The 72,089-nt window shown below is 42.4% G+C and overlaps 1 pseudogene; it reads right to left on the bottom strand.

The window, feature by feature from the left end:
• Nucleotides 1-60,165: 60,165 nt before the first annotated feature.
• On the bottom strand, nucleotides 60,166-65,516 carry LOC128106961 (ribosome biogenesis protein BRX1 homolog; annotated as a pseudogene).
• Between the last annotated feature and the right edge of the window lie 6,573 nt (nucleotides 65,517-72,089).

Below are 72,089 nucleotides of genomic sequence, written 5' to 3'. Positions count from 1 at the left end.
AAATTATTTATGCTGCCAAGCATGCGGATGAACGCCTTTAATCCCAGCACTCTGGAGGTAGAGGCAGGTAGATCTCTGTGAGTTTAAGGCCATTTTGGTCTATATAGTAAGTTCTAGGACAGCCAGGGCTACAGTGTGAGTCCTCATCTAAAAAAAAATTACTTAATGTAATAAGCAAGCAAACAACCAAAGTTAGTATAGGAGCTTGGTCTGGTGGGCTCCAGCTACCTGGGAAGCTCAATCAGGAAAACAGCTAACTAAAATTTTACCTGGACTACAGAGGACATTCCAGCCATCTTAGGCAATTTAGAGAGACCATGTTCCAAAAATAAAGTAAAAGGATGGGGGAGGGGCTAAGATTACAGCGGAATGGAGAGTAACTGGTTGGTACATATGAGGTACTAATCTCCATCTCCAGCAGCATACATGCATACAGGAAGGTACTGTCTGGTTATTTTCACTACCATAGCAGATACATGGATTGATACCCCTGCTGTAACAGTGATCGCTACACTATCCTCTAAGCTCACAAGAGGTAGAGTATTAATATTCTCGATAGAATTTTAAGCTAGATGAAATATATATATATAATTGTACTATATATAAATATAATACATATATAATTCTATGAAGATCTTTTGCTTTGTTTGTTTGTTTGTTTGTTTTTTTGAAACAGAGTTTCACTGTGTAGCCCAGCCTAGACTGTCCTTGAACCCATGATCCTCCTGCCTCCATTTCACAAGTGCTGGGATTATAGGCATGCACCACCAGGCCTGGTTTGTGAAGGCCTTTACTAAGCATGAGAATGCAAAAACCCATGTTTCTTTCTTGTTTACTCCATCACTCACATCACTGATATGAAAGCCATTCTAACCCTCAAGTCAGTGTGAGGGGTGAAGGCAGAATTCTTTTCCATGATGACTGTTTTGAGATTTTTTTTTTGATTCCGTAAAACGTCAATTGTAAAGGTAGAATACGTTTTATTGGTGTGTCTGACATGCTTTCAGGGGTAAATGACCGATGATTGTGTTTCTCTTCTATTTTTGCTAACGAGTCAGCTCTCAGAGTGCCTCACCAGGAATTCAAGTCGTATATTTCTAATTCCCCCAGTGCTGATGGTAACATACAGGGTCTCCAGTAACATATGTAACCAGCTTCACTTCAGGGCAACTATTTCTTTTTCACGTTCCAAAGGCGATGTTACATGTGGGGAAGGGATATGGATTTCCCCCCCGGCTCTGCTGGCTACCTGTTCATTATACCCGTGCAGACGGGAGCTTAGAGCATAGAAAATTTATAAACTATCCAAATAGCTCTCAGTAAACTAAGACCCATTCAAAATCGGGCCAGGAATCTTTATTTAAATATATAAAACAAGATGCTCTGTCTATCCCTGCTGTCTTTCTAAATAGAAATGAATTCTTGCTCAGTAATGCTGAAGTAGTTGCCAAACGCTTAAATGATAAAACCTCTGCAAAATTATTTTTTTAAGCTGAGGTGGAGGTTTATATTTAATATCATTAAAATTATCTATAAGAAAAAGAAAACGTTTAATATATGAGTAATATTACACTAGTCAATTCAAGTACATTTTAAATAATGAATTTTTTATTAGTAATTTGTTTTTTTAACTTAAGATTTATCCTTCTGTCATAGTTAAGGTGTTCTATGTAGTAATTCTTAAAGTAGTCTCAAACAATGAACAAATTCTGCCCCTGTTCACTGTCCCAGCACTTTCGACCTCACTACACACAGGATTGTATTAAACAAACTAATTTTAACTATAGACATGACATTATAGATGAATATATACAGTAGCATACTAAACACGCACAAAAGCCTTTATTTCGCTTAAGTTCTGGTTGGATTGTATCATGCACTTCTATAGGTACCGTGTTTAATTCAGAGGTGAACAATAGGCAATAATGTAAGTGGTGAGGCCAGCCATAGACACTCGGCTTGGGGGAAACAAAATGGTTCCACTGTGTATCTGTGGAGAAATGGAGGATATTTTCTAGCACTTTCATTAGCTTAAGCACCAACTATCTCAACCACTGCTGTATTTCTGAAATGCAAGTGGTTTGTGCAAATCTGATAGATACCACATAGTACCTACTCATTCATTTGCACATTTAGGTCTAGTTTAGTGTCGGAAGAGTAAAAGTTCTAAAATATTTCCAAAAGAGAGAAACAGACAGAACACGCGCATCACAGATTGCATTGCGTTCGGAGATGGTCAGGTCCTGAAATTGTTTCCCAACCTCCAAGAGGAGCAGCCTCAGGAAGGCGAGCCACGGCTCTGGAGCACTCCCGCCCAGCTCAACAGCAAGGCGAAAACCCACGAGCTTACAAACAAAACAAAATTACTTTCCCAGACCAGACAGAAAACACTTGGCATGCTTAAGGACCAGCTGCTTGCTGGTAGAAGTATGTGATAATAAATTGAACAGGGTGAACATTCCTAAGAAGAAATATTTAATTATTCTGCTCACCATTATGAGGAACTTCTGCGACTCTTCAGGTTATTATACAGTAAATAACCATTTTTTTCCTAAAGGACAGAGCGGTTTAATGATATGACAATGAATGCGTAATTATTATGTTTGTTAGGCAGGAATCACAAGACAGCAGACTTGATACTGCTGCTCTGGTTAGTGCATCTTAATTACTTTTTCACTTATTTTGCATATAAAAGCTATTTGCTAATTGTCTTTGCTGTAAATATGCAAAATATAATTAGTCATTCATAATTCTTTATGTGTTATCTAACTGTACATTTGTTTCTGAGGAACATATATTAAAGTGTGAATATTTGATGGGATTTTGTGCGTGTATGTGTTTTGTTTTTTAAACAAAGTTTTAAGTAAATATTTGGCACATGACAGTTCTAACCCCATTCTTAAGGAAACTTTTGCTATGTTAAAAAAATGGAGGCTCAAAAATATGGCGTTATGGAGTGCGTGCTACAGTATGTGGGATTTTGAAAATATTCCGTCTGGGGGCACTGATGACGACATGGATATCTTATTGAGCTTCAGGTGAGTATAGCTAACATCTGTCCAGGGAAGTCTTCAGGCTTCACCAGTACCAACTTCAGCTTTCAGGTACTTGCCTGGACACTGACCAGAAGGAAAAAAGGAGCCCATGGACACACTCAAACACTCATTTGTAACCGCTCCAAGTAAATTGCTTCTATCTGTTTCACACTTTGGATCAACATGCTTCAAACGTAAAATTTGAACTCTCTTTACTCTATAAAAATGTATGTAAATGGCTAGATTGAGAAGTTGGTTTTTAAATCGTTCTTTAAGAGTCTAGATGGGGCTTCTTGAAGCCCACCCAGGGGCTTTTCTTGAGGACCTTTGTCATCTCACAAGCGAGCCGCACAGGTTCCTGATCTCAGGTAGGCACATCTTTTTGCATTGGGAACAGAAATTGAAGTAGGTTTTTTTTTTCTCCTTCCTCCCATGATTCTGACTTCAGTACACACTAGCGTGCCTGGATATATCCTCTTGCACTGAGATTCATTGCAGTGATTGAGTAGTTAAATGGACCACGTGTTTTCAAAATAGTGTAGCCATCGGAGGCATCAACCAATGATGGAACTTTTTCTTGTCACTTGTCTCTGTGACTCCCTGCCCGTCTGCCCTGCAGATGCAGGCCACATCCCACCTCCCTCACCTCCAACACTGGATTTTCTAACCAGTTGTACCGTGAAGCCCATGCCACGACGCTGCTCTTCACTCCTGATTCTCAGCTGAAAGCAGCATCCCGTGAAGATAAAGCTAGGTAAACTCTATTGTAAAGAAGAGAATTAACTAGAAGGCAGCTATCATAGCAAAATGAGAACATGCTGCTGCTCTCTTCACCCGCTGGACCATCTCAACACTCTTGCTAATGATGGAGTCTAATGGGATAGCTGGTGAGAATGTAACTCGTCATCTTTTTTATTTGATGTTTCCTCTTTAGAAGCAACCCTACTCTGAAACTCTGTAATTGTTTATTTATGTTTGGCAAATCTTTTCAAAAATGAACATGTATGAAGACAGAATTGATGGTGGGCTGTGAATAAGAGAAGATCCAGTGGACATGCTTTAGAGAGCTGTGATCTGAATAAATCATAATGATTCTTCTTTATCATAAAGACATTTAAGAGGGATTTAAATAAAGCCTTTTAAACCATCACCAGCAAAACAATTCATAACTGCTATGTTTTCTTGGTGAAATTTTTGTTTTTGGTTATTTAAAATTTTTTTCTTTTGCCTTCAAAAGAGGGAAAAAAAGGCACAACAACACCCCCTGAAAGTGGAATATATCTTTCAAGTAGTACAAAAGGTCAATCTTAGACATGCTGTCCTATGGTGAAATGATTTAGTTGGAAGGGGTTATGAATGGAGACTATCATGTAAATTGAGGACCATTCTATCCTGTAATCTGAACTAGTGAAATGCTCATTGGGAAATCCCTACAAAGATAACTTGTTATACCCTTATTGTGAATGTTGATAGCATTAAGAAGTTTTGAAAATTAATACTCATTCACGTTCTCGTTTTCATTATTAGAAGAAGCGCACACACAATTTTTCCACCGTTTTTGTAGATTTATAGCATTCTGAAGTGACAAATATTTAGGAATGTCAAGCACATGAACTGTTTTTTTACAAAAGTGTTAATGTGCAAAAGAGACATTTTAAAAGAAGGAAAACGAAATCCTGATTATGCATCTGAGTAAAAAAAATACTGGATTGTACAGTGTGGTCTGCAAACATCTAAAACATTAGAACATTCTAGATTTGCCTACAGCGTGATAGGGATCAGTCTGACCTCCTTTTTGAGAAGTTTGAGAGGGTAATTACTTGAGGGGCTTTTGGTGTTTTAAAAATAATCCTTACGAAGTACCTATTTCACAGAGAACTGTGTCAGAATAATAAATTCAGTCTTCCCAGGGCATGATTCAGGGTGACTGATGTACGGAAGGCTAAAAGACAAGTGTGAGGGAAATGCACACGTGACAAGAACAGGCATGTGATAAGGGCTTCCCTCCGGAAATCAACCCCATCCAGGCTTTTGTACTTTCCAAAAGTCCAGATATTTTCAGATAGAATTTTCCAAAACACACTTCAATCAAAAGCCTTCTTTATTAGCTCTGAGGGAGAAAAACATCCCTGTCTCCTGGGTCCTGAAATGTAAATGGTCCAAAGGAACCGTCCTTAGGCCTTGCTCAACTAAATAGATCTCGATGCTCATCCCTAATATCGAGACACTCAAGGGATGGGATGGGAAATGCCCTGAAGGAAATGTTTTCACCATGTTTACAATGTGTCAAGAGAGAAAAGAAGAACTAGCTCTTAAGACATTGCTGGAGGGCCAACAGGACGGCTCAGCAGGTAAAGGTGCTTGCCTCCAAGTCCGGTGACCTGAGTTCAATCCCTGGAACCCACACAGTGGAAGAAGAGAACCTACACCCACAATTTGTCCTCTGACCTCCTCATGTTTGCTGCATGTGAGCACATACACACATGAACACACATACAAACAAATAAAAGGTAACAAAAATCATTAATAATAAAAAAAGAACAGTCCTAGAGATATTATCTCTCAGTTAATGTTATATGACTGTTAAGAAGGTAGGCAGGTCTATGTGTATTCTTTAACAGTTGGATACACATACATACATATAGTGTGCATGTACACACGGACACACACACACAAACACACACAAACACGTATTCTGACTACGGTTTGATATAAGTCTATCAAATAACAAAATTCCCAATGACAACAGTATGACCTACATTAATTCTTGTCCCTTTGTTTCCACATCATTTGGTAATTAAAATTTGAAATTGGGAGACAAGAGATAAGTTAATTGTTATTTTTCTTTATGTCTGAACCCTCCTTTCTCTTCTGGAAACTTTACAACCTTCTGAATGTAATCAATCTCTGTCACATGGTACTGTTTATCTGTCTCTGAAAAAATGGTCTCACATGATCATCTAAAGAGCCAAATCTAAAATATTCTACTTTTTCAGAATAAAAACAACACGTTCTCTGGCTTTAGACAAAGTCTTCGCCCTCCCTGCAGTCCAGGGGGCCATGTGTGTGGAATTATCGGAAAAAAACAAACAAAACAAACACGCCTACTCTGCGTTTGTGTTTGCTCGGATCAATTGTGAGACGAACAGGAGTCATTGGTGGTGGCCGGCCATGAGGCTGTGGTTTGAAATACCTTGGTCAGGAGGAGTTCCACACACTGAACCGAACAATCTCTCACAAAACATCTGCAACCATCTGACCCTGGCCTTAACCTTTAAATCTATCTTTTCATATTCATCTCAAAAGACCTTGTCAATGGCCAAGGAGACTCAAGAAAAGGATTCTTCAACAAACAAAAAAGATACAGAGGAAATTCAACCCAGATTAGGTGGCAGAAGATAATACAGTTTGCTCATTTTTATTCTGCTGCTCAAACTGGAGTTGAATTCATTTTCATTCTATCTTTATTCATGTTGTTTAAACATAACATTCATTAGGATTGCGAACTGCAACAGATATAGAAGAGAACAAAACCACTCGCCAAATTTGTTGGGCATCTGTTCCCACTAGAGGCGGCGGCCGTTTGCCAGCTCCACATCATGTCATTTTTTTCCCCCTGAATTCATTTCAAAGTCAATCCATCAGTTTATGAACTGTTTGATCAAACTTGTCATTAACCAAGTGAAACATTTAATTTGTATTAACAAAAATGGGACAAATAATTAGTATGGGGATTAACCATTTCACTCTTATTTTCTTGCATTTTTTTTATTTATCCAACATGTTCATTGTTGATATAACTTTTTCATGTGACACTATATGGTTTCTCTGGAAATGATGGGAAATATTTTACGAGAATATTTATGGACTCATGGTCACATAATTCCGCGCAAATAACTGGGTCTCTTTATTATATTATATAGTATCATCTTTATTAAGATAGAAACAGGTTGACAAAATGGCATGAGCTAAGCAGCCAGACTTCTAAGAATATTGTAATTGTGCTTACATCAAATATCTAAGGAATGTCTTCTTCCTTCTTATTTTGAAGCTCTGGAAATCAAATCCATGCAGGTCAAACACTGCACCTCAGAGCCCTGGGCCCATCTCTGTTTTCAGTTTTGAAGAACACCGACATCCTGTCACACACTAGCAAGTGGCGCATGTAACTCACAGAGCGCTCATCTTCCTCACATTTGCCTGCACTGTTTACTTTTTCTACCCCAAATTGCTATTTATATAACACATGGATTCAAGATGGAACTAGGGCTGTTGGTTAGGATTTATGATCTTGGGAAGACTTAGTCATCAGCTCCTGCAGTTATATGACCATGACCTCATGGGCACTTGTCGGCATAGTTATGACAATTGGTTAATGAACTGTTTTTGTTTTTAATTGCTTACTTAATTATAGAGCCCCAGTATAATAGCATTTCTAATTTGTACCATAATTGCATGCGGAGATGAAATGGTGGTGTCTATCATTTGCTTGCTTCTAATCATTTCTTATTCATGACAAATTTTCCAAAGAGATATCTTCTTAAATATGACGATCCAGTACCAGCTCTCTGAAATATACTTCCCTTAAGCCCAACTGTGTTTGTCAACTAACTTTAGTCTCATTAATTTACAACTAACTCACTGGATACACAAAAAAATTGCACATATAAAGATATATAATGTACTTAAATGTGTCCTGGTTTCAGTAACATAAAGGTCATAAATAGGAAAAAAAATAACTGCTGTTGCCTACATAGAAAACTAGCAGTTTTGATGATATGTTTGACTCCGACAGTCTTAAAGAACACTTTATAGAAATAGTTCACTGAAAGGGTGTGGCATTTCCCACACAATTGTGTCAGTGTTTCTGCTACTGTGTAGAATGTGTACCACTCACTGTTGGCGCATATGATGGGAACTTGACTCTGGTATGTTTCTAATTCATCGGTTGAACTGGGTGCCATCATTCTTCAGAATGCTATCACTAATCTAATAACACTTCTTTCTTGGTATGACCCAAGTTTGCAAAAGTCAGAGAATTTAAGTCAAGTCTCTTGTGAGATCGAGGAAAACCGAAAACTGAGCTTCAGAAAGGAAGTCATGTCGGAGGCCGCTGAAGTCAACCTGGATCTGTGTCCTCAGTGAAGCTTCTCTTCTTTACAGTTTACAGTTAGTTCCCATGGAAAAACATACTCAATGCAAAACATTAGTTATGGGCCCAGCAGCAGAGTTCAAAACACGCATAGCTGAAGTACATTTCCCCCCAAAATACAAGTATGGGCCTGTTCATTGTCACCCACACAAAGGACTGAGTCCTAAAATCCTTTACTCAACTAAATTCTTAATAAGTAAACTGAGACTAACCCTCTAATACCAGATTTGTTAAACAACATGATTTAGGGCCTTGCTATTCATGTACCTTGTAGGACGAAAATGACTGGGAAAGCTGGAATCATGAAAGAGTCATTTTATGTGGCTGCTAAATTCCTCTCAAATCTCCTTGCAACTTAACGAGCAAAGAAAGCTCCATGTGTAATGCCGGCTAATGTGGGTTCTGTAGAAAATAGTATCAACCTATCTTTGGAGCTTATCTAAGCCAGGATAATACTTTTAGCCTTTATAGTAGACCCAACTCCATTTTTTCAACTCTTGACTATGTATTTCCTGAAACCCCTTTTCCAAAGAGTTAAATTGGATGTGAAATCTGTACCAGGCTATCCAGCCGCCTTTGTTCTAAGTCTCGCCAGCAAAGCCTCGCCTCTGTATCACTTTCATTGCGTTCTGATTGAGCTTGACAGTGTGACAGGAAAGCAAAGGGCCGCGATTCCAAACTGAATGAGTCTTTTTCAGCCACACAGCAGCCTCCTCCTTAGCCCCTAAGAAAAAGAGGTAACAGATGCCGAGAGCAAAGCATCCCCCACAAAGTCCTAACTTTGATGCAGGCAGAAGAAGAATTAAAAAAAGAGAGAAAGGGGAGAAGATAAAAAAAAAAAGACCTTGAATGGAATACAAAGGAGGGGAAATGAGGGGAAAAATGGTGGTACAGAAAAGTGACTGGGGGAGTGAGAGAGCTGGTGTGCATTTAAGAAATGATTTAACTCTTAGGAAGGGGGTTAGCGTCTTCAAAATTTGCTCTTTCAGGTGTGACGCAAAAGGTGATTGGTGATACTGTGATGTCTTGGAATGGAGGATGCTCACGGAACTAAAACCTGTCCCTTGGTGGAAAGTAAGACTCCACAGACAACTTGAGTGTGCTTTGGGGAGTTGACCTTTCTGACTGAGCAGTAAATTGTAGCAATTATAAGTTTTTTGCCTTTTTTTTTTTTTTTTTTTTGGTTTTCGTGTTTTTGGAAAGAAGGTTTCTCCGTGTACCCTTGGCTGTCCTGGAACTCACTCTATAGACTAGGCTGGCCTCATAGAGATCCGATTGCCTCTGCTTCCCAAGTGCTGGGATTAAAAGTGTGCACCATCACTGCCTGGAGAGTTATTAGTTTTATTTGAGTATTTTCTGAAGTCAAATGGATTGGAGCATCACAGTGTCTGGTGTCAGAGTCCAGCCTTGTCTAAGAGAGGCTTCTGAGAAACAGCTCTCAGAAAGGAGCATGGTAGCATGGAGACATGTATGATATAACACTGAGGATGTACTTGTCTGTCTTATACAAGACTGTTTTCTTCTTACTGTTTTTAGTTAGGGTCTCACTCTGTAGCCCAGGCTGGTTTCAAACTCATGATCCTCCTGCCTCAGCTTCCCCAGTGCCAGAATTGCAGGCATGTATTGCTGAGCTTGGCATCTTATATTAGTATTTCTTACAAAAGAACTGACTGAAAATGCCAATATGGATGTAATCAGCCTTAATTTTTGTCACAGGAACGTGAATTTAAGTAGTCAGGTTCTATCCATCTGGACAGGGATAGTGTGAAGGTCTGTGTGGTTCTGAGCCATTGCCAAAATAAAGAGTGGGAAACAGAGGCGAGCCCTCAAGTCAATAGCTGAGTCCTCAGGGCAGGACATGAAATTCTGAGAACTCGTGGTCAGAGTGGGAACAGAGATACAGGGAGAACAGGATTCTAGGATTAAATTCACGTTGGGAGCTGGAGAGACCGCTCAGTGGTTAAGAGCACTGGCTGCTCTTGCAGAGAACCTAGGTTCAATTCAAGCACCCACATGGCAGCTCACAACTGTCTGTAACTCCATTCCCAGGGGATCTGGTACCCTCACACAGACATACATGCAGGCAAAACACCACATAAACATCAATAAATCTAAAAAACATCATCAGGCTTGGCAGCAAGAACCTTTACTTGCTGAACTGTTTTTCTGACCCTTTGTTGTCAAATTTCAAATTCCTTCTTTTTCTTCTTATTACTATTTTACTGTTTATCTATCAAATATAATAATGCTGCTTTTTTCTTGAGTTGAAATGTCTCAAAATATAAATAAAATGTCAACTGAATTTCATGGAAATAAAGTTTGGGTCAGGCACATAGTTGGAGCAAAAGAGAGTCAAATTAGCTAGAATTCTGGCTGAAATGTACAAAAGACAAAGGAGATGAAGACATTGATGAAAAAAACCTGAAGTACCATATGGCTGTTTTATGTCAACTTGGCACAAGCTAAGAGTCATTTGGAGAGAAGGAACCTCAACTGTGGAAACGCCTCTACCACACATGCTTGTAGTACAAGCATGTAGATTTATGTGCAACAGCCCAGCCCATTGTGGGCAGGGGCACCCCTAGGCTGTGGTGGTCCTGGGTGCTATAAGAAAGCAGGCTGAGAAGCCATAAGAAGCTAATAAGTAGCTTCCTCCAGGGTCTCTATATCATCAGTTCCTGCTCTAGGTTCCTGCCTTGAGCTCCTGGTCTGACTTTCTTTGATGACGGACTATGATCTGAGAGTTGTAAGTTGGAATAAACCCTTTTCTTTCCAAGTTGCTTTTGGTCATGGTGTTTATCATAGCAATAGAAACCCTAACTAAGACACCCTAGGACTCTTAGCTGAGATTATAAGTGATTATATATCCATATTAAATAAAGCACATATACTGCATGCTGAGTCTACAACTTTATATTGAATTTATATATTGGAATTGGTCTGCACAGGTAGATAATTCATATGTGGAACACTCTTGTAGATTGACACGTATGTTTATATATGTTATTGTATACCTAAACATGTTTGAAAATAAATAATGACTTAAGACATAGCTCTCACATTCATACTCCTATACAGGTTATACTTTTATGTCTTCCAGATAATTAATATCCTCTGTCTATATTTAGTCTGATTTGATTTCCTTTAGAGATAGTTAATGGGATAACGCAAGCTCTATGAGCCAGTTAAATCAACCACCTAATCTTACACATGAAACATTAAACAGCAAGGAAGCATCAGCAATTAGCAAATTGCTTTGATGTGACTAACTGCCTGGCTCTCTGCATCACCAGCGTTATGGGCCTAAGTCCCAGATGAAGCTGTTGATCTAGACATGCTGAATGCAAAAGTAATGAGCATGCACTTTCTCATGCAAGGATGGTCCATCCACGGGATGCCAGGGAGCTCAGGGGGTGGTGGACACGGTATAGGAAGAAGAGGGAGGAGACACAGGGAAGTGATTCCATTCTCTTTCTGGAGGGTGTTTCCCTCCTGAAAAACTGGCAACAGATGTCACACCATTTTAAAAATGAAAAAGAGATGTTGAACTGCTCAAAAAGATGCTGAAAATGTACCTGCTTAGTGAGGATCCGAACTCATCTTAGGTGTGGTCTGTCACTAGACTAATCCAATATGGATCTGAGTGACCTGGTCACAAAAACTCACACAGGCACAAGCTGCTTTGCCGACTAGCGACAAAATCCAAGCAACCCTCCAGGAAGCAGTCTTTCCTCACAGCACGGGTGTAGCCGTAGACAAAGCCGTGCAGGGAGAACCAGTCGGCACACAGAAGCACGCTTCAATGTGGCTAGTGTCTATTAGGAAAACAGCATGAAAGTGTGCAGCGTGTGCTTGTCATTGCTCAGAATATTCTGAGTTACTTCGTGTGACTCAATACCTTGTAAAGGGGCCAGACTGATGGCTCCGTGGGTATCTGCGGCACGGCTGACGACCGGAGTCTGCTCACCAGCACCCACACGGCAGAAGGAGAACATCAGCCCCTCGGGTTGTCCTCCGACCTCTGTCCACACAAGAAAACACGAAGGAGGTATGCTTTTTGAAACCGTCCGTGAGTAGATGAAGCGTCTGAAGCAGAGGGAGAAAGATCCATCAACATGCTCCTGGTTACATCCGGGCAAGAGGGTCAGTCTGGGATGTGAGTTCAGGTGGACTGACTCGAACCCTGCTCTTCGCCTGCTCACCCCACCTACATGCCAGCCATCACAGAAGGCTGTTGGGGAAAGAGAAAAGGGATTGGGGTAGTGCAGCGAGAGGAAACAGCCAGTAAGCATGGAAGAACTGTAAACCTGCTGGGTAGATGAGGAACCTGATGGTGGTGTCCAGATAGGGAAGTAAAGAGAGCACCGGGAAGTGGAATGCCCTTAAGAGAAAAGGGAAAAGAAGGCACCCCAGCTCCACGGGCACCTGACTGAGGAAGCTCCAGAGCAAACTTCCCAGTGACAGCAATGACCATGTGCCTGAGCTGATTCAGTCCCCTCCATGACACTAGGAAGTGAATGGTGAAGCCTCAGCTTTGGAATTGCTAATAGATTTTTACAGCAACTTTTTTTTTTTTTTTAAATCTTTTTCATGCGTGCATGCATGTGGGTTGTGTGTGTGTGTGTGTGTGTGTGTGTGTGTGTGTGTGTGTGTGTACAGGTCAGAGGACGACTTGTGGACGTCAGTTCTCTCTAATATGGGTTCCCGACTTGGATTTTCAGACTTGGCAGCAAGCCTCTTGGCCACTGAGCCATCTCACTGGCCCCTGTAATGACATTAAAAAAAAATTTATTTATTTTATGTGCATTGGTGTGAAGGTGTTAGATCCCCTGGAACGGGAGTTACAGACAGTTGTGAGCTGCCATGTGGGTGCTAGGAATTGAACTCTGAAAAGAGCAGCCGGTGCTCTTAACCACTGAGCCATCTCTCCAGCCCCCTGTAAGGACATTTTAAAATACTGTTTTTCCTTCCAAACTTTTATCAATGTCCTTCTACAGAATTTAAAATTTCCCTTCATGCAAAGCACACATTTTTATTTGTTTTGTGTGTTTCCTTTTTAAAGTAGAAGCTACTTTGCTTGTTTGATTTTGTAACTATTTATTTTAAGCAAATAAGAAAGTTGTTACCTTGTTATGTCTGTACTTTACCCAGAGAACTTACTGAACTCTCTCCTGCTTTACCCGTTGGTTCACTTGAATTTCTTTTAAGACTATAATCTGCAAATAATGATACTCCTGCTTCTTCATACCCAATATTTATGCTTCTTCCCTCGTTCTCTGCTCTAATTACATTCGTGAGCCCTTCAAGAACAATCATTAATAATTATGGCGATAACGAGTGCCCTTGTCCTGTTCCTGACTTTAATGAGACTACTTGTAGTGTTCCATCTTGTCACAGTGTCGTGTGGGCCGCCACTTTGTGGTGCAAAGGTAGAGACAAGATGGAAAGTTTTAGACAAATAACTTAAGGCTGTCCCCGTTATTAAGATCTTATAAAAGAAAAAAGTCAAGATTTTTCTCATGGCAAATTTCGAGATAATCACACGGCTGTAATTCACTATTTGGATGGCAAAGTCTCCTGTCAGATTTTCATATTATCGAGTGAGTTTCCAATATTGCTCTTTTGGAACCTAAATTCAGCATAATTGACAATTCAAGTCCCGGGGCTGAGTTTGGCCACTAGCTACCTTTACTTCTCTCACAGGGTGAGTTTCCTGCTAAGGCCCTTCTGTGCCCCATGGCCTCATTACTGCCACTGCCACATAGTAGACAGGTCTATTAGTTTTGGATTTCTAGGGTGTGTGTGGGGGGGTGTGACAATCCAATTCTCTTTCCACCTACTGTATACTCTAAGTCTGCGTGCATTTCTGCTAACCACATCCCTCTAGTGGCATCGATGACCCAAATTATTTTTTGTTTTTAATTAAAAAAACCTTGTTTATTATTATTATTATTATTATTATTATTATTATTGTTGTTGTTGTTCTTCTTCTTCTTCTTCTTCTTCTTCTTCTTCTTCTTCTTCTTCTTCTTCTTCTTCTTCTTCTTCTTCTTCTTCTTCTTCTCCTTCTGTGGAAGAGGGGACAATTCAGGTCACCAGGCTTGCATGTTTGGACAGGAAGCTCCTTAACCCCCTGAGCCACCTCCCTGACCCTGTTGTGAATACCTCACTGTCTAGCCCAGGCTGTCCTTGAACTTTCTGACCTCCTTCCTGAGCCTCCTAAGCACTGAGATCAGAGACAGGTGTCATCATAAAATCCTTATTAAAATGTCAGACGAGTAGTAGCCAATTGTGCACATGGGCTCTTTGCTAAGTTCTTGCACCCTTCCTACTCCCGCCCGATGCCCGCAGCGACGCCTTCCGCCTTCCGTAGAACAAGGAGTCAAAGGCTCTTCCCTGTTGAGCCGTGTTAGCCCCGCGGAACTGAGCAGTCAGTGGACATGACCTATCGTGTGACTGCTGCATAGCCAGCCTACAGGGTCAAATAATCTCCCAGTATAGTCTTCAATTGAAAAAGCAATGGGCATGCTGGTGCCCACATTTCACCCCCCTCTTACCTTGTAGGGTTCAAGAAGCCAGACTAACTCATACAATCAAAAGAACAAAGTATTGATTGAGCTCTGCTTTACTCTGTCCCAAGTATCATTTGATGTGCTGGCTATATAATCGTGAATAATGAATCAGTTCCTGCCTCCCAGAGCTTCCAGGTCAGAAAGTTCCAGGCTAACGTTGGCACAAGTATGGGTTGTGTGCAAATGTATAGGCAGACACTTCACTCCTTCCGTTCTGCTTTGGATGCTTTCTAATTCTTTCTCCTGCTTAGTTGATTTGGTTGGGATTTCTGGAATCATGTTAAGTAATCATTTTGATCTCGCCCTGCTTAGTATGATGCTAGCTATGGATTGGTCCTATATGTCCTTTATTGAACTGAGGTATGTCCTTCCCATAGCTAATTTGCTGAGAATTTTTAATATAATATAGATATGGTAGGATAAATAGTAACAACTTGTTTAAAAATGTTTACATTGCTATGGATTTTAGTTTATTGATACAAGTTTAAACTTAATTTTGTTATATTGTATATATATTTCTATTCTCATTTGAGGTATTGTGTTTATGTAACTCATTTAGATTGTAATGGATAATTAAAAAATACAGATTAAAAATTAGTCTTCTATGGTAGTCAAACTTATAGTCATATATACATTTCTAGGTATACATACATATAATTCAATTAGGTAGGTAATCTTCAAACACTTCAAAGATGTACAGAATATGGCATTTAAAATGTTTTAAAAATTTAGACTTTCTGGACAGTGAGACATGTCTGATCCTGGCAGCACTGATTTACTTCAAAGAAAAAGATGGGCATTGAAGACACTCCATATGGAGTTTATCTTCTTCTTGACAAAAATAGCCATTTGGGCAAGAAACTGTTCTTGCCTGGACTGCTTGAAAAAATGTATTGACTGGACATGCAGGACCCATAGGAAGGTGACCACTGAACTTTGCAAGTCGAAATGGTCCTTCAGGTTCCTGCTTCACAGAGGAAACTGCCAGACATTCTACAGGACACAGAGAGAAGTGACTGAGAGACTCTAGGCCTGTGGGCTGAAGAAAGGTGCCCCAACTTTACAGAGGAACTTTGGATGGCTTCCAGGCTGCCAGCTGTCTCTGTCTACTCTCTCAAGACTTCCAAAAGTTGCTTGTGTCCTTCTCCAATTTCTCAGGTAATATTATATTTTTCTGGGGTCTTCGATGTAGTTGAAGACTAGATAGTTATAATTTCCTTAGTTATGATAAAAGATAAGTTAGATATAAAACCTTAGACTTACAAATATAGCATAGATAGGATATCTTCTTTAATTTTGCAAAATACAAATAGACTAGATATTATAAATAGACTAGATATTATAACTGTAATTCTTGCTTGACAATTGTTTTGTTATATGTAATTTTGCTATGTTAAAGTTAAAATCTTCCTTTTTGAAAAAAAGAAAAGGGGAACTGCTGGGGATGTCTTTCTGTATGCTGTGAATGTGTTGCTCTGATTGATTAATAAATAAAATGCTGATTGGCCAGTAGCCAGGCAGGAAGTATAGTATAGGTGGGATAAGCAGAGAGGAGACTGCTGGGAAGTGAAAGGCTGAGACAGGAGACACTGCCAGCCACCGCCACCATGAGAAACAAGATATAAAATACCAGTAAGTCACAAGCCACGTGGCAACTTATAGATTAATAGAAATGGGTTAATTTACGATATAAGAACTAGATAGCAAGAAGCCTGCCACAGCCATACAGTTTATAAGTCATATAAGTCTCTGTATGTTTACTTGGGTCTGAGCAGCTGAAGGAACTGGGTGGACACAGGAAAACTCCAGTTACATAAAAGGATATTAAATTTTGTCACAGAAGTCCTGGTATTCTCAACATAGTAGAGTGGTAATAGCTAATAAGAACATATTGTATATATTTCAAAGTGGCTTTAAAGAAGGGTCTTGGAAATTACCCTCATGAAATTATTACACAATGTATTCCTGTTTGGAAATAACACACTAGACACTACTACAAACATGAATAATTATTACTTAATTGTAAATAATATTTTTTAATGTAAAGGCATATTTCCATGGGAGAAAAAGCTAACACCTACTCCGACGGGAACAAACAGCAAGGACCTGAATCCTGGCTAAAGGAATTCATCTTTATTCTACAAGCAAAAACTTCTCTCCCTCTTAAACATGTCTTTAAAATATTTATGATGAAGTTGATTCATATTAAAGAAAGCTCTGGAAATGCTTCCTGGTCCTTTCGGGCAAATTAAACATTAGCCTCTGTTGCTGTGGCTTTGTTTCAACACTTTACAGGTTCATTTGCAACCTGCATTTATAACCGGATCAGTCGCCTAATAACTTCATTTTTAGGCATTGTGTGCCTTCCTTTAGACAAGCTTAAAGTCTTACATCTATTATCTTATTAACCATCACCCTAGGGAGTATTGGGTGGTGTCTTAGTTAGGGTTTCCATTGATGTGATGAAACACCATGTCCAAAAGCAAGTTGAGGAGGAAAGGGTTTATTTGACTTACATTTCCATATCACTGTTCATTAGTCAAGGAAGTCAGGACAGGAACTCAAACAGGGCAAGAACCTGTAGACAGGAGTTGATGCAGAGACCATGGAGGGGTTCTGCTTACTAGCTTGTTCATCATGGCTTGTTCATCCTGCTTTATTATAGAAGCCAGGGCCACCAGCCCAGTGATGGGACCACCCACTATGGTTGGACACACCCCCATCAATCACCAATTACGTAAATGTCCTGCAGCCGGATCTTATGGAGGCATTTTCTCAATTGAGGTTCCCTCCTTTCAGATAACTCTAGCTTCTGTCAAGTTGACATGAAGCTAGCCAGCACAGGTGGCATGCATGTATTGTTATATGGAATATCACAAGGAGGCTGTGGTCCATGAATAAATGAAGGGCACATGAAGTAAAGAAGAACTGGAGACAGGAAAGTCTTCACAAGCAGGGTTTGCTTTCAATTTGTCCTCCCCACCCCCATCAGAGATAATGAACTGGTCTTGGTGATGATGCTGAGGCTGGGACTTCTGTCAAAGAGAGTGGGTTAGATGTGTATTGGGAAGAAGGAGCAGATGACTTAAATGGAAATATCTAGACTTGTGGAGAGCTGCTTGACAAACTCCTCCAAACAATGCCCACATGTTTTCCTGCTGCAGATACTCCAAAGAGGTCTAGGAAGTGCTCTAATTGGCAAAGGGTAGGCACCTATCTTAGTCATTTGTATTGTCCTAAGAAAATCCTTGACTCTAGATAAAGTCTAAAGAAGAAGCGTTTCCTCAGCTAACGTTTTGGAGGCTCAAGTGCATGCCACCAACATCTGCTCAACTCTGGTGAGGTCCTAACAGTGAGCAGCATCACAATAATGGGATTCCTGTACAGTGGTCACATGACAAGACAGGAAGACAGGTCTCATAGACCCCAGACTAGACTTGAACTCACTATGTAGCCAAGGATGACTTTGAATTTCTGATCCACCTGCTTCCACCTCCCAAGAGCTGGACTTACTGGCATGCACCACCATACTAGGTTTGTGTGATCCTAGTGGTCAAATCTATGGCTTTGTACATGGAAGGCGAGCTCTCAACCCACTGAGGTACAGGATCCTCAGCCCTCATAGAAACTGACCCACTCTTACTAGACTTGACCCACTCACAGGAAACAGCACCAGTCTGCTCAGGAGAGTTGATCCCATGGCCTAATTACCCTCTTCTAGGTTCCCACTGTTAGCAGACCCACCATGTTTACACTGGTACAGGGACAGGCACGTGAATGAAGGGCAAACCAGACTTAAACCGTGGCAGTACTGAATACATATCTGTGGAAAGAAAAAGGCAAAAAAGAAGGGATGAGACAAAGGGAAGACAGCATCCCAGTCTTTAAGAGTTTACAACTGCTGGACAGTGTTGGCGCAAGCCTTTAATCCCAGCACTGAGGAGGCAGAGGCAGGAAGATCTCTGAGTTCAAGGCCAGCCTGGTCTATAGAGTGAGTTCCAGGACAGCCACAGCTAGGGTTGCAGAGAGAAATCCTGTCCAAAAAAAAAAGCAACCACAAATCCAAAAAATCAACAAAACAAACCAAAAAGAGCTCACAAGTAGGGCAGGAGAATATAGATGATTATGAGCGCAAGTGGGAAGTGCTGTCTGCAGATAGATGTAACAGGCCGGTGCGGGGTGGGGGGAGACAAGAAAGACACTAAGGCGGCCTGGATGGTCACAGGAAACTTCTAAGAGATGGAATCTGGATTCGGTTTTATGGACGTGGGGGATTTCAGAGAAGTCACAAGAAGGGAGTTGACATCGTACACGCCAGCACCTGAGCAGGCTGGTGGGAGGGAGAACAGAAAGGAAGAGGTGTGTGTGTAAGTTGTGTGTTCTTACATGGACTAAGGATTTTGTGAGGCTGGACACAAGGCTTGTTTATTTTAGCAGACTTTGCAAGAAAGTCTGCAACGTTCTAGAAGACAGCTAGGAAAGGATCTCAGCTAACTCCTGGGGCTGAGAGAAGGCATGCTGTGTCAGGAAAGGGATGCTCGGAGTCTGGAGTGTTCTTGACTTTTGAGTGTGCAATGGACTCGGGCACTAGTCTCAACACACTCATTTGGATACTTTATTGGAGCCACTGTCTTCTTTAGGTCTATGTGTGATGTATGGAGCTCACTGCTCGGTTAGGTTGGCTGGTCAGGGAGCTCCACAGGTCCTCTCCCTCCCTAACACAAGGATTACAGGCACCCAGCTTCTACCCCCTTACTCAGCAGCACTCTCCCCACTGAACCGCATGCCCGGCACTTTGCCCCATGTGCTTCCCCACAAAGGGGAGGCTGGACTCACAATGGTGTCCTGTTATCACAGTGATAGTGAGTTTTTGTTTGTTTATTTTTAATTACTCTCTTTGTATTTTTGACTCTGGGGTATCCACTATTGTCTTATCTGGGCTCTCCATTTGTCCTAGACACAGTTTATCTCCGACAGAGAACTTTTCCTACCAACTTTGTTCTAATCTGGGCTCAACTAGCCTTATAGTCGAAGTCTACTTAGTCTTATAAACCTCAAAAACAGCTATTATTATTTTCAGTAGTCTCTTTGGGGATGGGAACTGTCATTTCACTCGGCATTCTTTCCTCCCTCATAAATCAGAGGAGTGACTGGAATACCTTCTCCATTCTCAGATAGTGTTATTCTCGAAGAGGCGTCAAAGTAAGATTTTAAAAACTAGCCCAACACTACAGGAACCCAAGTAGGAGGTTTTAGGCGATTGAAAAATAATTTTAATTGTTAGGTGTGAACAAAGCAGGAAAGTCTGTTTCCAGGGTCTGGGAACACTTTACTTTCATTTTGGTTTTTGGACTCAGGGTCTGCCTATATGGCCCAGGTTAGCCATGAACTCCTGGGTTCCAGCGATTCCCTGTGTTACCCTCCCAAGTAGCTGGGACTACAGAGTATGCCATTATGCTGGGCTAAAGGCACTGAGGACTTTGAACACACTCAGTAGGAGTGAAATGAGTGCTCTTAACAGTGCCCATGCAGGATCTGCAGATTGGAAGGCCAGTTCCAGGTAGGGTTTGGAGATGCAGCACATGGGCACGAAGCTTAGTTCTGAGCAAATATCAGTAGGCACAGAAATATGCAGAAAAGAGATGGGCAGAATTTTTCTGAAGTTCATGCCCTAATTTATTACTTTCCTATCTAATGGAGAGCTGTACTGAGAATGAGGTTCATACCAAATTCCTATTTCTCCGTTCTCCCTTTTTGTTCCTAGTTTAATTCAGATGCATGCATTATCAAACATCTGTTTTAATTACAGCCATTGTTGAGGTAGTTAATCAACTGTTGTCTCTCACTACCCCAAATCCTATATTGCTGAATTTTTGTACAATCAAAGATACAGTAAAAATAAAAGGAATTCTTGTATATCAGCACAAAAAATGCACACAACTTCTTTGCTCACTGATGCAACCAAAACACCCAGGAGTTATTATAATGTGCATTCCCTTGACACAGACTTTTATTTCATGCAAATGACTGTGATTAAGATTCAAATACTTTTTTTTCATTTTCACACATTACTTAATCAATGTGAAGTACTGTGTAGAAATTGCATCTCTTCCTAACAGTGATTTTGACCAAGTCAAGTGTTGCTCCTAGAATTATAATCCAGACTTGTGATTCAATTATCATTTAGAGACTTTCTAAATTCAAATTAAGTTCCCTCATGTCTCCTCCTCCCGACACCGTAAACTTAATATCAGTATGGATCATTTGTGAGGTGCAATCAACGTAACTTTCCGTTGTCAGGAAACAGGCAATGTGATGTCTGATTTTCCCCCCCCTTAACTTACAAAAAAGCACATCAATCAATAGAAACCGGTCATTAAAATGTATGAAAATACAAAAGGTGCAGTCCATTTTTCCCCTTCTGTTGTATTTGGCTTCAGACTGAATAGAATTGACACTCCCCAGAATACTCGTCTATTTGAACTTACGTGGAGCGGTTGTTTGAGAAGTTAAAAAGAATACATGTGGTACTTAAAGTTTGTCATCTTTGCTTGATGAGTTACGGTTGGACATTCAAGAAGCCCACTCTCGTCAGAATCAACAAGGAAGGCACACAATAAAGTAGTGTTGCCGACTCCTACCAGGTAGCTTCCGTAACCGCAAAACCTTGATCTATTTACAGTTTAGTGCACCTAAGCTGGAAGCTGAACCCTGATTTGCTATTGTCCGTGACTATCTCTTCCCTGCTCATTCTGCATCTTATTTTTATTTGAGGAAAAATTAGATTTTGCCAAGAACTAGGAACTGGCAGCTTTGGAGTCTTATAATACCAGTCTTCTTAATGCACTCCATAGCTTGGATTTCTCTTAGCCTCTGAGGTGAAGCATATAATTCTGAATTGTTTTCCTCCCTCGACACTCACTCCAAATTTCTCTTTCCTATGCCTAATTGCAATGTTGCAATGAACCCAGGAAACACTCAGGAGGCTGAGGCAGGTGGATCTCTCTCTGCGAGTTCAAGGCCAGCTTGGTCTACAAAGTGAGTTCCAGGATAGGCTCTAAAGCTACACAGAGAAACCCTGTCTTGAAAAATCCAAAATAAATAAATAAATAAATAAATAAATAAATAAATAAATAAATAGTTAATCTGGCATCTTGGCCACACTTTCTGGATCATAGCTGTTTCTCATTTGAGGCCTCACATATACAATGATGGGTAACTTTCTTCTATCTATCTATCTATCTATCTATCTATCTATCCATCTATTTACCTACCTATCTATCTGTTTGAGACACAGTCTTACCATGTAGCCTTGGGTGTCCTGGAACTCACTATGTAGAGCAGGCTGGCTTTGAACTCACAGAGATCTGCTTGCCTCTGCCTCTCTAGTGCTGGGACTGAAGTCCTGCTGCCACCATACCCAGCTTGGTTGGTGACTTATACTCTCAATAATCAAGTAACAAAGAGGTCTTACCCTACTGGGAAGCAACCTTCCCTGGCATCTGAGGTCACTTTATAAATTCTATTAACAGATGTCTGTCATTACATTGTTGGCATTTTTGGTTCAATTGCTTAAAAATATGAAAAAATTAACTAATTAGTAATAGGGAAGTCAGGGTTAGTGGACTAGTTTGGAGTCCAGCGGTAAATGTGTAACTTTCTGGTTTCCCGGTTTGGCCTCAAGTATTAACTGTGACAATAAGGTGAGCATTCACAGCTGCCAGCTGTAGGCAATGGGTGTGCCGGTCACTACCCCAGCAGCCCTACTGACAGTCTGCCGACACTTTCATAAGAAGTTATGGGGGAAAAAAAAAGAAAAATTTATCCAAAGGAACATCTCAAACTGCATCCTGAAGTTTCCGGAGCACTTTGCTGTGTGCTGTTTATAACAGTACCTGCTAAGCACATGTGGCCATTCAGATTCAAACACAAATCAACAAAGAATAAATTAAATGGAGTAACTGAAAATTCAGTCCCTCACTTGTCCTAAAGATACACTGTACAAATTATGTGTGTGTGCCTGTGTGTATGTGTGTGCACACAAGTCTGTCAGTGCCCTTGGGACCCAAAGGAAGGCATCAGATCCCCTGGAGCTGGTGTTATAGGCAGTTGTGAGCCAATAACATGGGTGCCCTCTGAAGGAGCCATGGGTCCTCTCAACAGCTGAGTCATTTCTCCAGCCCCTTTAAACTAATTTTTAAATTTCTGTACAATATACCTAACAGAACTTACCATTTTAACAAGCTGTGAGTGTTATTAAATGTGAACACATCATTGTGCCACTATTTCCAATGTCTATCCCCAGAACTTAGAAAGTTTATATTTGAGCCTGACATGGTGGTGCACACTTTCCCTTTAATCCTAGCACTCAGGAAGCAAGGCAGATCTCAGCGTTCAAGGTCAGCCTGACCTGTATAGTGAGTTCCAGGCCAGCTAGGACTATAGAGTAAGTCCTAGTCTCTGAAAACACACAAACATTTTATTTTACTTTAATTCAGTTGTTATTGTGGTAAAATATGCATGTGGACAGCATTAAGAAATTGTTGAATTTCATGCAGTTTCTGTTTCCATATTTCTATAAAAACACTTGCTTGTTAAGATTTGGAAACCACAGCGAGGTGTGTTGTCACATGCCTTTAGTCCCAGCACTTGGGAGGCAGAGGCAGGTGGATCTCTATGAGTCTGGCCTATAAAGTGAGTTCCAGGACAGCCAGGGCTGTTGTTACACAGAGAAACCCTGTCGCAAAGAAAAAAAAAAAAGACTTACTAATCATTCTTTCAGTCACAGCAGATAAAGAAATACAGCACACACTGAAGGTGTAGGAAATTTAAATAAAAAAATATGAATTTTGAAGCTTTATATTTTCTTTTGATGTGCACGTGTGAAGGTCCAGGGTGATGTCGGGAATCTTCTTTAATTGCTCCCTGCCTCACTTTTTTATATTTACTTTTGAGGCAGGGTCCTCAATCAAACCCAGAGCTCACCCCTATGGCTCGTTTCATTAGCCAGCTAACTCTTGGGCTCCGGCCTCTGCCTTCCCAGGCTGTAAATTACAGGCGAGCTGTGGCACTCACCTGACATTTACTTGGCTTCTGGAGATCCAAACTCCAGGCCTCTTGCTTTTGTGGCGAGTGCTCTAACCACATAGTCATCTCCCCAGCCCAGTTATCTTTTTGTTCTGGAAACTGGGGCATATGGGAACTCCCTCTCTCCCTTCTCCTCCTTTTTCTCTCCTCCCCTCCCATTGGTGAAATTATTAAGGCCACTCCACGTAGTTAAAAGGGAGGTTTATTTTGTGGGGTAACTTACAAATGAAGGGATAGGTGGTTGCAGGGTCTGGGAAAGGTGTAGCACAGTCTGGCGGTGTTCTCTGGAGAACTCTGCTAGGTCTACCTCCAGAGTCCAGGGTCCAGGAACCAAGAGAGCCCGCCCTTCTGGATCTCGGTCTTCAGTGTCCTCTCTCACCTGGCCTTGTACGCAACAGTTACTGAAGCCTCAATGGGGGTTGGAACTTCCAGATCAAAGCTGGAACGGCTACCCACTACCCCCACCCCCTTCTATCTATGTATCTCTGTCTGGACCAGGATCTCACCCTGTAGCCCACGTTGGCCTTGAACTCATGGCAATACTCCTGCCTCAGCCTCCTGACAGGATCGCTGATGTAAACCACTGCGGACAGCTCCTCCTCTTTAACTGCGGAAACAAAACAAACTCACCTACTCCTGAACTCCATGTCTCTGTTCCCTTGAGCACTGTTTGACCACACGGTTCTCTGGAGCACAGGCAATAGTTCAGTCAGCACACTCGTGGAAAACTCCACAGGAGTCAGGGTATGTCAACCGACCGTACGACTACAGTGAGGAGCCACACAGACAAGGCTCCTGTGTTCCAGGGATCCCTTCTGAAATAAGGAAGGACAACCAACCCACCAACAAGCCAGAAAACGCGAGACAACCCATTGGCAACTGCTGCAGAGCTTAAAACAGGGCAATGCCAGGGAAATCACATGACTCGTGTCTTTGTGTCATCATCAGAGCCAAATTCCCAATTCAAGGTCAGTCTCCTAAGGGTAAGGAGAAGTGTGAGCTGCAGCACTGGTTGTGGGCCGGTCCTGGTCAGCTGTACCTGCTCACTCACATCATTAGCCACACGCATCTGGTCATTGTTAAGTGGCTCACATCTCACCTCTACATGTAAAGAGCAGACACCAGCAGCATTCACAAAAGGAATTTCTCTACACTGGTACAGTGTTGCCCACCAGTCTCCAGGGTTTAAATGAATAGGAGATAAATTTGAAAACAGAGACAGAAAGCTGCAAATTTATTCGACAGCTTTGCAAAAAGTCTGTATTGCTCTCCTGGAGCCTGTTTCTGTGTGCACGGGCTGATGGCATGGACTGGTGATGCCCCTCCAGGAGATGCCCATTCGCAGAGTGGGCCCTGTGTGGGGTGTGAGGAAGAGAGGAGTCAGTTTAGGTCCCCCCCCACACACACAGAGCTTCTGCCCCATGGGGTCTAAAGGGAGACATTTCTGGCTGTGAGGGAGGTGGATACATGTATGAAAAGAAACATGTTTCTTCCATGTGAGTTCAGGTTGAGGAAGTGAGCGATGTTACCACCGGTGAGGGATCGAAAGCTGCAAACCTTGCCACAGGATTTTGTTTTTTTGGCTGTGAAACCTTCATCACTGTCAAGCTTTCTGGATTATCCTGCCTCTTGAACACACACACTTCTGACAGTGTCCTTCACCATTTACTTACAGCTTTGAAAATAGCCTGGGGCAAACAGCAGTTTACACAAGGGGAAACCACAGAATGTGGTTTTCAATTACTGTTTGGGTGACCCCTGAGCTGGGATGATGTGATTTTGAGTGGATTTTAAATGCCAGTGGTGATGGAGCAGTGACCAATGTTTATTTGTATGGGTTCCTAATCACTGGCATGGCATTTTGTTTTTATCTCTCAAATTTTGGAGCCATGAATTCTCAAATTAATTTTTTTTTAGGTTTAGAATTTTTTGTTACAATTCATAGAGGTCTTATCCATGTTATAAATAATGTCACTGCTAACAAAAACGAATGTTGATTGTGTTTTTCTTGTATGTCCAGAGCTGTGTTTAAATCTAACTGCGTGGCAGTTTATAATGTTCTGACAACCATCACGTGGGCCATGAGGAAATAAGGGGCAGAGAAACAGAGTAGTGAGCTACTAATGTTTGGAACACTGCAGTAGGAAATTCCTGGGATGAGAGTAAACGGGAGACAGGAGGGAACCAAGGCAATATCACTGCACTGAATGGCGGGACCAGTCCAGGACACATATCCAGAGCTTATATCAGACATGGGAGAAATCCTTCTGGTAGCCTTGAAGAAATGGAGAACATTAACACAGGACTTTTGAAAGTGAAGGCTGAATGCATATATGTCTCATAAGAGGTGTGCAGGAACCTCAGATCAAATTCCACTACTGACACTCAAAGTGAATCATCCAACAATTATTATTCTAAAGCTTGCATGGGGGGGGGGGTTGAGTTGCCCGATAATACTAAGGTTGCACTGTACCAGATGTAAACAGGAGTAAAATGATTCCACTGGGCGTTGAAGGAGCTATGTCACAGAAAGCCAAGTCCTGTATCGCCTGCTGCTGAATCAAGATGGGTAGGCTGGTGGTAAAGAGGTGGCGCCGTCCAACTTTACAACTGTGGACAGAATAAAATTCATCCCCTCAACCGAAGTCTGACAAAGATTGAGTCATTCAGAATAACATGTGATCTTAACTAACCACATAGCTTCCGTGCATTTTATAAACACACAATTTCTCAACTGGAAGCATTCTATTCCCTATTGCTAAGAGCTGGGTGTCCTTGGATGAGGGACCCTGGAAACAGCCTAAGGCTCTGTAGCAAACCAGGACTTGTGTGCAGGGTTGCACCATAGCAAATGGTAAAACACCCTGTGGTGTAGCCTCCCTGCCCTCTGAGCATCACCCAGCCCCTTGTGACGAGTTTTCAGATGTTTCAAACACAAACTCTACCTATTATGCAGCTGATTCAAGTGTTCCTGGTTGCTCCGTGAGCTATTAAAGCACGTTGCTCAATAATATTTTGAAATCATGAAGTCTGTGCTCTGAAGGGCTCATGGGGGATTTAACAGTCGGTCAAATCTCAGCCCTGGAAGGAAAGTAGAGAGATGAACCAGCAGGGCTACTGAGCTGCCTTGGCCACGGGCAAACTTGCCAGAGTTTGCAGTCTACTGAGTGTCTGCCAATGGCCTCAGAGACAGGTGACGAATTCTGTAACTGTGCCTTCTTTGCCCTAAATTGTATAGGTTTCAAGACTTCCCAAACCTGCGTCTGTGTAGCTCACTGTCTTCACAGCCCTCTTCCATTCTCTTTCCACTCCGTGACCCTCTTCTTCCCAGAGTCTCTTTTGTGTTCATATGGTGTGAGTCTGTGTGCATGTGTTAAATCTAGATTCCAAATATGATCAATTAATTAATTAGTGTGTGTGTGTGTGTGTGTGTGCGTGTGCGTGTGCGTGTGCGTGTGTGTGTGTGTGTGTGTGTGTGTGTGAGAGAGAGAGAGAGAGAGAGAGGCTCAGCTGGTACACACTTATCAGGGCAGGCGTGTGGGACCTCTTAGGAGTCAGTTCTCTCCGTCCACTGAGGTAGTGTCTCTTGTCTCTGCTCCTGCACTAAATGAGCTTCTTAGCAACTTCTGGACCTCTGTCTCTCATCCTCCCCGAGAAGTGCGGGGATTACAGAGTTGAGCTGCCACAGCCAGTATTTTGTGTGTGTCAGGGGTCCATCTCAGGCCACCAGGTAAGCATGGCCTATGATTTTATCGTCTTACCGGCTCCTGACGTGCGGAATTTTGTCTTTCTTCTCCCCTGTTATTTCTCCCTCCCCCTCCCTCTCTCTCTCTCTCTCACACACACACACACACCCCTCTTCCTCACAGAATCCCCCCCTCGGTGTTCACGGTCTCTCTCTATATAAATATGTACACATACTTAGATTCAGATCTAGATTTCACATATGACAGAAAACATGTGATATTTGAGTTTAATCACAGGATTGTTGGTGTCCTCTGCAGACCCCAGGCCTGAACTGTTCACACTGCCTGGCTTATTAGCAACTTAGACTTGTTGTGCAAAAAATAAATAAGACGAGGTATAATTGATCGTTGTTGATGGATGTGTCTAGTATTCATCTGAAAAGCTTGGCTTTATGTTTAAACTATTTTCAGTGCTTGGGATTGAACCCAGGGCCTCACCCATCCTAGAGAAGTGCCAGACCACTAAGTTACTCCCCAGCCCACGTCTGGCTTCCTGAAAACCTTAGGTCTGGTAAGATGGTTCAGTGGGTGACAGGGGTTGTTGCCAAGCCTGGTGACCTGAGTTCAGTCCCTGGGACTCATGTGACGGAAGGAGAGAATCAACTGCTTCAAGCTGTCTTTTGACCTTCACGCATGTGCCATGGTACACACGTCAACATACGTACACACATATGCTGTGGGATGTTCTGTATGTCAAATATGTTGCTCTGATTGGTTAGTAAATAAAACACTGATTGGCCAGTAGCCAGGCAGGAAGGATAGGCGGGACAAGCAGAGAAGAGAATTCTGGGAAGTGGAAGACTGAGTCAGAGAGACACTGCCAGCCGCTGCCATGACTAGCAGCATGTGAAGATGCCAGTAAGCCACGAGCCATGTGGCAAGGTATAGAAATGGATTAATTTAAGATATAAGAACAGTTAGCAAGAAGCCTGCCACGGCCAGACAGTTTGTAAGCAATATAAGTCTCTATGTTTACTTGGTTGGGTCTGAGCGGCTGTGGGACTGGTGGGTGTCAGAGATTTGTCCTGACTGTGGGCCAGGCAGGAAAACTCTAGCTACACACACACACACTCGCACACATGGTACACACGCCAACATATGTACACACACACTCACACACATGGTACCCAAGTCAAAATATGTACACACACACTCACACACGGTATACACATTGACATATGTACACACACACTCACACACATGGTACCCATGTCAACATACGTACACACACACTCACACACATGGTACACATGCCAACATATGTACACACACACTCACACATGGTATACACATCGACGTATGTACACACACACTCACACACGGTACCCATGTCAACATATGTACACACACACACACACATGGTACCCATGTCAACATATGTACACACACACACTCACACACATGCACAATAAATAAGTAATGTTGAAAACAATTCAACTAAAACCCCAGCAGCATTTCCCCCCTCAGAGGAGTTCCACCAGGGTCACTGCAGGTCTGTCTACAAGGACCTGACAAGGGACTTGGAGAGAACACTGTGCCTTTTGTTAGGGGCCTCCTTATAGAAAATGACAAATTTATTTCATTTGTGTCATTTTATTTTGGCCTGTACATCATTCTATGCAGTCTCACTCATGGTCAACTAGGAAGACAAGAATCTGTGACTTTTAGATTGAGATTTTGTTTCTACCCAAATCCTGTGAATTAAAATGGACCCGTGCAAACTGCCTTAGATGTGTTTGTAGTGTTAAAGTGGGATAATTGGGATAAGGGTGAAAACTTAAAAACGGTCAGTTGCTTCCATACATTGAACAATTGCATCCCCTCCCCCCAGCTTTGAAATTCATCTGGGAAAAGGCAGGATTGCTGGGAAAGGGCCACACTCTACTTTTCCACAAATGTCATGGCCCACTGCGGTCCCCTTAGGTGAGGCTTGGAAGGGATGTGTGGGAAATCCTCAGGATAATTCACTTCTGCAGGATGCTTTGCCAACTTTCTTCACCACAGAAGTGGTGGCATCCACCTTGGCAGGGCCCTCCGCCATTGCATCCCCAGGGAGCCTCTCACGTTTTAAGGGTTCAGCAATAAAAGCTGGTCTCCCGTTGTAGGCTTCACTGTTCATCTATTCCATAGGAACGTGGTGGGCATTTCATATTTTGTCTCCTTTCAGCCCTGAAAGTAGCATTAGCAGAGAAATTCAAAAGCAAGCAGAAAACTGGCATGGCTAATTTAGGCTAATTAGGACGGCGGAAGCCGATTGGTACTTCAGAGCTTCCCATGCCCTTCCCTGTCTCCACCTGATTGCTTTGTCCAGCAGCAAACCCGGGAGGCACTTCCAATTACATCACATCCTCTTCAAACACCAAGCCACTCAAGCTAATTTTATCCTATTAAACAGACTGAAGGATCCAGAAGAAAGGGTCTCTCCCTCCCCAAAAGCTTCAATTACCAGGGTCTCTGATTATCATCACTTCAATCCTATACGCACCAAATACTTTTTTTTTTTTTTTTTTTTTTTTTTTTTGCTTAGCATTGCCTTCTTGATCCAGATGAAAAGCAAATGTTATGAGCATGTCTTTCTAGTTCTGGTAACATGACATTAGAAGAAAAGCTAAAAGGAAACACCCTAGTTATTACCATGGTTAATCAAAGTCCAGTTGGAAGTTTCTGGAGATATTAGAATCACAGAAATCAGCACCTCTCTGAACATTAGCATTTAGAAAACTCTCATTCTCTCGCTCTCTCATTTTCTTTCCTTCCCCCTTCCCTCTTCCTTGACATACACTGGAGTCTTGCTATGTTGTTCAGGTTGGCCTTGAACTCATGACCTGTAGTGATCCTTATGCCTCCACCTCTGAAGTATCTGGGACGACATACCTGCCCCCACCATGTTCTGTTCTTTGCTCTCTTTCCAGAACTTCTGCAAAAGATTCCAACAAAAAGGAGTTTTGAAGTTTATGCTATAACGTATGGAATAAGCTCTTGGTTGTGGAAGGAAGCCTGGGGAGGTTCAGTGAGACAGTAACATAGCAACTCATCATTCCTTCTACTGTTTTCTAGCAAATGAATGCCACATATGCCCCGAGAACGACTTTCAAAATTTTAATTTCTAAATTCAGAATGAACTCTCCTCTCAATTTTGACCCATCTGAGTAGGATTACTAGGAAATGTTTAATATGTATATAATTATTACAGCAGCAGGAATGAATTAGTCTTCTAGAATTCTTTTTCTTTGTGTTTGTTTTTAAAGACAGGATCTTAGTACGTAGCCCTGGCTGTCCTGGAACTCACTCTGTAGACCAGGCTGGCCTCAAACTCATAGAGATCTGCCTGCCTCTGCCTCTGCTGTGATCAAAGGTATGCTCTAGAATTCTCAAAGGGAATCCCTTTCCCAAGCCTGAGGCTTGGAAGTGAAGTGGAACATTTAATTGTTCTCGATTCACGTTAGGAAATGAGTCATAAAAGGCCATCTTAAAATTCCTTGCTCGAAGCTGGCGGTAGTGGCACATGCCTTTGAACATAGTACTTGGTTGGCAGAGGCAGATGGCTCCCTGTAAGTTCGAGGATAGCCTGGTCTACATAGCAAGTTCCAGAACCCTCAGAGCTACACAGAGAAACCCTGTCTCCAAAAACGAAACAATCCTTGCTCCAGAAGACACATCGGGTGAAGACACATAGATTTACGTGAAAGGAGCCGAAAAACTGATTTTGAAATTAAATGCATCCACAGTCAAAGCATAGTTCCTTTTCTGTACCAGAAATAGGTTTGGCGTGTCTTAGACATCACTAAAGGAACAAAGAAAAGTGTGTCCACCTTCCATACCATCCAGGCTTCTGGACGATCCTTTGCAATGACAGACCCAGCCAGTTTTCATTTCTCCCAGAAACTCATCGGAACTTTTAAATGTGCGTGGTGTGCCTTGGTTAATACTTCCACTACTTTTAATTTCAGAGAATCTTAGCTCTGCTCTGTGTGATCAGGAAAATGGTACTGATTAAATGTCATCCTTTCCTTTTTAAACAGTCCCTTTCCTTTACAGCCAATCTACCCAATGACTCTCACACTGTTGTCTTTATTACACACACACACACACACACACACACACACACACACACACACACACACACACACAGAGTCTTTTTAATTGTCCAAGGATAATCACCTCTCCCCCACCCGCCCCTGAAGAAACAGCTGTTAAACCAGCATCCATCCAAATTCTGTTTGGGCCAATTTTCTTAATGTTTCGGCAAGGCTTAATCTGTTGGCGTAAGTGTTTAGTCCCATTAACAGCTAAAGTGACAGTCCACAACTCCCTGTGCTGACAGTCAACAAGGAATGTGAGGAATGACTTCTAAACAATGACGGAGCCTCAAGCCATTTTGTCGTCAGATGCCAGGAGACTCGTCCACACCAGAGCTGCCTCTTTTCCCCACAGCCCCACTCTTACATAAAATGTACCTCCTGCCACAGGCTTGTTATTAGCTGACTAGATTTGTGTCACTCACATTGCTCTCCTCTGATTGGCTACGTGGACCCAGGTGCCCGGTAAAGTCACTTTTTCTGGGCTTTTGGAACAAATTTTGATAAAAAACTGGATTTGGGTTGGCTCAAACACTTCTGCGTACCCCAAGAGACGAGTTCCTCTGGGTGACAGCTGACCTGTTACAGTGTGCCTGAGAGCAGAGAACAGAACTAAAAAATGGAAAGAGACCTCTTTGGGTCTAGGCATAGTATCCGGACACCCATTCTTTAAACATCTAGCTTCCCTTTTGAATCCCTTTAGGATGTTTCTGTCAGGGCAGGCATCCTTTTCTGTCACTTCCCCCAACTAAAGCTTCGTTTTGTCAGGCTGTAGCCTATAGTGTGGCTGTTGCTTCCTGTCTTTTGCCTCTACCAAGTCTTTCACTCTTTCCCATCACACATGTGCCCACGGAGGACAGTGTTCATCGTCCTGGGCTCTCCATATGACTGCAGGATGAAAGAGCTTTCCTGCAAGGACGCTGAACTCCTTGGGAACTTTTTCCCTGGGTGATAATTTTCATGGGCATACAAGTCTCCTACGTGGCCAACAGACAGCAGCCACCCATCCCCCGAGTCCCCCCCCACTTCTCTCTGAAACAGAACATACACGCTGGTCAGACTCATGTGTGCTGTCCAGTGTGGTGGAACAGAAAGGGGTTACGTTGAGTGTGATGCTCGGCAGCCTAAGGTTGGACTTTCAGACAAAGGAGACCAGAGAAAGGCTGTAAGTGGAGAAGTTGACGTAGTCGGAAATGAGTTTTGAAACTCCATCCCTGGCCTCTATTAAAATGAAAGAGCTTACCCATTCTAAGGAAGAAGGAGTGCAGGGAGGGTGAAGGCAGGTGGTGTTTAATAAATATTCGCTGGAGGCTAGATCTTGTGGATTATGTGGACTGGGAGCCAAGGCTCTGAGCATGGCCGCATGGTGGGCTATATTTACCAATTTATAATCAAGTAGATAAATTTCCACCTGTACATGAGTCCTATAGTTTCTAAACCCACTCTGTCTCAGCCTTTGCAGCTGGTTCTTTGTTACCCTGGAATGCCCTCTTCATCCCATCCATGAACCCTTGCATCCTCCTGACTCATTTGTCTCTGTGGTTACTGTTTGCTCTTCAATACCCATGAAACATCTTTGGGTAGCCTTCCCCTACCCACCGTGTCTCTGATCTCAGGTGACCTAGGTTCCTCTCTCCTGTGAGTCTCTTCATTTGCTCTCCAAGTCCATAGCACACTTGCTAGTAATGGTTGATTTCCCCCCTTGATCTCTTCATCTTGACTTATCAACTGTTCATTGAATGGGTACTGTGTGCTGGGTATAAAGTAGACAAGGTAGTGTTAGACAAGGCAAGGTCCACTGAGAAATCAGCGATGAATTCCCATGTGGCTCACCTACTTGCCTCTGTCCCCATCCTATCACGTCATGGAAATAGTTCCCGTGGGTCTTTTCTAAGACCTCAGTGTCTGAACACATATTGGCTACTGACTTTCTTTTTGATAACAGTTTCTAGGCATCTTTTAACTATGAACATTTTGAAGACAATGTGCTTTTCTCTCTCTCTTCCATATTCCCTGTGTACCTTGTTGAACAAAACAAAAAAACAGATTTAAACAACTTACATATTGTGCTGTGAACAATTCTTGAAGATCCCCTCTGTTCAGGCACTGGCTGCATGAATATGGGTTCTGTGCAACTCTGTCTCTGAACACAGACTGGAACAGAGTGAGTGCCCAGTGCATCAGTCAAGCTCTTCTGCAAGGCTGTGTAGTCTGTGCCCCAGGGCTTCATCAAGAACCTAACTTTGGGAGCTGGTGAGATGGCTCAGTGGCAAAGAACACATCCTGCTCTTGCAGAGAACTGGAGTTTGGTTCCCAGCACCCACAATGGGCAACACATAACTGCCTGTGACTCCATCTTCACGGAATTTGATGCCCTCTTTTGGTTTTTGCAGGCAACTTCTCTCACATTCACATTCACTCCTGCATGTACACACTCATACCCAGATGTGCAAATACATAAAGTGTAAATAATAATAATAGTAGCAATTATTTAAAGAACCTGAGTTCTTGGGCAGGGGACTCGGGAGTAACTGAAGTGATCACTGTGGGATGATGTGTGAGAAACAGAACACCCAAGTCTCATGGGCTTCCTGAGTATGTGTACCCTACTCCCAGAGGACCCAGAAGGCAATGGGTCTTGCACAAGGGAGGACAGTTGTTCCCTGTACTCCCTGACTCCAGGCAAGCGCAAGTGTGCCCATTTCTGCTCCTCAGACACACTGCAGTTTCTTACCCCTGCTGCCTGTTCCTATTCATTGGGCTGCCTGGCTTTTGATTCTTTCTGTTCATCACTCTTGAAAATTACCTCTAAGTCATTGTGTTTGTAAAGTCCTGTGTCCCCCTCCGGAGATGCATCCTCAGGAGGTTCATCCTCCTGGGAGCTAATTGCTCTCACTTGCCAGCATCAATCATATCTACCTACTGTTTGCACCTCACTGATAGCTAATGACACTGACTGGCAGGTGTTTTTACCACCCACCCCTAAGGGTGCTCTGTCTTTCACGAAGTAGATGCTCAATCAGTTCAGACCTTGATTTGGATATTTGTTTTTCCAGGGATTCCCTCTGATTTCCTTAAGCATCCTTGTGTGTTGACTCATGAGTCTGTCAGGTTTGGGACAGTATGGATAATGTTTATCCTGTTCACAGCAGTGTCCCAGTATCTAGCATATAAATATTTATCCACAATAAACATTTGCTGGACAAATGAACTTAACAGTTAGCAAACACAGGTTGTAGAGTGAGGGGAACTCCAGGAGAAGGAGGTGTAACGGGACTTGAGGAAGGCTAGCCTTTGAAGATATGGTTGTGGTGGCTTTGTGTCTGTATGTTACCCTTTTGAGGAATGTGGGAAACGTAGACTTGAACATTAGTTCGAAAGGACATCAGTAAGGGTACAGTGATGTCACTGAGTCTGGATGACTGAGGGTCTGGTGGAATGGTGCCAGTGGATCCGTGATGAGGGGACCTCAGATCCCCAGCTCACCTGCTTTTACTCATGGGTACAAGTACTTCCTCAGTGCCTCCCAAGTGCTGACTGGCACTTGGAGTTTAGGCAGAATGACGTGCTATGATAGACCGTGAGAAGTCTCCATCCTGTAATTCTGGTCTAAATGTATCTGTCCTCAGAGCACATCCTATTCATTATGGATCCAACTCCAGCTGCTGCTTGGCTGAGCTCCAAAGGGCAGATGGTCTGTTGGAGGTGGGGAGAAAAGGTGGTCTGCCTTAACTTGGCAAGAGAGTCTTTTCAGGACAAAGAACTATTTTACTATTTTTAAATTGAAATAGTCCATTGTATGCATAGTCTTTCGTGGACTAAGGTTCCTTTTCCTTAGCTTTATCTCTAAACCTCCCAACTTCACATGCTCTGTTTTCAACCCAAATGGGGCAGGGGGATGGCCATACTTAAAACTCAAAATGAAAACCCATGGCAAAGCCTTACCAAGAGCTGTCCTATTAAAGTTGCCATTGTACAATTGGCTATTATTGAAACTAACTAACTAACTAAATAAATAAATAAAGTAGGTAGAGATTGGGAACATGGCCACTCTTCCTTCCCCTGGTACTTGTAGATGAGTGCTTTTCGATCCTCCCCATCCATCTTCATTAACATTGTGAGCGATTTGTATTGGTCTCTGCATTATGCGAACGCACATGATGTCCTGGAAATGGGCAATTTAATATGACAAGCACCCCATCTCTCAGACACTTTTTTATTTCATAAACAGTAATTTCTGCTAGGAATTATTCCATGATTTGTGCATAATTTCATGCAGACGGTTATTTAAATATAAATAGAGAAATCTGTCATTTAATATCGTGTCTGCTCCTACTTGGGTTGGCATTCGAAACGTTTTAAAATAAGGCCACAAGTGAAAGATAAAAAAAAAAAATCCTCAAGCCACATACTAGCTAGGAGATAATTGTGTCTGCTCATTAATTGTCATTTGAGTGACCTCCAATTAACTTTCTCAATATTTCCAGTTTCTTTAAAACGAAACTTAAAGGGGGTCTCTTTGTGAAATGTGTTTACAATGTAATGAAAAACCTCTTTGTTTACCTAATTAAGACTGCATTCTCTCAGCAGTAAGGACAGCACTCCCTTCTGTGAGGACCCATTTTCCCCCTTTGCAAATGCTAACTTTTGACACCAAACTATCATGGGAGCTGCTGAGATACGGAGCCAGACACACAAGTATGTGTACCAACACCCATCATTGTGTTATTTCGGTGTCTCTTTCGCCAAAAATGCCACAGAGTTGATAAAATTAGTGAATTTTACTATAATTCAAAGAGATAGCATGGGGGGAGGGGCGGTGACTACTGTAATTAACCTTCTTTGTTTGAACAAGAACTAATTCATCAGTAGGTTCAAAGACAGAAGTTTTGTGAATGCAAGTTCGGAATATTGCTTACATTTGTATCCCACCACACTCATCCAGCAAAAATTATGACCTTGGAGACTAGTGATGAGACATTATAAAATGGAAGAATAAAACATTGCTCTTTGCCCTAGCTTGGCTGTTTCTTTGTCTATTCTAGTCAAAGACCTGGGGAAGAGTTTTTCAAATCAAACAGACTGCTCTGAGTATGAGACTGGGTGAACAAGTGAGATTTTCTCATTTCTAAACAATGTTTTGGTAGTAAGAATACAAAAGAAGAGAAGTGAAAATATGGGTGTGTGTCCATGTGTGTACCTGCATGCATGCATGCACGCGTGTGTGAGCATGTGTATGTGTGTGTATATATACACTAGACCTCCTGATGCCAACTCTTAGGGCTCTGTTGACTCTCAAATCTACATGTCTCCTACATATCTCCTCTCTTTTCACTTCCAACTTCTTCAAGGCAAGAGGTATCTCTTCATGGAGAACCACTTTCCAAATTTAAAAGCAAGTAATCTGAAATTAAGGAATTCCTGGTCTTTTTTTCTTTTCTTTCTTTTTTTCTGGTTTTTCGATACCGGGTTTCTTTGTGTCACAGCTCTGGCTGTCCTGGAACTAGCTCTGTAGACCAGGTTAGCCTCGAACTCACAGAGATTTCCCTGCCTCTGTCTCCTGAGTGCTGGGATTAAAGGCGTGCACCACCACGGCCCTGCCTTGTCTTTTTTCTTAATTTTACTCCTGTCTTAAACTTGAAGGTGAAGTTTTTCTATTCCTTCTTGTTTGTGTTAGTGGTACTCATGCACTCTAATGACAAGTCCCTTGGCAGCCTTTAGACACGGTGACAACTTCTATGACTCCTGAGGGAGTGGATGGCATCCTCATACACACGGCTGTGCCCTTAGCTTCCACCAGACTCAGAGCTTAGCATTTGTGGGAATTCCCATTTTGAGTTAGTTCTTCTATTGACAATGAAAGTCATGCCTTCTTCCCTGGGTTTCAGTTTTTTTCATTTGGAAAATGAAAAGCTTAAGTATCAAATAGTTATCCCTTCCTGGCACTCACGTCCTATGTGTCTAGAGGCCATCATTCAATTCCTAACCAGTATTGTGCAGTCTGGTGACAATTTATATCCAGCTAGTTCTTTCTTTTTTTTCTTTTTCCTTTCCTTTCTTTCTTTTTTTTTTTTTTTAAATACAGTTTACTTCTGTCTCCCAGGGCACATGCTTGCCACGTGTTTTCAATTCTCTTTAGTATGAGAAAGGCTAATGTTTGCCATGGTTGAAGAATATTCAAGTCAGGGTACCTGGTTTTGAGTCCAGCTTTACCAGTTACCAGAGTAATGGGCTTGGGCAAGCACCTTCTAATCAGTGGATCTGTTTCCTCCTTTATAAAAGGACACAGTAGTACTGACAACCTTTGTGCCCCAGGCTACCAGAGCTACGGGAGATGCTCATTGATAAACTCTTCAAAGAGAAGCCCAGGGCTTGAATCAGGCTCATTTAGACTAGCCACTAAAATGGAATAGCTTCTTGCCTTCCTGTTACAGACTGATTAATAAAATATACATGGACATATTAGACATGCATGAGCCTTTTAAAAATACATGGTCCTTTAAAAAAACAAAAAACAAGCAAACAAACAACAACAACAATAAAAACTAGCCGGGTGGTGGTGGCGCAAGCCTTTAATCCCAGCACTCGGGAGGTAGAGATAGATGTCTATGAGGTCAAGGCCAGCCTGGGCTGCAGAATGAGTTCCAGGACAGGCTCCAAATCTACACAGAGAAACCCTGTCTCAAAAAAACAGACAAACAAAAAACCAAAAAAAAAAAAAAAAAAAAAAAAAAAAAAGAAGAAGGAAGAAAAGGAAAAGAAAACTCACCACACTAGCTTTTTAAAAATACCATTAACTCTATCTAACACCTGCCTAGATAGTTATGCCTGACGGGAACCTGTGCTTCTAGTGTGTCGTAAGATGGACACATGTTTATCTTGTCTTTATCACACCAATGTACTTCTCAGAATAGAACACTCCCCCTTTCTTAATAGCTGCATACACATACAGTGTCAAAAGAGCCAGTGGATTTAGTCAGATGGAGTAACATTTGTAAGAATAAAAAATGTGGTCTATCTGCAAAACAATAGTTTTTTTTTCTTTTTCAAAACAAAGAGTTTTTGAAAATCCTCATTGTATGCCCTAAATTAAATAATTAAATTAAATTAAACTGATGGTTTGAAAATGTTATTATTATCCATTTAAAATGTTGTTTCTTTTTCTTCTGGAAGAGGAGGTCTGCAGCCTGTTGGAATGGAGTTGTACTTAACACACACACATTTTGCAGAACCTTGCGTCTTTGAATGCATACCTAACTGTGCCATACTAGCACTAGTTAGCTAATGATGTTTCACAGGTGTGTGGGGTTGAAACCCATCACATCATGTAGCTCCTGTCGCCCTGGAGATTAAAGTTAATATGAGGGTTGATATGACTCTATCATGGAGATGTCACATAAGTACTGGAGGTATAGCTCATGGATACAGCCCTTACCATAATATGTGCAAAGCCCTGGGTTTGATTCTCAGATCCTGAAACAGGAAAACAACAAAGGTCCTCAGCCATTGATACCTTCATGGCTTGATGACACACACCTACAGTCCCAGTACTCAGAAGAGGCAGAGGCAGGGAGATCATGAATTTGAGTTTGAAGTCATCTTTGATTATATAGTAAGTTTGAGACTAGCTTAGGCTATACAGAGACACCCTGTCTCAAAAAAGAGAAGGAAAGAGAAGTGCGTTCATCTAGATCACGTACTATGTCCACAATGTAGAAAGTATAAAGAATACTCTGCATGGAAACCATCACACTTGGCTTGGGAAGCAGCCAGCGAAGTGTTTGCTGTGTGAACATGAGAGCCTGCATCCAAAGTCCAGAAAAGGCCAGTCATGGTGGCAATCCCAGCCTTGAGGAGTCAGAGACACAGGGAGGCTACTAGACTTGATGACCGTTAGGCCTAGTCTACTATGTGAGCATCAAGCCAATGAGAGACTGTCTTAAAACACAGTGTTTCTAAGGAAGGACATCCAAGACTGACTGATGGCCTCTCTATATGTGCACTTGCACATTCTGTATACCTGCATACTCATGTGCATCTGCTTGAATACACACACACACACACACACACACACACACACACACACACGGGGGAGGGGGGAATATCACCTACTGATACATTGATGAGCTTAATATATATATATATATATATATATATATATATATATATGCCAGCGGTTCTCAACTTGTGGGTTATGACCCCATTGTGAGGGGTCACGTCAGATATCGTGCATATCAGATATTTACAGTACAATTCCAGCAGTAGCAAAATTACAGTTTGAAGTAACAATGAAATACTTTTATGGTTGGGGATTGCCACAACGTGAGGAACTGTATTAAAGGGTCACAGCATTAGAAAGATTGTGAATCACTGATATAGACTATATTGGAGTTAACAAACCATGTACTTAATCTTAAATCCCCTCCCCTTTTTATGTATTTATGTATGTATTTATTTATTTAGGGTTTTTGAGACAGGATTTCTTTGTGTAGCCCTAGCTGTTCTGGAACTAGCTCTGTAGATCAGGCTGGACTTGAACTCAAAGAGATCCTCCTGCCTCTGCTTTCCAAGTGTTGGGATCAAAGGCGTGCTCCACCACCGCCCAGCTCCCCCTTATTTTTTCAAAGTTCAGACTTACTATTCAGAAAAAAATTTAAGCTATTTCAATGTTTTTCATCTTCATAAAAACCTAAAAGAGAAAGTTTATCCTTCACCCCAGTCCCAGGCTTTCTCATCACTCTTAGGGCTCTTGATTATCTGTGTTTTGCTGAATTCTTACTTCTGGTCACACTCTTCCTCTTTCTGGCCGCTCCTGGTATCATGCCTCATGAGGGGCCAGAATAATCTACATGCTGCTTCATAGGATGCATCACACACATTGATGCCATGGCTGTTAAGTCTAAACCAAAAAGCACCTGCCCCAAACCTCCTGAACCTACTCTTGGGATTGGGTACTCTGTGTGGGCTTACCATTGCTTTTTTTCAGCTCAGGTGTTTAACCCTAGACTTACGGGGAATCTCTTACTGTCCGGACCATTCAGAGCCATGCTTCTGAGGGCATTCCCCCTGACCCACGTGCAGGCTTCTGCACTGTACGACTGTAAGGATGCCTGTTCATGAAAGGAATCCAGGTGGCCTGGACTGACCTGGGTGGAAGACCAGGAAACATGCAAATAGTTAAATACCCAGTGCTTCGAGGACCTCAAATCACAAGTTTGTTTAAAATGTATCCTTAGAAAAGCAACATAAACTGGGCGGTGGTGGCGCACGCCTATGATTCCAGCACTCGGGAAGCAGAGGCAGGGGGATCTCCGTGAATTTGAGGGCAGCCTGGGCTATAGAGTGAGTTCCAGGACCACCAGAGCTACACAGTGAGATCCCATGTAAAAAAAAAAAAGAAAGAAAAAAAGAAAGAAAGAAAGAAAGGAAGAAAGAAAGAAAGAAAGAAAGAAAGAAAGAAAGAAAGAAAGAAAGAAAAAGCAAAAGAAAGCCAGGGTAAGGATGAGTGGTGTGACTCTTAGATCAGGAGTGAGTGTACATACAGTGAGTTCCTTTCAGGCATTCCTATTTCTGTTTCCAAACAAAAGTCAGAGAAAAATACAGGTACTACAAAGTACAAGTGCTAAAATAACAGTGATTTTTTTTTTTTGGTAAAAGTATTTCTGAAATATTGAAGGAAAATAATTCAACAATGATACCCTAATGATCCTATTTTTACAGTAATTTTACTGAAATTTTTCCTTTTGGCCTTCTTTCTGATTTCATGTATCAGCTTATGTGGAGACATAACCCATACAAACTAAAGTGAGTTTTCCCTAAATGAAGAAACAGTCAAGTCTTTACAACCTACACTCACAGTTTCTCACCAAACCATTTTGTTTTGGGATCCCCAAATTCTAAGCCAGAAGCATTAAGAAAATAAAGAGTCGGGAGGGCTAGACTGACTGACTCCAGGGAAAAGCTTGGTGGATACTTCCCCCTGGGGCCACAAGAGCTTTGGAGGTTAAAATAGCCACTTCCTATGAACCCCAGTTTCCATCACCCTCATCAATAGCTAACAGTGAGATAATGGTGAAGTTACTGATACAAATCCAGGCGGAGAGTCCCTAGCATACGGGAAAGAAAACAGCGCTGTGTTTGGGTTCTGTTTTACCAGGAAGCCTGCAGTGGGCAGCTAATGCTTTCCACAGTAAGCAGAAAAGAAATAAAGACAAACTAGCAGCTCCCCAGTAAAAAGGCCCCGAGAACACAAACTGATAAAACACGTCCTCTGCTAAGCGACTCAGCTGCCTTCAGAATTATATACCGACACACAGAGATAAGTGCTTTTACCTTTAGTGACTATTAATCACAAAAACACACTTCTTGGAAGAAAAAAAAAGATTCTCCTTCCCCATACTCTGCAGACTTTCTTTTAAAGCTTGTGTATTTTGAAATAGAAGTAGACATCCTCTCAGTGAATTAATCTGAAAAAAAAAAAAATGCCCTGGTTTTATACACATGCTTTTGTGTATATAAAAGCACTCAATGCTCAACTGAGGACTGAGAAGAGAGAAGGGGAGAAGGAAAGTGACCCCGGACTCCAATGCTCTCACTTCAGATAAGATTTAACATCTCCCAATACAAGGGCCGCTCAGGGCTACCAGTCAGACTCGCTCACTGGTAGATGCAAGCGGACATTTTCCTGTCTCCGCTTTCCCAGTCACATTTTTAATTACTGCTCTAGACCACAAAGGCGTCGTGTGAAACCCACACGCTTCCTTCTCGTTCCCCCCGGTTCTGAAGGGCCTTCTACATTCATTTCCTTCCGAATCCGATTTCATCCGTCTAAAATTTTGAATACGTCCAACGACAGAGCCGTTCCCTCTCAGGAAACCTGAGACAATGACAGGAATTCAGAATTGCGTTTCCCCCGTTCAACCAGAGATTTCTTGAGGGAATTGCGAAGACTGTGTAGAAAGAGTTAATATGTGTATATCTCTCCGAGATTGGCAAACGTATTTTATTTCCTCTTATAGTCTGACCAGAGATCTGAGCTTACCCCACCCCCCCACCCCACCCCCCACCCCGTCCATAGGCAAAAAAAAAAAAAAAAAAAGACTGCATTCGCTAATTATACATCCTGAAAAGAATTTGGTTCGCTGTAAGATGATCCTACTGATATGCTAAATCCCTTTTTCTGCTTGTGCTGCCTGAAGCTTGTGTCTAACATTTTTTTTTTCAACTGTATGACAATAAAAGTTCTGGCAACAAAAGAAATAAATGGGCAGCTAAAGAAGGTACAGCCAAGCACATGGCAGGCCGCCGCGGCCTCTGCTTCTGGCTGCTCTTTTGTAGATTCCGGTTTGGTACCCTCAAGTCAATAGCCCAGGCCCAGCCACCTTAGCAGCTCAGAATGACACCCAAGCCCTCTCTCTTTACCTTCATGAATAGTCAGCACCCAGCAGACAAAATAGAACTAATCTTTTTTGACAGAATTGTTCAATTTTGAGGAAAAGCTTTTGAGTCTTCCACACATTTGCAGAATATGAGACAACAATGGCCACAGTCAAATTTGAAAACAACGGTGGCCAATAGGGCTGGGGGAAGAAAGTCTCTTTGAATTAAATAGCGTACTCACTCAGTCCCAGTGGCCATAAACTTGGGACAAACATTCATTTCAGTACATGAAAGAGATAAACAAATGGAGAGGCGTCCTCCGGCCCGAGCCCGGCTTCTGCGAGGATTCCTTCCGCTGGGATACACGTCTCCTTTTTCTTCACCTTTCTTTCTTTCTTTCTTTCTTTCTTTCTTTCTTTCTTTCTTTCTTTCTTTCTTTCTTTCTTTCTTTCTTTCTTTCTTTCTTTCTTTTTCCTTCCTTCCTTCCTTCTTTCTTTCTTCCTTTCTTTCTTCCTTTCTTTCTCTCTCTTTCTGTCTCCCTTCCTACTTTTCTTCCTTCCTTCCTCTCTCCCCTTCTCTCTTTTTCTTTCTTTCCCTCTTTTTCATAGACTAATACACATACTTCTTCCTTCTCAGAAATGGTTTTGTTTGGGCAGGGGCAAGAGTCGCAGTGTAAAGTGCTCCCCCCCACTCCACCCCTTGAATCCAGCAGCCTTTTGTCATCATCTGAAAGCCATTTGTCATTTAGAAATCCTGTAGTGTATCAGTCACTTACAAGTCTAACGTGCGCTCAAGATGAATCTTTTCTCAGACCCTCCTCTGCCTCCCCCTGTTTCGTACCAGGCATCTTTATACCTTTGGAGACAATACAAGCAAGAAGAAAAATCTACCCAGTTCATGGCAAAAACAGAAGTTAGCAACATGGTCCATGCAGCTGCAGCACTGCATTTAAAATTCCTTTTTCTCATAGGAAGAGGGCTAATCCTGCCCCCGTAATTCCCTACAGCCAAAATGTGCCCCCTCCCCGCGTGACAGTGCAGTGCAAAGACACTAGCACGCTTATCTTGCCTAACCAGATGGCCGACTTGGATCAATGCACACACGCCACGATCAATGGGAGAGATAAAGAATTAGGAAAACAGTGGTACATGCTCCCAGAAAGCTTGTACACTGCATAATTATTTTATGATTCTACACATGGCTACATGTGATACTGAAGTAGAGAACGAAAGGATAATTAGAGTGCCAGGAAGAATTTTGTAGTAGACTACACTTTGTCGGTCAGCACTTCCCACTCTAGCAGACTTGCTGCCCTTATCTGAAAGTGATTTTAGAAAACATGAGCAAAAAATGGCAGGGAAGGTATTTCCATATTTTTTTTTTTTTTTTTTTGGGCCAGGTCCTGTCAAGTCCCCAAGTTGAGTTCAGAACCTGAGGAGACTAGCTGGGATTTGGCTATATCTCTCGTCATTAGCCACCACTAGCTGCCCAGACAGGGAAACCCAGCAGATGTTTGAATGTGATGCAAACTGTAACCAGAAAGAACTGGGTCCCCCAAAGATGCAGTCAAGTCCATTCAGGGAAATAGTGCAGGAGAAAGTGCTGCCTTTAATTTCTGTTTCCTGATTGGCTGACTAAAGCAGCGGTTTCCAGCAGGTTGGATACACACTTCAGATGAGGAAAAGGAGAAGGAGGAGGAGGAGGAGGAGGAGGAAGAGGAGGAGGAGGAGGAGGAGGGGGAGGAAGGAGAAGAAGCTGCTGCAGTCACTGCCTACTCCTCCCAAAGAGCGATTTCTCTGTTCCGCATTTGGGTTACAGGGAAAGTATGAGAGGATTGGAAGCTGGCATTGGGCTGCCTTCTCTGAATTCAGACCCAGATCAGAAACCAGAACAATGAATGGTGCCCATCTTCCACCATGGCAATGTGCTCATCAGAAGAACACAGTGTTCTTTCAAGTTCCGCTATGTGGACTACGTCATACATGATTCTATTATTATTTACAAACAGCAACATTTTATTTACCCTGTACAGCTCCCAAATTTATTCTTTTATCACCTGGTATTAAATGCTAACCAAAGTAGAATTCTGTCCCCTTTTGGATCTGAGACTGAGTTCGCATGTAAATGAGAAGATTCAATGAACTTTTGCACTTTTTTTGTAAAGAGAGACAGGAGCTGGGAACTAGGGTCAGCCTCAGAAATTGGTGCAGCCTGTCAGCTGAAGGAGGCGATTGCGTTCAAAATAAGATGGATGGTCAATATTCAAATATTAAAATGACTACAAACTAATTTCTAAGGATCAATAAAGTATAACCTGGGTAAAATCTCCAAGGGGATTAAAAAAAGACAGATTGATAACTGTGACATGCCCGTGTCCTTCGAAGATACTTTTGTTGGGATAAATAGGAGAGTCTGGGTTGTTCTGCACTTCAGTCCTTCTCTGTGATATAATCTGTGGAGTTATCTTGTTATCCCCGCCCTATATCATATCTGTCCTCAAACTTAACTCTCAATGGATGGCTGTATGCAGCTAGCACTGAGCTTCACTGCACGCTATCAGATGCAGAGACTGATCTTGGGTGGAGGATGTGATGGGTATTTCCATATCTATTTTTAGTTCAAAAATCTTTCAAAGGCAGGGCTGTCATTTAACTTTTTAGAGCTTATTTCTCTTTTTCTCTGAGATAAGTGTAAACATGCCCTTTCCAGCAGTGTGCCAGATTCATCCTGGGTTCCTTTGGTTGTCAAAACTGATTCTGCATAGATCATGCTTGACACAGAGTAACTGAGCTCGCAGGAAGTAAGCTGGAAGCCTTCCACTCTCAGGAATGGAGACATCTAGAGCAGGAAATTGAACATTTGTGTAGGAGCCTGTGAGGTTCAGGGCAGGACTTAGATAGGCCCAGATCCTGGCTGCGGATAAGGTGAGGTGTCTGCACCTGATACCCACCAAAAATCCAGAAAAACCTGGGAGGAAACCTTGTGCTCTCTACCCAATGGTCCCTATGGCTCCTGACAGAAGCAAAACTCAAACCTCACCAGGTTGGAGCCCAAGGTGTCAGGTTAAGATGAATGATACCTAGACTCATGGTCAAAGCTCACCAATCACCCAAGATCTTAAAGGGAGAGTCAGAGAAAAAAGGAAACAACATACTCAAATCTCCTTGGACAAAACTCCCTGCACTTGCCAGAAATAGAGCACAAAAGAATGTGGCTAATATATTTTTGCAAGTTAAATGTGCATGGCTAGGATTGGTAAGAGTGCTAACAGAGCATACAGGAAGCCCTCTGATCCTCAGCGCCACACAAACTGGAAGTGGTGGTGCATGCCTGTAATCCCAGCATTCAGTAGGAAGGAGACAAAGGCATCTTCAGGTATGCAGAGAGTTCATGACCAGCCTGGGATACATGAGAAACTCTCTTCAAAAAAATAAAAATCATTTTGCTACAGAATAATCCTTTTCTACACTGTGAAGATGTGTTGTTCTCATTGGTTTAATAAAGAGCTAACTGGTCAATAACTAGGCAGGAAGAGGTTAGGTAGGAGAGCCAGACTGAGTGCTCTGAAGAAGAAGGGTGGAGTCACCAACTAGATGCAGAGGAAAGAGGATGTGTAGAAGAGGAGGTAACAAGCTATGAGCCATGTGGCAACACGTAAATTAATAAATATGAATTAATTTAAGTTGTAAGAGCTGGTTAATAACAAGCCTAAGCTATTGGCAGAGCATTTATAATTAATAATAAATCTCTGCATGGTTATTTGGGAGCTGGCTGGTAGAGTAGAAACTTTTACCAGCACCATTTCATTAAAATATATCAACAATAAAAGACTATTACAATGACAAGACAGCATGGCATGGCATGGCGGTGGTGCAGAGTCTATGATCCAGCACTTGGGAGGGAGAGGCAGGAGGATTGGAAGTTCAAAGTCATCCTTGATGGCATAAGTGAGTTCATGTGGCACTGGTTTATGAAATCTTATTTCAAAAAAGAGACAAGGTATTGGGGAGGTGGTTAAAAGAACTGGCTGCTCTTCCAGAGGACTGGGGTTCAATTCCCAGCACCTTCATGGCCACTCACAACCACCTGTAGCTCTGATTCCAGGGGATCCAACACCCTTTTCTGGCCTCCAAGGGCACCAGGAAGGAAAGTGGTACACAGAGACATACATGCAGACAAAACACCCATACACATAAAATAATAAATAAGTAAATAAATAAATAAACAAATAAATAAGCAAATAAAATTTAAAAAGAGAGAGAGAACAGAGTTGAAAAAGAACAAAGTAATGTTTTTATTTTTTTTCTCAAATTTGTTGGGCAACAACTTACATCCAATATGTTGCACCCATCTTGAATGCTCAATTCAATGAGTTCTAACAATGTAGAATATTCCCCAACCTAGAACGCTACCTCATGTTCTATGGCAGATAATTCCTCCCTCTACCAACGGGCCTATGTGACCATGGATTTGGTTTGTGTTACTGCAATACACTTTACTTTTTCTGAAATTTTCTATTTTTAGTATTTTCTGTAAATCGAGTCATATATTCTACACAGTTTTGGGATCTGGCTTCCTTGATGTAGCGTGGTGATTTTGAGGTTAGCTCGATTTATCAAATATCAGTAGCTCATTTCTGTCTAATACTAAGAGTCTGCTGTTTGGCTCTCTCAACTATTGTTTATCTATTCCTTACTTAGTGGATATTTGGATTGTCTCCAGTTTGGCATTTTGTGAATAAAGATGAGGTGAACAGCCATGCAGAAGTCTTTATATGGAAGTATGTCCTCATTAATTGTGGATATCTGATTGTGGAATGGCTGGTCATATGTGGGCATTTTCTTAACTTTTGAGAAGCAACCAGACATTTTCCAAGGTGACTTACTACTTTCTATTCTCACCAAAAGTATAGGAGCTTCCAGTTGCCCTGTGTCTTCTGCAACACTCAATACTGTCAATCTTAATGTCAGCCATTTTAATGAGTATGCTATAGAATCTCATTAGGCTTTTATTTACATTTCCTCACAATGAATAATATGTTTATTAACTATTCTTATATCTTATTCTGTGAATTATTTGTTCAAATTTCTTATCCATTAACGTTTTTTGTTATTTTAATCGTCTGTAAGCATTTAAAAAAATCATGGATACAAATAACTTGCTGTATAGATTATCTTCATTATAATTACTTAACAGTATATTTTGAAAAACAAAACTTTAAATTTTGACAAAGTCTGGTAACAAGTTCTGTTTTACAGCTTGTATTCTTCTTGTAACTTATAAAAGAAATATTTATGTATTTTATGTTTGCAAAGATGATTTTCTCCTCAATTTCATGTGAAGAGTTTTATGCTTTTTAACCCTTTACATTGGGTTAATTTTATCGTGCAATGTAAGATAAATATCTCTTTGCTTAGAGAAAACCAGCACTTCTAGCAACCTTTGTTAAGAGAAATCTTTCTTTACTAGTCCCTTTGAAACATCAGTTAACTATATACATGTGAGTCTGCTCCTGATTCTCTGTCCTATTCTTTTGACCTGTGTGTCTACCTTTATTTGATTATGTTTTGTAAGTTTATTAGTAGACAGTGGTAGTGGCAACTTCCAATGTCTCTCTATAGAGACATACATGGCTGTCCTGGAACTCACTCTGTAGACCAGGCTGGCCTCGAACTCAGAGATCCACCTGCCTTTGGCTTCTGAGTACAGGGATTAAAGGTGTCTATCACCATGCCAGGATAAATGGTTGTTTTTTATTATTATTTTGATTTCACTTGAATTTTTAAAAACTTATGTGTGTTTGTCTGTATGGGCCCCACGTGTGTGCAGGTACCAGAGGAGGTCAGAAGAGGACATCAGAAACCCTGGAGCTGGAATTCAGGTGTTGTGAGCTGCCCGATGTGAGTGTGAGACATGAACTCAGATACTCCACAAGTGCTCTTTACTACTGAGCTGTCTTTCCTGCACCTTGAACTTTTTTATGCACTTTTAGATCACCTTGCCAATTTCTCTAAAATCCACTGGGATCTAAATCTGAACTGTTTTGAGTCTATAAATTAATTTGAGGGAAATTTACACTCTAATATTTAGTGTATCTCTTCATTTTTATGACTTTAAAATATTCTTGTGGAAACCTTCTGAAGCTCTTAGTATAAAAGTCTATACAACTTCTGATGATTTTATTCATAAATGCTTTATATTTTTTGACTCTATTTTAAAGAGAATTGGCTTTTTAAATGTAGTTTTGCAGTTGCTTGTGGCCAGCATGTAGAAACATGAATTGATTTTGTTGTGTCTAAGGATCTTACTGAATGTATTTACTGTTTTATATTTAGTAGTTATGTTTTAGAGCCTTAGAATTTCTTCAGCAAATAAGGAATGGGTTTTTCCTATCTGATGTTTCTGACTTTTATGGGTCTGACCTCGTGGTGATGGCTCCAATCAGTTCAATGACGGCAAACCGAAGCGGCGGAGCAAGCACGGCACAGTGCTCTCAGTCCTGGGGCAGTCGGTCAAGTCCTCACTGCTAAGAACGGCTGTGTGTGCTCCCCGGCGGACTTCTCCAGAGCAAAGGTGCTTTCGCCTAGTTTACTGAACTGGCAGCAAGTTGTGACGTTTCAAAATCATAAACTGATATTTAGTCATTTCAAAAGCTTTTTAGTACTGTATGGAGAGTATTGCATTTTTTTCTCCTTTATTGTAGTACTCTGGTGACTGGGTTTATATAACTGGTTTTATGCATTTAAATTACCTTATGTTCCCATGACAAACTTTACTTGGTCATAATGTACTAAGACCATAGTTTTTAAAATATATTTGTAGCAGAATCTTAAAAGTTCTTATTAATAAAATCAAACCTGAGGCCAGTTATTGGGGTGAATGCTGGAAGATCAGAGAAGCAGAACAAGCCACAGCTTCCTCACCTTGCCAGTTCCTCAGCTGATCCTGTTTCCTCAGACTGGAAGCCCCTGAGTCCTCATCCGAATGAATCTCAGCTGAACTGTGCTGCTCAAAAGCCTAAAAGCTTAACCAGCCAAAAGCTTCTAGTTTCTGGTCTTCACGCCTTATATATCTTTCTGCTTTCTGCCATTGCTCCCTGGGATTAAAGGCTTACTTCTTGGGATTAAAGGCGTGTGTCACCATGTCTGGCTGTTTCCAATGTGGCCTTGAACTCACAGAGATCCAGAGGGATTTCTGCCTCTGGAATGCTAGGATTAAAGGTGTGAGTGCCATCATTTTCTAGCCTCTGTACCCAGTGGAAGTTCTGTTCTTTGACCCCAGATAAATTTATTTGGGTGCACAATATATTGGGGGACACAATATCACCACATATATTGAGTACCATTTACTAATATTTTATTTTAAAAATTTGACCATATTTTGAGGGACACTGATTTTTTTTTTGTTTGCTTTCTTTGTCTTTGTTTTTTGAGACAGGGTTTCTCTGTGTAGCCCTGGCTGTCCTGGAACTTGCTGTGTAGACCAGGCTGGCCTCAAACTCAGAGATCCTCCTGCCTTTGTCTCCCTAGGGTTGGGATTAAAGGCTAGCGCCACCACTTCCTGGGAACATTGATATTTAATATGCCTTTTAAAATCCAGCCTTTGTTGGTCTGGGAGAGCAGGAATAGCACAGATGCATAAGTATGTGTTTATCTATCTATTTATTCTCCACATCTGCCATGAACCCCACGAGTGCTGAAGTTTGTTATAAAAACTGTAAAAGACACAGTCTCTCCTTTGGTTTCTACATTTACTTATTTTTCATGTGGTGTCTGTACATGTGCTTGTACACAGAAGTCAGAGGATAACTTCCAGGAATTGTCTCTTTCCTTGGACCGTGTACAAGGGATGGAACTCCAGCTGTCAGGTTTGATAGCACGTGGCCCATCTGCACAGCCGTCTGTGTAGCCTCTTAAAGAAATGGTTCACATGGGATAAACTGTCCAGAGGGTGTATCACAGGACTCTACTCATTTCTTAAAAAGGATTTATTTATTTATTTATTTATTTACGTGGATGTGTGTGCCTATGAGTTTATGGGTACCGTATGCATGAAGGTACCAGAGGAGGCTGGAAGATGGCATTGGAGCCCCTGGAATTAGGGTTACAGGCCGTTAGCTGCCCAGTGTGGGTGCTGGGAACTAAACCTGGGTCCTCTGCAAGAACGTTTAAGCGCTCTTAACCACTGAGCCATCTTTCCAGCTTCGTGCTGACGCTGGCCATTCCCCTGGTGCCACAGAGTATGCCCATCCATCTTAGTTTCTCACTGCACTTTCTTTTCCTTCATAGCGCGCATCACTTCCAGCACACTCTGTCTTCGCTTGTTGATTTGCTTATGGTTTCTCTACTCCATAGGAAAACTTTTCCCGCTGTGTTTTCCTCCCCGCCGCCCCTGATGTCCTTGGGAACAGACCCAGGACCTTATGCATGGTGAACCAGTTCTCTACCACTCAGCTACATCCCAAACCTCCCCTTTTCTTAACTGGTGGTCCCTCTTTAGGATGGATTCTGACTGATTTCTTCAAACATGTAAAATGTGGACAAAGACCTTTAGAAGGGAACCCAGGACTGACTTTCCAGCTCCAGTGAGACCAGGAAAGAGTGTGAACTCCAGAGGCAAGCTGGAGTTTGAATTCTCCAATGTTTACTGTGCAATCTTAGAAAAATTGGACTCAGGATTTTGCCTAAGATTTTTCTTTTAGTCTGTAAAATAGGAACAAAAGCAGCACTCCCCTTCATGTGTTGTTGTAAGAAATCGGTAATAGCTTTGTATGGTGGGGACTCATGCCAGTAATCTAGCACTTGGAAATCAGAGGCAGGAGGATTCTTGAGTTTGAGGCCAGCCTGGACTGCACAGGGAGTTTTAGGCTAGACTTGGTTATGAAGTGAGACTTTGTTTCAAAGACGTTTTTTAAAATTTGATATCTGGGAAATACTAAGAAATGTTTATTTACAATGGGAGTGTTACACATAGCACTTAGTTCTCATGCATCCTGTCTGGGTCCTCGGAATGAGACATGGGCTGCCTTTTAAGCCAGGTGTGCTCTTGTCATAGGACAGCCGGTCCTCCCCATTCACACCGAGGTTCTAGCCATGATGGAGATTTGCATTATCATTTCATGTCTGGTGTGATACTCCTTTAAAGCTGCCTCTGAGTGGGCTCAGTGAAGATCTATTTCAGTCCAGATGGCCTACAGCATTGGAATCTGAATTCTTTTCCAAGTCAGCTCATGGAAAACATCTGAATAACACTTTGGGGGACTTTCTACATGGGACTACAGTGACCTAGCTGCCCGGCTGTCTCTCTCAAATGGAATTCTCCTCCCCAAAGAACTGCTGTGGACTTGTAGTCACACACAACCGGGACCTACTCCAACAGACTTTGAGTTCTCATTGCCTTCATTCCTCAGTCCTGACGAAGGCCCTCCTCTTACCACTCATGTGAAGATGAGCTCTTGGAGTGTGCTTGGGGGAACTTCCTGCAGTCCTCTTGAGAGCACAGGGCTTTCCTACCATCCTCTGTGACTTGTTCCATGTCCAGGTTTCTATTGCTGTGAAAAACATCATGACCAAAAGCAGCTCGGGGAGGAAAGGGTCATTTCAGCCTTCGTGTCCCAGGTCACACTCCATCAGGGAGGGAAGTCAGAGCAGGAACTCAAGACAGGAACAAAGAGGCAGGAACTCAAGACAGGAACAAAGAGGCAGGAACTCAAGACAGAAACAAAGAGGCAGGAACTCAAGACAGGAACAAAGAGGCAAGAACTCAAGACAGAAACAAAGAGGCAGGAACTCAAGACAGGAACAAAGAGGCAGGAACTCGAGACAGGAACAAAGAGGCAGGAACTCAAGACAGGAACAAAGAGGCAGGAACTCAAGACAGGAACAAAGAGGCAGGAACTCAAGACAGAAACAAAGAGGCAAGAACTCAAAACAGGAACATAGAGGCAGGAACTCAAGCAGAAGCCATGAGGACTGCTACCTACTGGCTTGCTCTCCATAGTTTCCTCAGACTACTTTCTTATACAACCCAGAACCACCAGCCCAGGGATATCTCCACAACAGTGTGCTGGGCCCTCCCACATCAATCATTAACCAAGAAAATGCCCTACAGACTTGTCTATAGGCAATCTGATGGATTGTCCTTCCCAGGTTAAGTCTAACTTGGGTCAAGTTGACAAAATACAATCCAAGATATCACCCTAACAACAACAACAAAAGCCCTCTTTTTGTTCTAGACTTTCTTGTTTTTGTTTTTTTGACAAACATGCACTGTACAAATTCTAGACTTCGTTCTCTTAGTTCATCAACTCTCTTACTGCTGAGTAGAAAGTGCTCTTCCTCAGTGGAGGAAGGTATCAATAAATCTGTTTTAAGTAAAGCTGGTAAGAAGAGTATGTCCTCCTGCAAAAACCAGAAGCAATGCCTTCCACAGTTTCCACAGTCCTCTTCATCCAGTGCCCATGGGTGCATCCTCTTCATCCAGTCCCTGGGGGTACATCCTCTTCATCCAGTCCCCGTGGGTGCATCCTCTTCATCCAGTCCCTGGGGGTACATCCTCTTCATCCAGTCCCCGTGGGTGCATCCTCTTCATCCAGTCCCTGTGGGTACATCCTCTTCATCCAGCCCCCGGGGGTACATCCTCTTCATCCAGTCCCCGTGGGTGCATCCTCTTCATCCAGTCCCCGTGGGTCTGTCCTCTTCATCCAGTCCCCGTGGGTGCATCCTCTTCATCCAGTCCCCGTGGGTCTGTCCTCTTCATCCAGTCCCCGTGGGTACATCCTCTTCATCCAGTCCCCATGGGTACATCCTCTTCATCCAGTCCCCGTGGGTACATCCTCTTCATCCAGTCCCCGTGGGTACATCCTCTTCATCCAGTCCCTGGGGGTACATCCTCTTCATCCAGTCCCCGGGGGTACATCCTCTTCATCCAGTCCCTGGGGGTACATCCTCTTCATCCAGTCCCTGGGGGTACACCAAGGACTGAAGAGCAAAGATACAACCAGCAAGAGGATCTTACCTCTGCCTCTACCTTTTTAAAAAATTGTTGCTTTTTTTTTTTTTTTTTTGCTTGTTTGTTAATAGTGGTGTGTGGAGAAAAAGCCCAGACAGGATTAATTAAAAACTTACAAACCACTGTGAATCACCTGTGGGAATCCTACCGCTGGTGTGCTTCATGGCGAGGAAGTGAATGTTGTCTTTTGAGATGGACAACATTGGACAGGTGTTTGGTCTCACCATTTTTTAAACAGATTTATTTGTAAAATGGTGCATCTGTGTGTTTCTGTGTGGGAATGTGCGTGTGAGTGTCAGCACCTGCAGAGTCCTTTAGAGCTGGAGTAACAGGTCACTGTGAGTCAACCAACACAGGTACTGGGAAGTGAATGCAGGCCCACCAGAGGAGCATTGTGCTCTCTTAAATGACAAACCATCTTCTAGTCTCCATAGGCTCCTGCACATACCTAGTGCACATAAATTCATACAGGGACACATATGTAGACATACAAATAACAAATAAATGAATTAGTTAAAAGAGCTTAGCCAAAGGCTCTCATCATCAAGCTTGACAACCTGAGTTCAGTTCCTTGAGCCCACATAGCGGAAAGAGAGAGTGGACGTGTGCAAGTTGTACTCAGACATCCGCATGTGTACCATAACACATGCATGTCCACACACATGCTCATACATATGCATCTGCAAAATAAATAAATAAATACATGTAAAAAACATTTTTCCCTTTTAAATGGTGGAGAGCTATTGAGGGAGACGTCTAACATTGTGCACATGCGCACATACCCACAGGCATACCTCCCTCCCACACACGAATACAAGATGCTTCCTTACCTAACTTGTGTGAGCCCTTGGACTTCATCCCTAGTACAAAAACCAAAACAAAAGAACACAAACAAACAAAAATTAAAAAAAAAAATGACTCCAAACAAGCTCTGAATCTGGGCCAAAGTGGGGCTGGGTCTTTCAGAGTAATAATTGCTAATTCTATGAAGCCTATGTCTTATTTAAAAGAATAATCATTCTTGTGATATATTCCCAGATGTACTACTTTGTATATTCCCAAAATGCTACTTTCTTATGAATAAAGAAATAAAGTCTTTTTAAGATAAGGGGAAAATGCTTAAATGTTGTTCTGTAATACTTTTGTATTTTTTGAGACAGGGTCTCACGGACTCTGAGCTGGCCTTTATCACACTGTGTAGCAGAGAGGATGGCCTTGACTTCTAATCCTCTTCTTTTCCCCTCCCCATCATGCCTCTCACCCGTCTCTCTCCCTCCAGGGTTTATTGTTGCTCACGCTGGCCTCGTACTCACTCTAGCAGACGGCGACCTTGAACCCCTGATCCTCCTCCTCTCTCCATCTCCCAAGCTCCAAGATTAACGACATGGAGCGGCATGCCTGCCTTACTCTTGAGCTCCTTCCCAAGTGTCCAGGGCTCATCAGATCTTTGTCAGCAGTGCCTTTGTGTGGGCGTGTCTCCTTTACTTCTTAGTCCATGGAGAGTCAGACAGACAGACGACACCAGGAAAGAGAGTAGTTCTGCTTCTCTGCTTCTCATAAGATGGGTGTGCAGGGAGGAAACTGAGTGCCGTTACAGCACACTACCGCCTTGACGCTTCTGTGTGTGTGTGTGTGTGTGTGTGTGTGTGTGTGTGTGTGTGTGTGTGATAGCCTGTGCTCTGCAGCTCCAGGAAAGCAGACAGGCAGGAAGGGGTTGAAAATGGGGGTGTGGGTGGGGGCGGGGAGAGGCAATGCAGCTGAAGACCATAACCACTGTTAAGGGCACAGACTCTAGAGCCTGAGATCTCAGTATTCCCGAAACACCATGAGTAGCTCACGCAATACTTGTCACACTACAAGGTCAGCTGTGTTTCCCGTTCCACAGATGAGGGAGTTAAGACATTCAGAGATCCCATTTGGCCGTCAGGCAGAGCTGGCTTCCTGGACCCCTTGCTTGGATGAGTTCTCTGCTTGCTCAATCTTTGCTGTTGCTGCCTTGAAATTTAAAGCATCTTTGAAAGAGACTCGTATAGTGTGTATGTGCGAGTGTGTGACTCATGTGTGTGTTTGAACTTGTGCATCGTACCCTGCAGATGGAAGACTCAGTCCTGCCCTAAAGCTTTTTGCGGCAGCATCGGACCTCTGAGGATTGTGGGATTAAAGCTGGAGTAAGGGGGTCACTTCTTTCTCTGAGGGCAGCATTAAGAGCATCAGACCTTCAGGGTCCTAGGAATGAGTTTGCACACACAGCCTAATGAAAGGCAGTCTTAGAAAATGATTTCAATGGTGACAGTCGTAGAGTAGGAAATAGAAGGGGCTGGGTATCCACACAGGCAGATGTCAGGGTTTTTTTGTTTTTGTTTTTGTTTTTTTGACTTTAATATTTTAGTTTTTTGAAATGAGGTCTCACTCTGTCACCTAAGCTGGCCAATTAGTAGTGATCTTCCTGCCACAGTCTCCTTACAGGTATGAGCCACCATACCCTTTTCTCATTAAGTATTCGATACAAGCAGGACAACTTGGGGGTGGGCAGATGGCTCAGTGGTTAGTGCACTTGCTGAGTAAATGTGAGGAACGGAATCCAGATCGCCACAGTCCCAGTAAATGCAGGGTGGAAATGATGGCATACTGTCATTCTAGCACTTGGAAGGCACAGACAGGGAGGTTGATCCCCAAAGCAAGCTAGCTAGCCAGACAAGCTGAGTGAGGGAACTCTGAGTTCCACTGAGGCCACGCCTTGGTGAATAGGGAGGAAAGTAATGGAAAAAGACCCCGTTCCCCTCCACCCACGCTTGCATGAGCATTTGCCCACATACATGTGCCCACACATGCATGCTCACCACAGGCACACACATGTGGGAAGAAAAGAGATAAAGAACGAAAACTTTCTGCATCGCTGATGCTCACAGCAACGGTACCATGGATTTACTGTCAAAGCATAGATACCCAGAGACATCACGTCTGCACAGCACTGCCTTGCTCAGTAGAAGTCTAGAAAAATAGCATCAAAAAGGATAGAAAGTAAGTGTTCATAGTGGTGCTATGACTAAGGTCCCGGCTCACTTCTATGTGTCTCTTAGAGGAAGACCCTCCTGCTGGCTCATTTCATGCCTGGGGGATGATCATCTCCATCAAACCTTGGCCCAGTTCACCAGAAACACGGCCAAAGAGAGCTCCCAGAGCCCTCTCCCTTGTCTTCACGTCCATGCTTTGGACTTAGCCAAGGTCAGGAAAAATGGCTGCCATGACCCCAAGGCCTACATCCTGCAACTCACAGTCCACAAAGTGAGAGCATCCCTATATTCAATCCTGGAGGAAGGCTCAAACGGGCTGGCTTGAGACAAATTAGTATTTAGCCCAATCCGTACAGACAGGAGAAGTACTGGCTAGTTTTATGTCAACTTGGCATAAGCTAAAGTCATCTGAGAGGAGGGAGCCTCAACTGAGAAAAGGCCTCCATAAGATCAGGCTGTAGGATAGCCGGGCGGTGGTGGCGCACGCCTTTAATCCCAGCACTCGGGAGGCAGAGCCAGGCAGATCTCTGTGAGTTCGAGGCCAGCCTGGGCTACCAAGTGAGTTCCAGGAAAGGTGCAAAGCTACACAGAGAAACCCTGTCTCGAAAAACCAAAAAAAAAAAAAAAAAGATCAGGCTGTAGGCAAGTCTGTAAGCCATTTTCTTAATTAGTGATCAGTGTTGGAGGGCTCAGCCCATTGTGGGGGGTGCATCTCTGGGCTGGTGGTCCTGGGTTCTATAAGAAAGCAGGCTGAGGAAGCCATGATGAACAAGCCAGTAAGCAGCACCCCTCCATGGCCTCTGCATCAGCTCCTGCCTCCAGGTTCTTGCCCTGTTTGAGTTCCTGTCCTGGCTCCCTTCAGTGATGGATTATGGATGTGGAAGTGTAAGCCAAATAAATTCTTTCTGCCCCAACTTGCTTTTGGTCACGGTGTTTAATCACAGCAATAGAAACCTTAACTAGGACAGGGGAAGAGGGCGACTGTGATTAGTCAAGCCTGGGTCACATGCCCACCTGTTGAGCAGGCACCCTCTGACAAAGATGGGCTTGACCATTTGCTTATGTTTTAACCTAAAGCTAAACTTAGCTTGGAGTTAAATATTTTATCTGGTGCACACACACAAATAAATATAAAAAGAATAAAATAAAAATACAGAAAAACTAAATCTCTATTTCCAGTAGAAATAAAATGTAAGCTAAATATGTAATTTAAACTGTAATAGTGGCTGCACTTTACAATGTAAAAGGAACAGCTGGAGGAGATTTTAATGGAGTCTTTTACTTAACCTAAGTATATAAAAATACATTCATTTTAACATGTTGGCAATATGAAACTTATTGAGATAGTTTACATTATTTTTGTGCTTACAGAAAAATCTCAATTTAGATGCTAATTTTAAAAAACTTAGAAAAGATTTAGTGTGTGTGTGTGTGTGTGTGTGTGTGTGTGTGTGTGTGTGTGTGCAGGTAGACCTGCATGTGTATGTGGGTCCAAGGTCAAGCATTCGGGAGTCAGTTCCCTCCTTCCATCGTGTTTGAGTCAGGGTCTCTCTTGTTTTGGCTGCCTGCCGCCTCACTGTAGGAGCGCTTGACTGCAGGTGGAGTTCTGGAACTTGAACTCAGCAAGCACATTTACTCCCTGGGCCGTCTCCCCAGCTTCTAAACACCAACTTTTATTTGCAAATGCTTGATCTCTATTTAAAATCATAAAATTTACAGGAGGAAAAAATATATGTATAAACACATGCTATTCCAAAATTATGATTTTCTGATTACTAATTCAGTATCAGTTTTTAAAATTTAGATGTAAGTTAATGAAATTAAAAACCCTGTTTCTCAGTCACATCAGCCCTATTTGGCTACCACGTTTAGTCAATGGTTACCATGTTAAGTAACACAGCACATGCCACCACTACATTTAAGCCTGTTAGTAGACCAAGAACTGCCTTACAGATCCATTTACAGAAAAGATAGTCCAGAATCACAAATTAAGGCATCAAGAGTACACAAATAAGGAATAGATTATTCAAACAAATAATGGGGTTGAACAAAATGGTTAAGAATCTGGAATGCAACAGGACGGTTATACATGATTCTTTAAAAATACTTTTATTTGTTAATTATTTCCGTGTGTATAACTGTCTGAGATCGTGTGGAGGCTAGAAGACAATGCCAGATCCCCTGGACCTGGGATTGCAGGCAGCAGTGAGCTGCCATGTGGATGCTGCAAGAGTGTCTGAGCCGTCTCTGTAGCCCCCCAGTTTGATTCCTACATTGCATTATAGATTAAAAGAAAATTGAAGAGGAGATTATGAATCGAAAGTAAGATATAAACACCTAACAACGACTGTTGAAGGAAATATGGGGGAAATATTTAAACTGTTCGTGAGTTGAGGAAGCACCTAAAATATGTTAATCCATGGGGGGAAATCCAAAGAAAAACAATAGATACAGTTTTCAATAGGCGATATATAAAATGTAAATTTCAAAGTATTAAAAATTAAGAACAAAAAAGAATGGTAAACTAGCAAAATATGTTTCAGAATGTTATAGGCAAGATGATTAACATGGCATTGTTATAATTTATTAAGAAAAACATAAGCATGCTAACGGAATTGACAGAAGAAAAGAGTAGAAAATTCAGGAAGAAAATACAAATAATAAACAGATGAGCAATTTCAATATCTCTGATGTTTATTCAAAGACAAATAGATGTATAGAAAACCATTTTCCATGTCAAATTAGCAGACATTTAAAATAATACTCAATGTTACCAAAGAAATAGGCACATTATTGAATATCCCATTAAAAGTAATAGATTCTGGGGTGTGGGGTAGGTTAACCAAACAAAGAACGTATTTAAAAAAAAAATCAAGCCGGGCAGTGTTGGCACATGCCTTTAATCCCAGTACTCGGGAAGTAGAGGCAGGCAGATCTCTGTGAGCTCAAGGCCAGCCTGGTCTATAGAGTGAGTTCCAGGACAGCCAGAACTGTTTCACAGATAAACTCTGTCTCAAAATATCAAAAAAAAAAAAAAAAAAAAAGCAAAAAAAAAAAACCTTATGGAGACCTATTACTTTGTAAGGTTCAACTTTTTTTGTTATCTATCTTTTTATCTATCTATCTTTATATCATCTATCTATTTGAGTTCTGGAGATGTTTTATTTAGAAAAAGAATAATTTTTTTAAATAGCACCCTAACTTATGTCCATAAGGTAGTCCTGAATATTAAAAGTATTTCCACATGGACTACAAAATAAATATACAATAACTGGGAAAAATTAGTTGTCCACTGATTGGTTTTGTATTTCCCCTCTTCATCTTCTGCTGTATGTCTTGATGCCTTTTGTAAACCCTTCTCTTTCTTGATTTCAGATCTGCTCTTGGCTCTGGTGTTACCCACTGTATTCCTACTGGCTTTTCCTCTGCCAGTCTAACAGTGGCAGCGTCTTCAGTGGGTTCATGAGGATCAGTAGTCTCTGACTCTTTCTTCCTTAGCTTATGAACATTTTTTTTCCAAGACAGGGTCTCTCCATGCAATCCTGGCTGTCCTCGAACTTTATATTTACACCAGGCTGGCCTCAAACTTACAGAGACCTGCGTGCCTCTGTCTCCCCAGTGCTGGGATTAAAGGTGAGAACCATCTCAGCCAGCCTAATTTATGAACACCTTAGACCTAAAGTTTTTAGGTCTTTTTCTGTTGTGATGGGCCTTATGACATGTCTGGATACTGATAATAAGGTTTCTCTTATGAAGTTGGCCAGTCTTCCCTGAAAAATCTTTGTGAAATTTAAGACAGAATGGGGTCTCATTTCCACAGGAACCACACCTTCTCTAATCTGGAAGCTCTAAAACCATATTCTGTAATCCAAAATGGTGAAAGTAAACATGATTCCGTGGTTCCTAAGGATCTGAATTGAGATCCTTTCAACAAAGCACAATGTGGCAATTCATCAAAAGCAGGGTTAAAGGACAAATGGGGGCGAAGACTTCTCAAACAGTTTCCAGTCATCTTCAGTTCGGCCAGGGTATGAATATTAAAGTTTCACAATAAGAATTTTTTGGTAGGTAGCCCATGAGGTGAATTTGAAAGCCACATATAGAGATCCTGTTTTGCTTAGTTTCAAAATAGATGCATTTATTTCAGTTTTTGTTTTCATTTCACAAACCTTGTGAATCATAAGTACTTTATCTCAGTATCAGCTTTAGAATGAGGCATCAACATTCTCAAGTCTTGCACTGCGTGTCTTGATCTGCTATTTATTCCTCGGAAAAGAAGATGAGAATCCCTTTTTGACTTTCCCATCCGCCATTGCAAACAGGACCCAGGATGCAGTCTGTCTCCTTCCTCAACTGCTTCTGCCACAGCAGCCTGCTTAGCTGGCTGCTCAGCGTCTTTCTGGCGTCTCTGCCTGAACGTCTATGCCCCGTGCCACTTTTTGGTCGCCACCAAAGACTGACTGTAGAGTCCATCCTGCATGCTTCCCCGTGAAGGTCTGAGCTAGTAATAAAACTCTCAGTGTCAGGCCTGGGATAAGTCCCTATGTGCTGTTTGTGAGAGTGGTCCCAGAAGCACCCAAGGAGTCATCAACAGTTTCAGTGATGAAAATGGAATGTTACAACGCCAGCCTGTCAGGCAAATTGTGCTCACTGGTGCAGTCGTGGAATAAACGGCATGTGGGACCAACCAACCCCTTTCTGAGTGAAGCTGAGGCCTGCGCTATGGGAGGGAATCCATGTCTGATATGTAACCCTGGGAAAACAACAACAACAACAACAACAATAAAACCTGTGGTTCAGGAAGTCAGAGGCCCTGGGCACGTTCAGTGTGTGTGTGTGTGTGTGTGTGTGTGTGTGTGTGTGTGTGTGTGTGTATGTGTGTGTGTGTATTGGTGGGGGGACTCTACTCCTTTGGTACTGCTAAATGGATATGTTATCAAGCCACCTTATAAATATCTTCTAAATATTTGTGTTTATACCCGTAACTTAGTGTTTGCTTTCTTCTCCTTCTTCTTCTTGTTAATCAAGTGTCTTTTAATATAATATTATCTATAGATTTTTAACAAACCAAGTATAGCCACATACTGTTCTTACTAAGATGAAAATTTATAGGGGACATAAGAAAGGAAATGGGAGAAGCCAGGCATGGTGGCGCACACCTTTAATCCCAGCACTCAGGAGGCAGAGGCAGGAGGATCTCTGTGAGGTTGAGGCCAGCCTGGTCTACAGAGTGAGTTCCAGGATAGTCAGAGCTACACAGAGAAACCCTGTCTCAAAAAACAAACAAACAAAAAAGGAAAGAATATAGGAGAAACTGGGTACCGTGGGTAACATAAATCTTACACAGGCACTTGACAGTTTCCTGGGTGGTCACAGTTTCCTGGGTGGTCACCATTCAGTTACACAGTGATTCACATCTACAGCATTGGAGACACAAGAAACAGAAACCTAGAAGATGCCTCTCTGAATGCACACGTTCAGAGGAAGCAGGAACGCAGCAGCACGTTTCCAATTCCGCCAACCCTGCATTAAAGCTGTAGTGCTGCTTTCAGCTGTGGCCGGAGGGGCTTCTTCTGCAGAACCATAACTGGCCAAAGTGCTGAGACGAAGTGACTGCTGCGCGCTCAGACCTAAGTGAGCATGTCTCAACCCCTTACAAGGCTCAGAAAACGAGGAAGAGGAGGCAGAAAGAAGACACGACCTGGAGGGTGGGAGGAGTGCTGTGAAATACTTCTGTACGTAACACAGCCCCCGTACTAGGAACTCCCAGCAGTTACGGTTATCCGCAAAAATGGGAAAGGGAGAACACGGGGTAGGAAGAGGACATGTTGGTGGGTGTCCAAGGGGAGTGGGGGAGGGGAATTGTGGTGGGTGTGTTGACGATACTCTGTATACATGTATGAAATTGTCCAAGAATAAATCAGATGTATTTAAAAATAAATAAAAGCAATGGATGTTAGTGTGCCAGTTAAAGTTTCTATTGTTGTGATACCCATCATGACCAAAAGCAACTTCAAGAGGAATGGGTTTATTTCACCTTATAACTCTCAGGTCACACTCCATCACTGGGGGAAGTCAGGGCAGGAAGTCCAGAGGGGAACCTGGAGGCAGGAAGGAAAGCAGAGGCCACTGAGGAGAGCTGCTCACTGGTTTGTTCCTCCCGGCATGCTCAGTTTGTTTTCTTATACACCCCAGGACCACCTAACTAAGAGTAACATCACCCACAATGCGCTGGGCCCTCCCCGCCTCCCACATCAATCATCAATCAAGAAAACACACGTTATGTTTCAGATATCTTTGTCTGTTAGACACCAATCCAAATAATGGATTTCCCTGTTGCTGGAGACGAAACTCTGGGCTTAAGGCATGTAAGGCCCCGAGTTGTGCCCCGAGCATTTTCAAGGTCTCCTCGTTTTTACGGTACAATGCTCGTCTAAATCCTACACAATGTTCTTAATGATCTCTGAAGTGGGACCCTGTGGTCACTTGCATTTTCCTTAGACATGACTTACCTCAAGCCTATCCTGCCCACCGGAGCCTGCATAAGGAAGGCAGGGACCAGGCTCATCTGGGTCACCACCAGATCTCTATCCCTGCTGTGTTGCCTGGTACACCCAGTGCTCAGTTATTATTACCTGAGTAACTGATAAAATGCCCATTTGTGTCTTAAAAACATTTCGTCATCTTTTCCACCCTTTTTGACATGATTTGATTTTTATTGAGAAATTAGAAATAGAGCCTTCAGACTCCCTGAAGATTAAACAATAAAATCCCCCAAACAATTCTTTTGTCCTTAGGGACCACGTGACTTCAAAGGACATTTATAATACCTGATAATGCTCCAGGAAGTTAGCCAAGAACTTTACCATCACTGGGAGTTTTGAAACCTTCGGGATTTTTCCCCTGGTGTGTTTAAGAGCATCCGCGTTCGCTCTGAGCCAGGGACGCGCTGGTTCATGTTGACATCCTTGTCTTTTCCCACCTCCCGTTAAGAAACACTGCAGCTTCTTTTCAGGGTCACGTACGATTCCAGCTGCCTTGGAGGTGTGCAGAAGACAGCCCTCCATGCTTCCCCCGGCTCACCTGGCTCTAATCAGAGACAATCCGCAGAACACAGTACAGTTTCCCAGCAGGATAAAAGCTGGTTTCTATAAGGTAATATTTCTCTCTTGAGAAAGAGTCGTCTGTAACTCTGGTACTGTCAAATTTCCAGGTCATCTTGGCTTGCTGGGAAAAAGAATCCTTATGAGGAGAGCTTGCTCCCTGGAGAGAGAGGAGGCAACAATTGCCCTCTGAACTGACCCTTGCCTCAGAAAGATGGCAACAATGAGCCCCAGGGAGGCTCAGAACTGTGGGCAGAGGAGGTGTGGGTGAACACAGAAGGCAGATCACTTAAGTGGGATGACTTGCATGGACCTCTGGGAATCTCTTGCAAGCAGACCAATGCAGTCGTTGTCGGCCAGGCCCGGATCATTTTCATGTTGAAGTTTCTCTAAGGATTAATAGGGCTGTGCATGGACTCCTCAGATGGAAACAGAATCCTTTAATGACATTTTCAAGGGTAAAGGAGAGAGATCTGATCGCTCTGCAGAGGAACAGAGAGAAATCACAACTACTCTCCATTCGTATCAACAAAGGTCTTTTATGTCCCACATGTAATAGCTGCAGCCTGTCTCTACAGCCGTGGTTCTCAACCTTCCTAATGCTGCCACTCTTTAATACAGTTCCTCATATTGTGGTGACCCCGAACCATTATTAAAATTATTTTTCGATGCTACTTCATAACTCCAACTTTACTACGTGATGAATGGTAATGTAAATACCTGGTATGCAATCCCTGTGAAAAGGTCGTTTGACTCCCAAAGGAGTCAAGACCCACAGGTTGAGAACCACTGGGATAGAGGGAAGACTGTGTAGTGGTCAGCTATTGCCTCTGCCTTACCCTCTTCCCATCAAAACCCTCTGCTTGGCCTGTTTCTTCTTCACCTGGGAAATGGAGGAGGGGTTGTATTGCAAAAAGGCCCTCTTTTTCTTGTTTACAAATTCCAGTCCCTAAAGTACATGTACGCTCATCATAGCACTTCTAACTTTACCCTACCTCAGAGAACATGCCAAGGAAACATTTTTATGACCTTTGAAGCTTGCCTAGGGAGACAGAACAGTCACTGGATGGAGAATTGCATCCTGATGCCCGATTCGGGTCAAGCTTTATGCCATCAGTATTTGGTCATATTTACTAAATGTCTTACTTGCCCTATTATCTGTTTTTTCACATGTCTGCTGTTTTTGAGTTTTAATTGCTTTTATTTACCAAATGTCTTATTCATTATATTATCTAGTTTTTCAGATGTGTTCTTCTTTGCACCAGAAAAGAGAGTCTGGTCTACCAACATCACTGCAGGGGTTGAGCTCAGAGGTACCGCAGCAGTGATCCGTCACCATCAACGCTCTGAAAGAACACTGTCATCATTTACTTGACAAGAATTAAACTTCTCGTTCTAGTGAATGACTTCAGTTATTCAACAACCCTCAAGGCTGTATCCTTTCCCATTGTGTTCTAAAAACAAACAAGCAAAGAAACAAACCCTTGGAACAGTCTGAGATTTAGAGAACTTGTGTTAGTGCCTGGATTAACAGCAACAACCCACAGACATGAATAAAACAGGCCGATAATCCCACAGGAGGAAGGATTAACAATGGGAGGCCTTTCCCAAATTGTGTCAACAGTACATGGAAAGAACATAACATGCTGCGTAGTATTTGGGGGTGTTTACATTTTATGTATTATCTTATTTTCCTGCAATTGCTAGGCTTTTCTGTTCTCTTCTAACAAAGTCTAGGCAGCTTTACTTGTGGCCAAGCACAGAACTAACTGTAAAATAACCACAAATCAGGAGACAGCTCATGCTCAGAGAAAGCATAGCCATGAGGGGAAGGCCCACAACAGCTGATGATATGCAAAATTATTTTCTGCCCCAAACAGTGTTTAGAGGAGAAAGTATTCTGCTTTCTCTGAAGATTTCGTTTTTCTCTGGGTAATCCTTCTCTTGGCCAACTGCATTACCATCTGAATCATCTGAATTCTAGTCATCAGCATTCATAAGCTGCATCCACTGTCTCAGTCAGTACAGGCTGTTGTAACCAAAATGTGTAGGCTTAAAAAAAACCACATTCATTTCTCATAGTTTCGGAGGCAGGAAGTCGATGGTCAGGATTCTAATATTAAGGGGTTCTGGAGAGGACATGTGTGATAGCTTAAATTGTCACATTGATAATCTAGAACAGAGTCTCACTGAGAGACTGCCCAGGTCAGACTTGCCTGTGGGAGTGTCTATGGGGGATTGTCTTGATTATATTAGTTGATGCAAAAGTGGACCACACCATCCCCTGAGTTTGGTTCCTGTATAAACGGTAGGTGAGATGAATAACATCACATACGTATTAACTGATGATGCTTCACTCTTGGCTATGAATGTATTTTGACTGATGCTTCAAGTTCTTGGCACTGTAACTTCCCTAAGATGAATGGCTACACCCTGGCATTGTGAGCTAAAAGAAGCCCTTTATCTCCTAAGTTGCTTTTGTCAGGGTATTTTATCACAGCAACAAGAAATGACACTAAGACACTATGTCATTGTGGTGGTCTGAAAGAAAATGGCCCCCAAAGGGAGTGGCACTATTAGGAGGTGTGGCCTTGTTGGAGGAAGTGTGTCACTGTGGGGGCGGGCTTTGAGGTCTCTTTTCTCAAGCTTCACTCAGTGTGACAGACAGTCGACTTCCTGCTGTCTTCTGGTCAAGATATAGCCAGCACCGTGTCTGCCTGCATGCTGCCATGCTTCCCATCATGATGATAATGGACTGAAACTGTAAGCCATCACCTCAATTAAATGTTTACTTTGTAAGAATTGTCGTGGTCATGGTGTCTCTTCACAGCAATAAAAACATTAGCTAAGACAGTCATCATCACCACCTGCCTTCCTTGGTGCACACACACTGGGTGAGAGGACTCTGGTGCCTTCCTCTTTATATAAGGCATTTGTCTTGTCATAAGGAACTCATCCTAATGATCTCATCTAACCCTAATCATCTCCGAAAGACCTATTCCCAAATACCATCACATTTGGGGCATATGAATTTGTGTATTTGAACAGCATAAGCAATTAACTCCTACAGATCCTTATAGGCTTGTTGGGAACCTGCATGACATCTCAACCACAAGGCATATCTGAGTGTAGGTTTACATCACAGAGACTTTCAGATTTCTCTGTCTCACAGCTAGTTAAGACCTGATGACCCTTGTACCATAGTTATTAAGACATGACTTCATCAGACAATTTTACTAAGTGACATTTCTATCAAGTAGATCAGAAATTATTCCAAGGGTTTTATTTATTTATTGCTTGTTTGTTTATTTTTTCTCTTTAAGACTTTGAATTACCCAGGAGGCCCCACAAAAACCACAGTCTATGCTTTCATATGTTCACATTTACCTTATTTCAAAAAATATTCTCTGAGGCTATGTCCAGTGGTTCAAAGGTAAGTAAAACATAGCTCCCATCCAATGGCTAACAACCTGAGAAGAAACCTGTAAATAGGAAGCCAACTGTACATACAACACAGTAAGAAGCATGAAAGTCAACAAGAATAACAGGCTCCAGAAGAACGTGAATACAGAGGCTCCTCCCTGGAGGGGTATGTACCTGCAGAGTAGATCCATACTTCTAATGGTTTAATCTCCACTGTCTGTTTGTTTTTTGTTTTGTTTTGTTTTTTGAGACAGGGTTTCTCTGTGTAGCTTTGGAGCCTGTCCTGGAACTCACTCTGTAGCCCAGGCTGACCTCAAACTCACAGAGATCTGCCTGCCTCTGCCTCCCAAGTGCTGGGATTAAAGGCGTGCACCACCATCGCCCAGTTTAATCTCCACTGTCAACTTGACTGGACTTAGAGTCACCTGGGAGATTGGTAAGGCAGACTTCTGAATGTGTCGGGGAAGGTGTTTCTAGAGAGGAGTAATTGAAGAGGAAAGACCTTTCTGTGGGTTGGGAAGCCTACAAAAGAGGGGAAAATAGAAAACCAGCCAGTCACAATGATGCAATTTTCTGCTCTGATATGCTTTCCTTGATATGATGGATTGACGCCTCTGAACCTATAAGTAAAATAAATCTTCCCAGTTTTGACTTTTTTTTTTTAATCTTGTTTTGGTGGTGGTGGTGGTGGTTTTGTTTTTAACACCGAGTCTCAAATAGTCAACTGCTGATTCTCCTGCCTCCACCTTCCTAGCATTGGAATCAATGGCATGTGCCACCATGCCCGGATTCACCGTGGTTCAGTTGTTTAGTCAGGCATTCTGGTCACAGCTATGAGAAAGGAACAATAACAATGTTATTGGCTGCTTCCCAATATTCAGTTTTCCATCTGGGTAGGATGGTAGGGGACTGACCACTACCAGGTTTCCAAGAGTGAGTCCTCCAACTATAATGCACTGGCTACAAGCTGAGTAACCTTTCAAGGTACTCAGAAATAGATTTTGGCTACTATTTTTTATTGGCAGAGGAACGGGTTCAAAGATCCTGAACTGGTCCAGACAGAGGGAAACTTAGGTTTCTGTTCTCATTTTCTCTCTACCATGAGTTCCTTAGTCCGTTTCCCTGGCTCCCCCATTTTCCATAGACTGTTTGGTGTTTGAGGTCACAGCTCCATCTTTAATTTACTTCTCTTCTGTACCCACTCTTGTCTTCCTGGCATTTCACCCAGTCTTGTGGTTTTAGATACTTCACAAGTATTTATGGCCAATCTAGATTTTCCTCCAAAATATGGATCACTTAGCTCTCTATTGCCCTGATGTTTACAACTTAGATGTCTAATAGATTTCTAAAACTCAGCATGTGTAGAAGTCTGGAGCTTTCTCACTCAGCCTGCTTCTAACAACAGCTTTTCCCTTTACACCTCACCACTGAGGCTGAAAACCCTGGAGTCCCCCTTGTTTCAATTTTGCGTATTTGTTTGTTTGAGACAGTGTTTTGCTACCTAGCTTCAGCTGGTCTAGACTCATTTTCTAGCCCAGGCTGGCCTTAAACCCATGACTTTCTTGTCTCTGCCTGCTAAGTACTAGGATTGTAAGTGTGTACAAGCCTATCTGACTCCTAGGGACACTCTTAATGCTTTTGTCAACCCCTAAGCTCAAACTTTCTCCAGAACGCTGCCCTGTCTCATCACTTTCATTGTTTTTCAGCTGTCCCAGCCTTGTTCTCTTTCCAGGACTGTGGGGAAAACTTCCCGCGTGGGCCCCGATGACGCCCACTCCCCCTACAGTCCACACTCAGCACACAAGCCAGAGAGAGCTCTGGATTCTCTTCAACTCAAAGCTCTGTTGATGGAAAGCCCTTCAAACGTGCATGACTTGGCCCTGTGCTACCTCTGGGTTTCATCTCCCTGGGCTGCACTGGCCTCCCTGCTCTGCAAGGCATACTGAAGCGCCTTTCCTTGCTGCCCTTGTGTTGGTTGCTGGCTCTGCCTTCCCAAACTCTCTCTGTTTCTCTTCTCTTGTCTACTCCAGCCGTCCTTGTGTGTCACTTTCTAGTGAAGCCTCTGGCTACCTGACAACTCACCCTTCACATGTTACTAATCCTCCTCATATGTGCTATTTTTGTGTTTCTTTAAACTTTATCCTCAGCCAGTGGACTAAATGATTTCACATACATGATGTAACATCCCTCATTTGAGTGTGTGTTCCATAAAACAGTCTTTATTGGTTTTATTTTACTGTTTGTTTTTTTTTTTTGGTTTTTCGAGACAGGGTTTCTCTGTGTAGCTTTGCGCCTTTCCTGGAACTCACTTGGTAGCCCAGACTGGCCTCGAACTCACAGAGATCCGCCTGGCTCTGCCTCCCGAGTGCTGGGATTAAAGGCGTGCGCCACCACCGCCCGGCTTATTTTACTGTTTTATGCCAAGAGCCTAGAACAGTGCCTCACATGCAGTAGTTATCAGTAAATATTTTAAATAAATTTTCTGGGTGTGGAAAGGTATAATATTAGAGACACAAGGTACATGGAAACAGGGAGAATTAACCATAACAAAGGATATATGAAAAATACATGTAGCAAACTACTATCTTATAACTAAAAAGAAAAAAAAATCAATCAATCAATCAAACAAACTAACAAGCAAAAACAAAATAGAAATTGAAGGAGTTGCTCTGCTCAGCTAGATCATGCTTCCCCCCAAAGCAGGAGTTATTAAATGAAGTTTCCACTCCTGGGCGTGGAATATCTCTGTAGGAATTCCTACTCCTAGGCATGAGATACCTCTGTAGGATCTGGGCAGGGAGGTCTCAGAGACCCCCAAAAAACATGGGCACTTGTCAGTCCTTTTGGTGTTCAGCAGAATTAGAGACTAAGACCCGATGGCTGGAGACACTATACATCTCAGTTGCAAGATACAGAGGAAGCACGCTGAGACTAAGCTGGAAACATCTTCCTTGCTAGGTGACTTTCAATGTTCCAGAAGGTGCTGGATAGGCTGCTGGAGATGAGAAAGCACCAATGGTCTCACCTAGCTGTGTACACCACAAAAGAAACAAAACAAACAAACAAACAAAACCCCTCAACCTGCCAGCCAAGATGTGCCTGCCAAAGCAGTAGTGGCACAGCTGCTGTGGGGTAACCAACTGACTTCTTATTCGATTTAAGACCTGCTCCAAAAGAGGGAACTCATGCCTAGCCATGTAACACCACTTGACAATCCATGTTTAGAGAGAAGTAGCCCAAGTGAGCAACCTATGACTGTTGTACAGCTAAGCTGACATGGCCCCAAACTGCCTTCTAACTATCTCATGATTATACTCATAGACAAAGCTACTCTCAACCTTAATCAGAGAAGCTTCTTTACAGGGAACCCTGGAGAAGTTAGGATCCAAGATGTTGAGAATAAATGACCATGAAGGCCTCAGCTTTAAAAAAGACACTGATACCATCACTTCCAAGGTTTAAGGAACATTGCAGAAAAGAGGGCAGGAAGTATGCAAGGGCCAGAAGACATAGTAGCAGAATGCTACCCTCTGGATTGGATATGATCATTTTAATCACGAATTCATAACGACTGCAGTTACTTGCACTGGGTCCATACGAGGCTGGCCCTGTCCACAATAATCAGTCATGGAAGAGGGAGGGGCTCATTGATTCTGGGAGAGGAGAAATCATGGTCTTCAGACTGCTGAGCCCACCAGGTCCCAATGGATAGCTCCAAACCTGTTGTTACACACACCTTGGTTAAACTCAGTGGGTCACAGAACAAAACTAGACATGAACATGACAAACAGATTTGTGTGTGTCGGGCGCGGGGGGGGGGGGTAGGTAACGATAATAGGGATATGGGAGAGGGTGGGAGAAGAGGATAGTCAATGTGTGTTATGTATATGTGTGAAATTGTCAAAGAAGAAATTTAATTAATTAAAAAAAAAGGTAGGTTAGTCTGAGAGCAAATCCAATAGATGTAGTAAAGAATTGAGAGAATTGGATCCAAGGCACTGACAAAACCATGGCTGGAAACTACATCCTTGCTGGAACTATTTTAGTAGCTCCAATCCATTATTGGGTTTTACTTTTTATATTAAATTGGGATACAGAAGTTAAGGGCAGGTTCAGAAACGTCATGAGGAGGACCCTAAGGGGTGTAGAGGATCCATAGAGACTCACAGGCAAAACACTTAAAAGAATAATTGGCCAGGCATAGTGACACATACCTGTTGTCCCAGCTACTCAGGACATTGATCAGGAAGATCACAAGTTCAAGGCAGCAGGGACATCTTACAGAGACCCTGTTTCAAAATGAAAGGTAGAAAGAGGCCTGGGGCTGGGGCTCAGTGGTAGAGCACTTGTGTGTAGCATCAGGGAGGCCTCAGGCCCAGTCCCCGAGCGAGGGAGGTAAAGGCTTTGCCTGCATTTTCTCATCACCTTTAATGAGGCTTTGACACCTAGCACTGTCCTCAAGCTGCCATTCCTCAGGTCATCAGGAATC

Source organism: Peromyscus californicus, unplaced genomic scaffold (genome assembly GCF_007827085.1).
Source record: "Peromyscus californicus insignis strain IS unplaced genomic scaffold, ASM782708v3 Scaffold_12__1_contigs__length_115047231, whole genome shotgun sequence".
NCBI classification, from domain to species: domain Eukaryota; kingdom Metazoa; phylum Chordata; class Mammalia; order Rodentia; family Cricetidae; genus Peromyscus; species Peromyscus californicus.
The sequence above is the reverse complement of the archived record's forward strand: the minus strand, read 5'-3'. Positions and strand labels throughout refer to the sequence as shown.